Below are 70,490 nucleotides of genomic sequence, written 5' to 3'. Positions count from 1 at the left end.
ATTGCAGTGGCTTCTCTTGTTGCGGAGCACGGGCTCTAGGTGCGCGGGCTTCAGTAGTTGTGGCACACGGGCTTAGTTGCTCCGCGGCATGTAGGATCCTCCCGGACCAGAGCTCGAACCCGTGTCCCCTGCATTGGCAGGCAGTTCTTAACCACTGCGCCACCAGGGTAGCCCTGCTCTGAATCTTTTGTTGCTGGTGTTATCACATATATGTTTACCCAAAATGTACACTGTTTAGTTTAATTGCTTCTGAACCTACAAAGGGCTTCACGTTCCGCATACTCTTCTTGGACTCGCTTTGTAGATGCAACATTAGGTCGCAAAGAGTCATTCCTATTTTTACATAAAGTTGCAGTTCTCCATTGTATAATAATTCATTTTGTTATTATGTCTATTATCTAAGCTTGTATTGATGGACATTTGAGTTGTTTCCAGGTGTTGCTCTTACGAACATTCTTATTCGTGTCTCACTGTGTTCACATGTGAGAGTTTTTCTTTAGCATTACTTAAGAATTTAATTACTAGGTCATAGTGTATGTAAAGTTCATATTTACAAGATCATGACAAATGGTTTTCCAAAGCAACTGCGTTCACTTATACTCCCATCGGTGCTTATCAGATTCTGTTGATCTACAATCTCTCTAACACTTGGTTTTCTCAATTTTTTTTTTTTTTTGTCATCTCACCATCTCACTATGGTGTTGGTTTGCATTTCCTTGGTTACCAATGAAAACAAAAGTCTCTCTATGTCTTCAGTGGCATATGAACATGTTCTCTATAAAATGCCAGGTCCCATCTACGGCCCATTCCCCTACTGGATGTTGGACTTTTTCTTATTAAATTTGTTGGAGTTCTTTATACATTTTTATACTGTTTTTTTTTCTTTCTGGTTATATACATGGTAAATATCTTCTCCCAGTGAGTAGCTTATCTTCACTTTTTTTAAAGGTGACCTCTGATTATGGTAAGTTCTGAATTGTAATATAACCATATTTACCAGTCTTCTCTTTTCTATTGAGTGCCTTTTGGGTCTCATTTAAGAAACTCTTCCCCATCTTAAGATTAGAAGGATATTCAAGTATAGTTTCTATGAAAAGTTTTGTTTTCCTGTTGACATTTAAAGACTTCATCTACCGGGAGTTGAGTTTTGTGTGTGGTGTGCAGTGTTGATCTATATATGTCCTTCCTTCATTTATAGAATAGTCCTTCGCTCCCTCCCCTACTGATCTGCCATGCCATTTTTGCCATACATCAAAATTCCATACAAAATTCCAATTTTGCCATACAAAATTCCATACAAAATTCCGTGGGCCTCTTTCTGTGGCCTCTTCTATTCCAATGGTCAATTTTATAGTCCCTGAGTCAGAACTGTGTCTACAGTCAACAGAATCTATAAACTCAAACATAAGTCCTGGTATCTAACAGAGCAAAACCTTCTCCTGAATCTCTTTCAGAAGTTGTCTTGCCTATCCTTGGCCCTTTGTTGTTCTATTTAAATGTTAGTCAGTTTGTCAAGTTCCAAAAAAGTACTCCTGTTGGAGTTTTGATTGGAATTACATTGAACCCATAGATCAATTCAGGAAGAGTGTACTTGTTTTTGAATTTAAGTCTTCTAACCCACGAAAAACGGATATCTCTATTCATTTAAGTCTTTTAAAAAATGTTTTCAAGAAAGAGAGACAATTCCTTCACACAGGTCTTGGTCATCTTTTTCCATTTTTCTTCCTAAATACTAGTTATTGTTACTATTGTAAATGCTATCTTTTTTATTTTTTATTTTATTTATTTTATTTTTTTATATTTGGCCGTGCTGGGTCTTCGGTTTCTCTGCGAGGGCTTTCTATAGTTGCGGCACGCGGGGGCCATTCTTCATCACGGTGCGCGGGCCTCTCACTGTCGCGGCCTCTCCTGTTGCGGAGCACAGGCTCCAGACGCGCAGGCTCAGTAGTTGTGGCTCACGAGCCTAGTTGCTCCGAGGCATGTGGGATCCTCCCAGACCAGGGCTCGAACCCGTGTCCCCTGCATTGGCAGGCGGGTTCTCAACCACTGCGCCACCAGATAAAACCCCTGGCAGGAGTTCTTTAGACCCAACCAAGTTGTCAATTACTTGCCGCGCGGTCTTCATTTGGATGTTTGGTGGTCGTCTGGGCGGACCTTTTCAAGCCCAAAGAGATAGAGCAATAGGAGAATGAGAAAGACGGAGGGGGGAAAGCCTTGGCCTCAGTGCGCTTCTTCACGGCCAGAGAGCTGGTCTCTGCCAGACCCTGCAGGCGACGTCAGCTGCCCCTTAACGGGCTACTCGAATCTACGTGGCTCAGGGTAAGTCCCAGCCACCCTTCAGAGGGGAGCCATAGCCCAATAGGCGGATCGAGATGATGGCCTTGGAGGCCCCGCATTGGGTGCCAGGAAAGATGTCGCAGGAAAGAGAGAGGGGGCACGAGAGGATGGTCACGTCCCAAGTCATGTCTGCGTCCCGGGGATGGCCGCCCAGTGTGGGCTCTTGGCTTTGCGCAGGCAAGGATTCAAGAGCAAGACAAAGTGAAGGAAGGCTTATTCAGGGAGATGCACACTCCATAGAGTGTGGGCCATCTTGGAAGGCAGGAGGCCGACGCTCTCTTTTTTTAAAGTGCATTTTCTTTTTTTTTTTTTTTTTTTTTTTTTTTTTGCGGTACGCGGGCCTCTCACTGTTGTGGCCTCTCCGGTTGCAGAGCACAGGCTCCGGACGCGCAGGCTCAGCGGCCATGGCCCACAGGCCCAGCCGCTCCGCGGCATGTGGGATCCTCCCGGACCGGGGCACGAACCCGTGTCCCCTGCATCGGCGGGCGGACTCTCAACCACTGCGCCACCAGGGAAGCCCCTAAAGTGCATTTTCTGATTGCTCATTGCTGGTATGCAGAATGAAAAAAAAAAAAAGTTTTTTCAAAACATATGAGGTTGTTTTTGTAATTAAAAAAAAATCACAGGGGCTTCCCTGGTGGCGCAGTGGTTGAGAATCGGCCTGCCGATGCAGGGGACACGGGTTCGAGCCCTGGTCTGGGAAGATCCCACATGCCGCGGAGCAACTGGGCCCGTGAGCCACAACTACTGAGCCTGCGCGTCTGGAGCCTGTGCTCCGCGACAAGACAGGCCGCGACAGTGAGAGGCCCGCGCACCGTGATGAAGAGTGGCCCCCGCTCGCCGCAACTAGAGAAAGCCCTCGCACAGAAACGAAGACTCAACATAGCCAAAAATAAATAAATTAATTAATTTAAAAAAATCACAAATTGGTCTTGGGTGCCATTTAGAATCGTGTTGCATTGGTAGCTGGAAAATTCTTAGATCTTATCCATAAGCCTGCTGAACCATTCCTTTTCAGAGATAAAGATACCATCTGAAAAATTTGTAATATTCTTGTTTTTAACGGTCGTGTCTTGCTGAATCAAAGCAGCTGAGTTTGATGCACATGTAATGTCGTTTCCTTCAAGAATCAGCTGGTCCTTTCGGGCTTCAGGTACTGAAGAAGAAACGCCTAGCCTCCTGCAACCCCTGCAGGTGTATTTTTCTTCTGAGAGGTTTCAGATTTCAACAAATGACTCACTCCCCTGAATAAATGATGGGGAAGTGAGCGCACCAAGACTGCCTCGTGTGGTAATGGAAGTCCGTGTGACACTTCAGATTGTGGGCAGGGTGTTTGAACAGTAGTCAATTTCTTTTCATTTCCCCACCATTTGTCCACACAGAGCTGCTCCTTTTACTTTTTTTTTTTTTTTTTGGCGGTACGCGGGCCTCTCACCGTTGTGGCCTCTCCCGTTGCGGAGCGCAGGCTCAGCGGCCATGGCTCATGGGCCTAGCCGTTCCACGGCATGTGGGATCTTCCCGGACCGGGGCACGAACCCGTGTCCCCTGCATCGGCAGGCGGACTCTCAACTACTCTCAACTACTGCGCCACCAGGGAAGCCCTCTTTCACTATGTTTTTAAGCTGGATACTTAGCTTATTAACATATAGCACACTTCTTTCATTATAAAAGTATTTTTGGATAAATTTCTCTCAGAATATGACTTTAATTTCATTCCACACATTTTGAAATGTGTTATTTTAATATCATTCAGTTCTAAATATTGCTAAAACCCTATTGTGATTTCTTTTTGGAATCTTAAATTATTGGGGATTTAAAAAAAAATCCAAATGTATGGGGATTTTAAAACGTCTTTCCATCCTTAAATTCTAAATACACTGAGTTTTTTCTCAGAGTGCATGGTTTTTATGATACCTATCTTTTTTAAATTTGTTGAGACTTGATCTGTGGCCTGGTATGTGATGAATGTTTGTAAATATTTCCTATATGCTTCAGAAAAAAAAATATTTCCTATTTCATAAATTCCAGGTAAGATCAGACGTTTCTAGTACTTATGTATCTTATAACTGGAAGTTTGTACCTTTTGACCACCGTCATCCAATTCCCCCTCCTCCAGTCTCCCGCCTCTGATCACCACAAATCTGATCTCTTTTTCTATGAGTTTTCTTGTTTGCTCATTATTGAAGTATAATTGACCTACAACACTATGTTGGTTCCTGTTACACAACATAGTGATTCGCTATTTCTGTATGTTTCAAAATGATCACCATGATGTCTAGTTACAATATGTCACCATACAAAGATATTGCAGAGTTATTGACTGATGTACCTAATTTCTTCTTCTCACTTTCACGATGGTGACAGAACTGTGACAGAGAGCTTTGTTTTCCCCATTATTTTACTCTCAACCTTTCTGTAACTTTCATACTGTGGGCAGAATAGTAAAGCGATGAGCTTCAGAGTCCCTGGAGTTCAACTTCCTGTGTTCAAGTCCTCGATCCAACCACTTCCAAGCTGTGTGACCTTGAACAAGTTAGTTAACCTCTCTGTTTCTTTATTTTCTCTTCTGGAAATAAGACTGTGGATATGGTGGTAACTGTTTCATTGGGTTGTTACAAGAAATGCTTAGAAATGTGCCTAGGTCATGGGGAAATTGCTTACAACTGTTACCTAATGTTAGTATTCCCCCCTCTAATAAGGAACTGCATGAAGGCAGGTATTTTGGGCTGTTTCAGTTCCTCTTATGTCCTCATCTGCAAGAATGGCACCTAACTCATAGCCAGCACTCGGCAAAGAGGTATTGAATGAAAGAATGCACATATCACTTTCTCCTGTTTATTCATCTGAGCTGCATGTTGCCTTATGATGACCAATTTAATCCCTTCTTAATATATGGTAAGGCTATTATTAATGGACGCACATCCTTATTTCTCCCTCTTTGGCTGCAGTAGCGTCAATACACCTAGCTGCTTTGTCATTTCATTTTACCTTGCTCATGTCTAATATGGGCAGCTCTGTCTGGATAGTCTATTTTTTTTGCTGAGGTCATAAAACCATTTGTTCCTAACCTGAAACTCGTTTTTTTTTTCTTTCTGAGCTACTTTTGAAGGTTAATGTTGCTTTCAACACTCCCTTCTATAGCATGATGATGTAGGGGTGTGGGCAGACTTGAGAGAGAAAAGGGAATGGCTTACCAGTGTCTGGGTACCATCTTTGCTGGGAGACTTGGGTCCTGCTTTATTTTCATTTTTGTTTTATGGAGCCCAGGCCCAGGATCCAGGATTGCCATCTCTTTTTAAAAATTATTTATTTATGGCTGTGTTGGGTCTTCGTTGCTGCGTGCAGGCTTTCTCTAGTTGTGGAGAGCAGGGGCTACTCTTCATTGCAGTGTGTGGGCTTCTCATTGCAGTGGCTTCTCTTGTTGCAGAGCACAGGCTCTAGGCATGCAGGCTTCAGTAGTTGTGGCACGCGGGCTCAGTAGTTACGGCACCCGGGCTCAGTAGTTGTGTTTCGCAGGCTCTAGAGCGCAGACTCAGTAGTTGTGGCACACGGGCTTAGTTGCTCCATGGCATGTGGGATCTTCCTGGACCAGGGCTCGAACCCATGTCCCTTGTATTGGCAGGCGGATTCTTAACCACTGCGCCACCAGGGAAACCAGAATTGCCATCTCTTTTCTGGTTTCTGCATAAGCTATCTCACGGTACACCACGAAGTTAGAAATTTGCTTTGTTTCCTTGTCTCTAATCCAGTGCTCCTAGCAGACTAAGCTGCCTGAGGTCAGGGTCCATGTCTGTTTTCTCACACAGTCCACCTGGCCCCTCGCCCAGGACTTGGCACGGGAGACACTGTCAGTAACACAGCAGACCTGGGTTTGAGTCCTGGCTCTGCCATTTACTATATGAGTGACCTTGGGCAAGTTACTTTACCTCTCCCCACCTCAGTTTTCCTACCTGTAAAATGGGGATAATGAGAGTATCATTCATACTGGGGCTTTCTGTGAAGGTTAAATATGATTCGTAAGCCCTTGATATGGCCTAATCAGTCTTAGTATTACAAAACTGTAAATGAATGAGTGAATATTTGAGTTCATAGGAAACACGTGTGGAATAAGAAGATGAATGAATAAATGTCCCTTCAGGCCGACTTTCCCTTGGAGGGGAAAGTGCCTGCCTTACTCCTTCTCTGACTCCCTTTTCTCCCCTTTACTCAGAGTTCCAGGCAAAAGCCCTGGCCAGACGGCCCCCCAGACCAGACGTCGTCCCCTGCAGAGGATGCCCCGCCTTCAGGGGAGCAACAGGAGCTCCATTACGCCTCCCTCAGCTTTCGCGGGATGAAGGCTCGCGAGCCTTTGGACCAGGAGGCCACCAGCACCACCGAGTACTCAGAGATCAACACAAGCTAGTGAGGACTCGCCCAGAGCTTGGTCCTGGCTGGAGGAATCACAGCCTCTGTGGGGAAAAGGAGAAGTCAGGCACTAGTTGATGAAGCCTTTGTGGCAGTATTAGCATTAACTACTGTATGAATGTCCCCAGGTAGAGCAGAAGGAAGACAGGTGACAGGATTAGAGACCTGGGCTCAATCAAATGCAGGTTCCAGCACTTCCTGAGGCATCGTTAGCAAGCAAGTCACTTTATCTCTCTGTGTCTCAGTTTTCCATTCTGTAAATCAGAGATCATGTGTCTTACCTCAAAGCTGTGTGAGAATTAAAGAAAGAACACATCAAAATCAACCAACAGAGGTCCCGTCATGTGGCGTGCGCCTAGTGTCTGCTGGTTTCTCTTCCTTGAAGAGAAAGGTCCTACTGGCAAGTTCTCCTGAGGCTGGGGGTGACTAGTGTTGACCTCAGACATTTCTCCAGCAAACATGGGTTTATCCGGCGTTAGCTGAGCATGGCAACTTGGGGTCTGCAGCCGTTATGAGCCATGGGCAAGTTCTGACACGGCAAGGGAAGGAGACCGCTTTTATAGAGGGGCGAAGGAAGTTGGGGGCTAGAGTAAACAGAGTCCCTGGCTTTTCATTGGCAGAGTCCTTGCCAGGAAAGAAGAGCCGTCTTTCTTCTTCCTGTTGGGCTCTGCTCATCACGGGCCGTGAGAGGTCTCCCTCTGGTCTCCTGACTCTATTAAACTGAGGCTTCATTTTATTCATTTTTTACACCAGGCACAGAGGACAGGGTGGCAACTTGTTGAAGTCATTCTCCTTCCCAGAACTCTTCAAAGCCTCCCCAGGGAAAGATCAGCCCCTCAGCCTGACATTCGGTTCATAATCTTTATCTCCTTGCCTCACTTTTTTTTTTTTCTTTTTGCGGTACGCGGGCCTCTCACTGTTGTGGCCTCTCCCGTTGAGGAGCACAGGCTCCGGACGCGCAGGCTCAGCAGCCATGGCTCACGGGCCCAGCCGCTCCGCGGCATGTGGGATCCTCCCGGACCGGGGCACGAACCCGTGTCCCCTGCATCGGCAGGTGGACTCTCAACCACTGCGCCGCGAGAGAAGCCCCTTGCCTCACTTTTATCTGTCAATTCTTGCAGCACATTTCCATCTCCTGACCTCCAGTCCCTTCCCTATCTCATTTATGGACCCTAAAGGGATCTTCCCAACAGCCAGAGGGCTGACCCTTACTCTCCTGCACAAACCTGTTTGTGGCTTCCTGGTCTTAGTACATTGCAAGCATCTGTCCCAGCATTTAAAGTCCTTCACGGGGACTTCCCTGGTAGCACAGTGGTTAAGAATCCACCCACCAATGCAGGGGACACAGGTTCGATCCCTGGTCTTGGAAGATCCCACATGCTGCGGAGCAACTAAGCCTGTGCACCACAACTACTTAGCCTGTGCTCTAGAGCCCAAGAGCCACAACTACTGAGCCCGCGTGCCACAACTACTGAAGCCTGTGCGCCTAGAGCCTGTGCTCTGCAACAAGAGAAGCCACCACAATGAGAAGCCCGCTCACCACAACAAAGAGTAGCCCCCGCTCGTCGCAACTAGAGAAAGCCCGCGTGCAGCAACGAAGACCCAACGCAGCCAAATAAATTAAATAAATTTATATATAAAAAAGACCAATTACCTTCCAAAGAAGAGCAGTTTGACTTACTTATCAAGTAGCACCGTGGAGAGCAGAAGAAAGCAAATACTGTCTTGAAATATAATTTTATAACCTATACTCTGTAAAGATAATTCAAAAATGAGGAAGCAGTACAATTTAGAACAAATACACGAGAGGTTCTCTACCGGTAGAATAACAATAGAAGATAGTTTAAAAATTCCTGACAGTAGGGAGTTCCCCAGAGGTCCAGTGGTTCAGACTCTGCCTTCCAATGCAGGGGGCATGGGTTCAATCCCTGGTCAGGGAACTAAGATCCCACATGCTGTGGGGTGCGACCAAAAACTTAAAAAGATTTCCTGACAATAACAACAGCTAAGTCCAAAGCTGGGGGTGGGGGGAGGTAAGTGGACTTTACATTTCTAATATCTGCAGATTATCCAGGAGGAGATGGAGGTTTTCATTTACTTTAGTAGGTTAATTATGCATGCAGGAATTTTATGGTAATGACGACAAGAATAGAATGTATGACTTACAAACTAGAAGTCTTTAAAAGTATCCTATAAAAACTTAGTAAATCAAAAGAAGACAAGAATGGAGAGATAAAATAATGTGAAATTGGTGGCACATATAGAAGATAAAATGTAACGTGGGGTACCTACATTGACTATACTGGATAAATGCTTCCGTTAAAAACAGAGCGTCAGCCTGGATTCTTATTCCAAGTATATGCCCTTTACAATATATGCATCTAAATGATAAGGATAGAGAAGGTCAAATGTAAAAGCAGACAAAATTAGATACTATGACAACATTAATTAAAAAAGAAAGCCTTCCGAAGCCCCTCCACTTGGGTGCCCTGCTGGCCTGAGGCTCAGGACCTTGTGTCTGTGGACTGGGGTCCTTGACGGAGTTGGGGTTTTCCTGAACTCAGTGCCCAGCTATGATCCAGAACCATGGACAGCGTCAACCGGTCAGCTAGGACCTCCCCGGGGTCTGGCAGGGTGGTTGGAGTGCCCCCTGGGGGCAGATCCCTGACCTGTCTCAATTGCAGAGGAAAGAGGGCTGGAGGAATGGGAGCGGTGACATTCTGTCCCTCAGGACAGAGGTGCTCATCAGGGGACAGCCAACTCCTCAGTCTCCCCTGAAAACCTCCTCATCCTAGGGAAGAGGGGACTTAGCTTCAGAGACACAATGCATTTCTCACAGTTCTTTGCCCCTCGGGGCTGACTCTACCCCCTGCAGAAAATCTTCCCTGTGTCAGATTCCTCCCCTTTCTCCCCTCACTTTCCAGTAGGTTGCTAGTTTGTTCTTGTTTTTAATCCCTTTCTCATACTGTCACGGAACTCTGGATGACGGAGAACGTGGCTTATGACCATTTTCTAAGCCTGGTGCTCTGCCACATCCTGATTCAGCTCAAATAAAGGAATCAGAAGTCTGGTTTAGCTGATGGGTCACAGAAATACATTCTAAGTTTTCCTTATTCTCCATGAATGGTAAATTTTCAGATTGGGGAAAGGATCTTGTGGCCTCAGTGGAACACAGCATGGAGAGAGTTATCATGAAGTGCAGAGGAAGCCAGGCAAGGTCTGGAAAAAGTAGTAGTGTGGCAAGGAGAGGAAGCTTCGATAGATACCATAAAGAGGGCAGACTTTCTGAGGCTGGAGGGCTTGTACAGAAGTTAGAACTCATTCTGCAGGTGTGAGTGCAGGGCTCATGGGAAACCTGGGAATGGACTGAGAGCCACATGCAAATCCAGTGGCTTTCTGAACTGAAATTGACACCAGAAACCTGCAAACATCACGCCCAGTTCTGGGTCTGGACCCAGCACCCCAGTTCTGTTTCAGCCTCTGACCAGATGAGTTTGAGGTCAGCCATCCCTTGTGGAAGCTTCTTGTGTGATCAGGCCTGGGCTAAGAGCCAGGATTGAGAAGATTCTGTTTCAGGTAGGTCCTGTGCCCCCCCCACCCCCCTGCTCTGAGAGAATTTGAGGAGAGCAGCGAGAGACCACAGTCCATCCATTTTCTGAAGGGGATGGAGATGGACACCTGGGAGAGGCAACATGAGTGGACAGTTGGATGGAAGGAACCACCTTGACAGGTTATCATCAGACCTGGGATGAGAAGAGCTCAGCCTTTACTTCCCTGGTCATCACTGGGGAGAAGGGGAGCTCCTGAAGGAGGGAGGAGTGGGGGCAGTCCAGTCCAGAAAGAGTCTCTGGATGACTGCTGCTTCTGAAGCTGCCCTTCATCTCCAGATAGAAGGAACTGATCTGGGGTGTCAGTCATCCCAGACTTGCCCCATCCAGGCCCAAGCTGCTGCCACTTCCCTGGCTGTGAGTGTGCAGGGTAAGTGGTCTGCAACACGTGACTATGCAGGGTCCTCGGTCTCCACTTTGGGGTACAACTTGGAGAAGCACAAAGGGTAGGAGCTGCAGGTATAAGGATTGGGGACACTGTGTAGGACAAAGTGCTTCTTCATGCTCTGACCTTCTCTCATCCTGAAATTTCTAGGTTTACTCTAAAAGAGTCTACATCTTCTGATTTATGGAAGGGGCCAACATAGACCACGATCCTCCTATGCCCACAAAGAGACCAGGTCAAAAGCTGCAAGGGACGATCAAGGACCTTGGGCCTTTTCCAACTCTTTGAGAACCTCCTCATACGACTGCTCTGTGAGCAACAGAGATGCCAGGATGGAGGCAAGCAGGACACTGGGAGATGGCGTGAGGTTCATCCCAGTGTCATACTTTTCTGAGCTCCTGTTCTCTCTGTCCCGCCCCAGTGTTGACCCAGACACCTGACATCTATATCCTGGGGACCCTGGAATCTGGGCACAAGAGAATCCTGATGGGGTAGGGCACCCAACAACTGGCAAGGGGTGTCTCTGAGTCACCCTCCCCCCAACACACATCTTATGGTCGTGAAGACGCAGAAGCTCTGCATCCTTGCACCTTCCCCACCACAAAATGCTCAGGTGGACTCAGATCCACTTCATGGCTGCTGGTTCTGGGAAGGAGACAGCCTCACCTAGATGGGAGGAATCAGGGAGGCTTCTGGGAGGCCCCTGGAGGATGTGAGCCAGAAGATGGGAAAGGAGGGCACTCCTGACAAGGGACCAGCCCAGCAAAGCTTGGAGGTGGGACCGAGGACACCGAGTCTCCCCAGGGGTCAGGCAAGAAGTTTCTGAGCCTCACACCTGTCTGGACTGGCAGGGAGGCAATCCTGCAACCCAGAGCCCCCTGGTGGCCAAACTTTAATACGAACAACCAAGTAGGACACCATTACCAAATACTCACAACAGTGCTTCGCTAGGAGGCTTTGATTCCATTTTCAGTGGAGGAAATGGAAAACCAGAGAGGTTAAGTCACTGACCCAGGCTCACCCAGCTTTGCCTCTAGAATCTGAGGTCTGGAGAGCTCACCCAGCGGCTCCCCACCCATCACACAGAGATTGGGGGTAAGGACTAAATCCACTGTCTTGAGGAGCCCTAGGCAGCCCCGGGTGTAAGCCCCTAGTTGGGGCTCCAGCGAGGTGACCTCAGGCTAGTTGGCCTCAGGCTGTAACAGGGAAGAGTCAATCCTGACTACGTGTGGGATCTGTTTCTTTTACTTTAACCTTTGCTTTCCGCCCCTTTTGTTCACTGAAAGGATACTATCTATACATAATGGCCTGCCTCGGGGAACCCTGCCCCTCTGCCTGAATGTTAAACCAAAGTGCCTTTGTTCAGGGAAACATCCGGACCCTGTCCACCTGTGAATGGCTGCAAGAAAGAAGAAATTAACACATCCCCTCCCCGAGGCTGGCCATTCCAGGGGTTATTTGCAAAACGTATGGCCTTTTTACTTTACTTCCTCATGTTCTCGCCCTCTCTGTGCTGTAAAACAAACTGGCAACCAAACCCCGAATAAAGTCGTATTCCTTGCCTCAACACTTCCTCTCCGATTTATTGGCCTGTGGTGCGGGGAGCAGAGCGAGCTTGGCCTCGGTAACAAGGCTACAGCCAATGAGATCGTGCTGGGGATGAAATGAGACGGCCTGCCCTGTACACAGCGCTCACACAGAAGCATCACGATTGCTGTAACTGACGTGCCCATCACGTTACATGGTTTTGCTTATCCCACTGCAGGCAAACATGAAACATGAGGCACACAGTAGGCGCTCAAGAAGGGTTAGGACTATCTGAGCACGCCCAGAGCCCCACAGAGGTACAGGCAAGAGGCCCCCTAATTCCCACTCGCTCAGGAATGCAAAGTTGTACAGTTCTCTCCTCTCTGAGGCCCAGGGGTCCCCCAGACACCCAGGAGTCCTCCGCAGCCCCAGGAGCCCAGAGCCCCAGCTTCTGCAGGACCACAGGTAAGGGGTTCCGACCCCTTCCCAACCTCACACCGAAGCCCGGGCTAAGGTAACTCGGGTTCCTTCACAGTGTCATTTACAGGCGGCCCCGCACTCCCACATCGTCGGATCCCAGCGGAGAACTGGAGTCTCTAGAAGCCGGGGATGGGCTCCGAAGTCGGGGGTCCGGACGGCTGCGGCTCCCGCGGCGACCCCTCCTCGTCCAGCCCCCGGCGGCCCTTGCCGATGGCCAGGCGGGGCCGGCCGCGGTTCAGGCCTTCCAGGAGGGCGCAGGCCTGGCAGAGCGCGCGGCTGGCCAGCGCCCCGCAGCGGGAGCAGGCGCCGGGGGGCGGGGGCCGCGCGGCCGGGGCCAGCGCCAGGCGCTCGGCCGAGTGCACGAGGTCCAGCACCGCCGACGGCCGCGCCGCCTCCAGCAGCTTGAGCAGGTCGCGCGCGTGGCCGCGGAAGGCCTCGGGCGCGTACACGCACTCCTCGGAGAAGTAGTCCAGGCGGCGGAAGTGCGCGTACAGCACCACCTCCTTCTGCGAGGCCAGCTGCAGCGGGCGGCAGCGCGGCAGGGCGCCCCCCTCGCCCGGAGAGCCCAGGCCCCCGCCGCGCGCCAGCCGGCCCGCGTCGCCCCGCAGGAAGTTCATGAGCACCGTCTCCGCCATGTCGTCGGCGTTGTGTCCTGGGGGAGAGACGCGAGCCGGTGAGGAGGGGGCGCGGGGGCCGGCGGCTCCGCGGGAGGAGACCCCGCGGTACCGTGGGCGGCCAGGGGGAGACTGCGGGTGAACCCCGCGAGAAAGGAGAGGGGAACACACCAGACTTCCGTGGAGCAACTTGGGATGCCCTCATTTGCCCCCCTCTTATTGCAAACCAGGCTCTGTGCTCGGTGTCCTTTCAGGTAGTAACAGCTTTACGCTACAGATACAATTTCCGTCTAGTGAAGTGTACTTCAGACGCACAGACATCAAAATGGCATTTGATGGAGATGCTCAAGTGGGCTGTTGACACAAGTGCCTCTGGGAATGCAGATTATGGTATTTAGAAGGACCAGGGAGAAAGTCAGTGCATAGTTACACAACAGTCACCATAAATTTGAAGCTGAATCTCTGCTTATTCTGCAACTTGTCATCTTATACTTGAGTCTATGGTAAAACACCGGCCTTAGGGCTTCTCAAGTCGGCCATACTTTCCCTCCTCAGGGCCTTTGCATAAGCTGTTTCCTCTTCTCAGAACCTCTCCCACCCCCGTTTTGTCCTTCACCTAGTTACCCACTCGGCTTCAGGTCTCCGCTCACTCAGGAAACACTTCCTTAATCCCCATGTTTCTCCCTTCACTAGGTCCTCCTGTGTCACTTTCCTTAGTGGCACAGGAAATAATTATAATCAGGTTATAATTACATATGTGAGAAACGGACAGGAGCAGAGACTGTCTTGTGCATCATCATAACGGCAAACATTTATATGTTTACCGTTTCTCAGTGTCTTGTCTAAGTGCTTCATACATAATTCCCATAATTCATCTAATTCCCAGTAACTCTAGGTCCTAGATAGTATTAATATCCCCATTATATAAAAGAGGAAGCCAAGGTTAGGTAGTTTGTTCTAGGCTATATAGCTTGCATCTGGCACACAATAAATGGTCAACAATTATTTGTTTAAGTAATGATTGGTACAGAGAAAGTGTTATCAAAGAGGAGAAGCGAATAGAGAAAAGGACACAGTTGCGTTCAGACTAGATGCTTCTGATGGGAGATGCCCCTTCATACCCCTCCTTTTGTGACAAGGGACACAATGTCATAAAAAAATAAGTGCAGAGAACCACAGCCCTAGCCCCTAGAGAGTACCCTACCACCCCTCTATTTGCCAGCGTGTGTGTACAAAGATGATGGCAGTGACTCAAAAGCTTACCATGCCCAACCTAAGGACACGCACATACTATGAACCTTCAGTGTGCATGCACAGCCCTCCTCCTTTTTTAGCGTCTCCAATTAGGATATACGCAGTCTCCTTTACGACCTCTGGGGCATGCGCCTCAGTGGACTTACAGTGTCCGCCCCTCGCCCGCGCATGCGCCCGTTCCTCCCACCGCGCCCCTCTGTGCCGCGCCTGCGCTCACCCGTCACGACGTGCGTGGCTCCCACGCGGCGCGCCCCTTCCTCTAGCGCCCGGCGTCGCAGCACCCCGCAGAAGGTGCAACAGGAGCGGCTGCGGCCGGAGCCGGCCGTGCTGCGGGCCACGGCGTCCATCGTCCAGCCCCCGAAGAGCTCTGCGTAGGCCACGACGGTGAGCGGGAGCTCCCAGCGTGCTGCTTGCCGCCGCACGGCCGCCAGCGCCGCGTCCCGGTAGCCGCCGATGCCCTCGTCCACGGCCACGAGGTGCAGCGAGATGCCCAGGCGCGGGGCCAGCTCGCGCAGCACGTGCGCCAGCACAGTGGAGTCCTTGCCGCCCGAGGCGCCCACGGCCACCACGGCGCCGGGCGGCAGCAGGCGGCCCGCGACCACCGTGTGCAGCACCTCGGCCTCGAAGGCGGCGCAGAAGCAGGTGGTGCACAGCGCCTGGCCCGAGCGCGGACGGCGGAGGGCGGCTCGCGCCTTGTGGCAGGAGGCGCACTGCGGGGCGGGCATCGCGGGGTCCTGGCGAGGCGGGAGGGTTGGCTTCTCCTGGATGGGTGGAGAGGGGAGGCGGGTTACACGTGGATTCCGGATTAAGGGGTCGTTGCCTCCCGGCAGGCTGCCTAAATAGTGCCCAGAGTAAGCCCATTGTCTGGAACAGTCTTCCCCCAGCGCTGTGCAGGCCTGGCACCTTCAAGTCTCAGTTTAAGCTTTCATTCATTTGTTCAACAAATATCCACTCAGTGCCTCCAAAGTGCCCAACATTGGTTAGGCACTGGGGACACAGCAGGGAGTAAAACAGGAAGGGTTGCAGGCACTAAGTTCTAGTGGAGGAGCCGACCCAAAATAGTTTTCAGATATAAATAGGTTACTCTCTGAGCTGAGACCAGAAGGAAGAGAAGGAGTTAGGCATTAGATCAAGGTGGTAAGAATTTTCCGGATAGAGTTAATACCAAATGCAAAGGACCTGAAAGGGCAGGTCCTGTCTGTGTTCTTTTGGGTGGAAGGTGTGTTGGTGGTTCAAGACTGGAGAGGGTCGGGGGCTTGGAGATTGGCAGGGTGAGGAGCTTGGACTTTATTCTGAGTGAAACAGGAACCGTTGGATGGTTTTAAGCTGTATAGTCACAGGATCTAATTTCTATTTTAACAGGATCCCTTGGGCTGCGTGTGAATAGAGGGGTGGAGAGTGGCGAGGACAGACATGGGCAGACCACTGAGGAGGCTCCTGCAGTGATCCAGGTAAGCAACAGTGGTAGCTCGGAGCAGAGTGGAGACAGTGGAATTGGAGAGAAGTGGTCAGATTCTGGATCGCTTCCGGAGACAGAGTAGATGGGACTCTGCCAAGTCTTGGGGGACGGCAGTGGATGAAACAGAGGACTCATGACAACTCCAACTTTTGTTTTGACTTGAGCACTTGTAAGGGTAGTGGGACCATTTAGTAAAGAGGTGGTGGGGGTTAGGGAAGACTGGGGAAATATTGTAAGAGGAGTAAGTTTATGGCCAAGAATCTGGAATTTCTTCTGGGCATGGCAAGATTTGAGGTCCTTTGCTCTGCAAGTCTTTCCAGAACTCTGGGCTGGGTCTGGCGCCTCCTCTGGGCTTCCACGGCCGTCTGACCCTCACCGAAGGCCAGCCCTGACCACTCTAAGGTTGTAATCGGGACAGAAGAGGGTGCGCTCGTACCGCACCCAGCTTGGGCGGTGGGAACAAGGAGTCAGACCCGGCCGGCAGAGTCCAAAGCGGGGCAGCAGGGACACCAGAGGCTTAGGGCACTCCCGCGTGGAGGGCCGGCGGTAGACCGGCTTTGGGGGGATCACGGAGGGGAGTGCCATCTCCCGAGGGATGCCTACCGAATGCGTGGGAGAGAAATATGGAGACCATCAACTCTTCCACGGCAGCACGACCAAGGGCCGAGATCGACCCGCCGCGGGAGGAGGCACTCACCTGAGTAGAACCCTCGCCGGACGGTCCAGGCTCAGAGAAAACGCGGAAGCAGGTAAGATAACTACGACTCCCAGAAAGCTTTGGGTCAACCCGCGAATGACTCCCAGGTGCCCGTGCGGCGGTTCGGCCTGGAGCGCTTACGGCTCTCGGACAAGCTGGGCCTACAACTCCCGGCGATCCTCGCGGTGGTGTCTTTCGTTCCCGCCTACGGTTCCCAGAGTGCTCCATGCCAGTGCGGTTCGATTTCCCAGTGCGCCTGCGTAGGAGCTGGTGCGGCGTGTGATTTGGGTGCTGACATGCGCTGCGCGCTGTGGTTTATTCCACAGATGTATGTTTTTTAGATTTTCTGCTCTTGTGGGAGCATGGTAGAGTTTGTGGTGGGGGTGGAGAGGCGTCAGGGCGGGGTACGAAGGGGATAGGGGTGCGAAAGGGAGAGGTAGCGAGGGCGGTGGACCGGCCCCAAGGATCGGGGATACAGTTTGGGTTCTTGCGCGCGCCCCCACTGACGTGAGAGCGGGTGTGCGCCCCGGCTGAGGACCGCCGTCGTGCGGGCTGGGGGCGTTATGCTTGCGCGGAGCCGAAAAGTAGTGGTTTGCGGTTCTCTACGCGGGTTCGGGGCATAAATGCGGTGAGCAGACATGCGCGCACCTGGGTCAGGAGCCAGTGCTCACGCCTCCTGCCTGGTGGAGTTGAAGGCAGAGCTCGGGATGGAGGGCAGGTGAGACCCGTAAGACGGAGAGTTCCCCGGGGAACAAGTCCCCCCAAACCAAAAAACGGAGCACCTTCCCAAGAGTCTACCGGAGCCCTGATCCCCAGGTCCAAGCCCTCTGAGATCCTTCTGTCTCTACTCCTGTGAAGCTCTTGAGAGAGTAGTGATGGGGGACATTTGGGTGTCTGGACCTATTGGTTGAAGCCTGGTCATCGGGTTCACTCATTTGTTAATCATTTCCTGAGGCTTTCTGTGTGCCAGGTCCTATTCTCTGGGACACAGGCGTCCCAGGCCTGGTTGGGGAGATAAGGATGGCACAGTTTGATGTGGAGGTTCCAGATGTCAGGGGCTGCAGGAGCCCAGAGATCACAGGTGCTGCTAACCAGGGCATGGGGGCTGGGGGCCACTTAATAAGGAGTTAGCACGTGCCAGACACCGGTGCTCTGCACTTCCCTTGCACCATCTCAAGTTCCTCGTCTGTAAATGGGGGTGATAATCATCGTACCTGCCTCACAGAGTGTGTGTGAAAATAAATGAGTTAACAGCAAAGTGTTTATTGACCAAGCCATAAACTTTTATGATTTTCGTCCATTAAAGTCTCATAACCAGGCTTGGCTACCTCTTCTGGGGGGGCTAGGCCTAAGTTTTCTTTTAAAGCAAGCCGTGAGTTGGGAATTTCAAAATCTCAGGCAACCTACAGATAAGCTAAGGCAGTTCTCAGTTGGGTGTGAGTTTATCCCCAAGAGAACATTTGGCAATGTCTGGAGACATTTTTGATTGTGACGACGGGGGTGCAAGGGGAAGGGTGTGACTGGTATCAGGCAGGCAGAGGCCAGGGATGCTGGTAAGCATACTCTGCACAGGATGGCCTCCCACAGCGAAGAATCACCCGGGCCCCGAATAGCAGTCGTGCCGAGGCTGAGGGGCCCTGGCTTAAGTGGCATTCTGCTGTGCCTGGTTTTCTATCCCCAAATTAGTATACATTCAGGTGTTGCCGTGTTGGTTTTAGTCCCTCGCTATGAAAGTTTCTTTATTTAAGTATTTAAGCGGATCTCCACACCACTCACATATTGAGTGAGAAGTTAGTTTAAAAAAAAAAAAAAAAAAGGTTCGTCTTAAACTGGGCTTCAGTGAAAAAAAAGAGGATGTGAAAGCCAGCCTGCCTGCGTCACTCCGTGTGCCACTTGCTTAGTTGTGTGACCTTGAGTAGGTGTCTTAACCTTTCTGGGCTTCCTCTGTTCAGGGGATAATAAGAGCAGCTGTTGGAGGAATTAGATGATTTCATTTATGTAAAGCATTCAAGACAGGGCTTGGTGTTTAGCAAGAGCTGTGAAAAGAGTGGAGGGCGGTGTTCTGGTTCCTTATGTCACTCCCCTGGGGCAGCAGTTGTAACATGTTAACTTAGTTTCTGAGGGGAGAGACTGAGTTGGTGTCGAGGGCTTCTGGAGAGGGTGGATGACTGTCTGCAACTGCTTGTCAATTAGAGGGTGAAGATTGAGTCCCTCAGCCTGGTGTTTGTGACCTGGCCCCTGATGACTTTGCAGCCTCATCTCTCACCCCTGCACCTCTGGCAGGTCCCCACCTTTGCTGGAGAAATAACTTTTTCTGCCAGGTGTTTGCACGTGCTCCCTCCCCCTCCTGAAGACCTTCCAACCCTCACTCCTCCTCCCCCGCCCACTGATTCCTGTTTCTCCTCCAGGTAGCCACTTGGATGTACTTCCTCCAGGAAGTCCACAGGATCCCTTCTCCCCTGCCTTGGGTTAACAAGCCACCTCTGGGCTCCCACGCCCCTGGTCCCTTACTTTGTCAGAGGCCCTGTCACCTTGGGTTGTGGCTGCCTCTGTTTCAGCATCTCTTTGGGTTGGGTGCTTTTTCTTTCTTTTTTTTTAAAATTTATTAATTTACTTTTGGCCACGTTGGGTTTTCGTTGCCGCGCGCGGGCTTTCTCTAGTTGCAATGAGCAGGGGCTACTCTTGGTTGCGGTGCGTGGGCTTCTCATTGCAGTGGCTTCTCTTGCTGCGGAGCACAGGCTCTAGGCGCGTGGGCTTCAGTAGTTGTGGCTCGCGGTCTCTAGAGCGCAGGCTCAGTAGTTGTGGCGCACGGGCTTAGTTGCTCCGCGGCGTGTGGGATCTTCCCGGACCAGGACTCAAACACGTTTCCCCTGCGTTGGCAGGCGGATTCTTAACCACTGCGCCACCAGGGAAGTCCCGGGTTGGGTGCTTTTTGAGAAGGGTCTGGTTGGATTTGCATCTGGGTCCCTAGCATCACTGGGCAGAAAGCCTGGAACAGAGCAGGCCAGGTATTCAAGGCCCTTCCTGAGCTGCTCCTAGCCTATCTCTCCTTTCTTGTATTCTCCTGTTATCTGCGCCCCAGTGAACACTCAGCTCAGGCAGGAGACTGCTGCTGTCGGATGTGGTGGTTAAGGATGGAGGTTCAGATCCTCGGATGACCAATCTAGTTGTGTAAATGTGGACAAGTTACGTTTCCTCACCTGTAAGATAGAGATGAAATAGTGCAGTCCAGGAGTAGAGCAGTGGTTCTCAACCTGGATGATTTTTGTCCCCCAGGGGACATTTGGCAGGCAGTTTCAGTTGTCACAACTGGGTTGAGGGGGACTGGCATCTGGTAGGTAGAGGCCAGCAATGTTAGTAGATCTCTAACACACAGGACAGCCTCCCCAGCAGAGAGCTAACCTGCCCAGAATGTCAGTAGTGCTGAGGTTGGGAAGAGGTACACGTTGAGTGCTTAGAACAGTGTTTGGGCCACAGTAAGCACTCCGCAGATATTAGCTACCATTACCGTCACTACTTAAATACACCAAGCTCTCTGTTGCCTCCATCTCTCTGCCCAGAATACCCTTCGCCCACTTTGAATGGGGCTTGAATGCCTACTCATCCTTCAGGACCTAACCAGATATTACCTCTTTGGGGAAGCCTTCCATGAACTCTACCGCCCTTGTCCCCCTAAGATGCACCCTCAGTTAAGCGGGGACCCCTGGGAGTCACATACATGAGCCCGGACTCAGATTCATGCTCTTTTCTCACACCTGAGTGACTTTGAGCCTCAGTATCCTTTTCTGTGAAATCAAAGGGTGGCTTTGCGGATGAAACGGACCAGCACCAGGGAAGTGTTTGATTCATGTCAGGACTCCCACTGTGGAATGTATAGTCAATAAAACCTAAAAGCTTACCTTACGTTGGTTTAGGTTGAGGGAAATCGTTAAGAAATATGTTTTTAAATAAGTTTTGCTGTAGAAAAAAATAGGAACAAGCAGAATTTTCTCTAGCACCAAGAGAATTAAGAAGAAAAAAAGATGTTATATGCTATATACACAAGGTCCACATGTAATGAATAGACTCAGAAAGTGAAAGTAAAAGGATGGAAAAGATACACCAGACAAAGAACTCAGAGAAATCTTTTAGCCACATTAACCACCAACCAAAAGAGATTTTGAGTCAGAAAGCACTATCAGTAATAAAATGTCATCACAGAGGAAAAAGGAACAACTAGGATGATGAAACAGTTCTAAACTGGGATGCACATAACAGCATAGTCCCAGAAGAAATAAAACTAAAGTTAACAGGACTGCAGGAAGAAATTGACACATTCCAGAAGCACTGTGACATTTTATTACCTCTCTCTCGGCAATTAATCAAGTAGACGACAAACAATAAAGCTGTGGAAAATTTGAACAAGACCACTAACAAGCTTGAACTCATGGACAGAAATGGGACCGAACGATGTGAGCATACAGGTTTTTGCCAGGCGCACAAGAACTATGTACAGACGTCTGAGGGGTGGCTGTTCAGAATGGTACCCATTGGCCACATGTGGCTAATGAGTATTTGAACTGTGAATAGTCTGAATCGAGCTGTGCTGAAAATGTAAATACTTACCAGATGAGAAGACTTTATGTGAAAAAAAAAAAATGTGGAATACCTCACTAAAATATTTTATCTGGATTGCATGTTGAAATGGTAATATTTTTGATACAGTGGGTTAAGTGTAATATTAAAAAGTAATTGTACTTGTTTATTTTTACTCGACAAATGTCGCTAGTAGGAAATTTTAAATTACATCTGTGACCTGTTATTGTGTTGGATAGCCCTGTTCTGGACTACAAGTAAGTCTTAGCAAATAGCAAAGTCACTCTGCTCTACTCCCCAAGACAAGGGACCTTAACCAAGAAGCTTAATATGTGTACTTATGATGCAGTAAATGAATTTTCCCGTTAGCCTCTGTTTTACGATTTAGAAAATGGCTAAAACACTTTTTCATAAGTCTTGAAACTAGCTAAGATGTAAGAAGTCTGAATGAGTGTGTGTGTGTGGCATATATCATAGTCATCTTAAAACACTTTTGCTTGGGAGACCCCAAAACCATTTTGAAAAGCTTTTGTACCACCACCTAACTCATTTTAAGTTGATACCTGAAATTTTCCAACATTAACAAGTTTTTGTTATTGTTACAGGTAGAAACCACACGTTTTATAAGGTGACACGAGATGAGGGTAGGCTGTTCATGGAATAAATATTTCGTGACATGACTCAGATAGGTTTTAATTATCTTAGAGAATAGTGTGCACCAGTTCTAACCAGTTCACCTGGATATTGTATTCAGTGTAACTTGAAACATTTGTCCCTGCAACCATTCCAGTTAAATTTTTTAAAAAATCAGCTTCACTAATTATAATGCTTTTGGTTGTTCTAAATACAGAACATCCCAACGTGAGCCAAGCTTCACCTTCATCAAAATGAGTAGACTTGAAGTACACGCCACCGCCTCAGGGAGTTCTGTGTATATACCCCACTTGGAAGATCTCTACTTTGTTAGATGAAACATATCCCCAAAGACATTTCTTACCTCCTTGGAGGTCAGGGAGTTTAGGGATTGCCTTAGGGCAAAAAGCACAATCTGATCTGGGGCATGTATAGCTGAACCTAACAGATGCAGGCAGAAAGATTTTCTTGACTGAAAAAAATGGCTTTCATTTTTTTTTTTTTTTTTTTGCGGTACGCGGGCCTCTCACTGCTGTGGCCTCTCCCGTTGCGGAGCCCAGGCTCCGGACGCGCAGGCTCAGCGGCCACGGCCCACGGGCCCAGCTGCTCCGCGGCATGTCGGATCCTCCCGGACCGGGGCACGAACCCGTATCCCCTGCATCGGCAGGTGGACTCTCAACCACTGCGCCACCAGGGAAGCCCTGGCTTTCATTCTTAAAGAAGACATGTTTCTAATGTGAGATTTTCTTTGGAAAGAGGGGCTTCTCAATGGTTTGCTTTCCACACCTTCCCTCTTGCCTACAAATGAAAGTATAAGATTATTATTAGACCAAACAGTACCGCGTCAGCTGGAAAATGTGGGTGTACACGCTACTAATTTGAATCATGTACCATGCATGAACACTGCTGCTAGTTTAAGACATCAGAATTTTTTCCTGAAATCTTACATAACTTTGAGAAACCAAACATAAAATTGATTTTATTATACCTGGTTTACCTTTCAACGGTAGTGAGATGGAATCTTTTCTGTTTTTTGAGGAAGTAATAAGAACACACCTTTGTGCTTCCACAACTATAGTCACATGATAATACTGCCGAATTCTTTTTTTTTTTAATTTTTTAAATTGAAGTATAGTTGATGTACAGGGTTGTGTCAATCTCTGCTGCACAGCAAAGTGACTCAGTTATACACGTATAGACATTCTTTTTTTATATATTCTTTTCCATTATGGTTTATCACGGGATATTGAATATAGTTCCCTGTGCTATACAGTAGGACATTGTTGTTTATGCATCCTATATATGATGGTTTATATCCGCTAATACCATATGATATCACTTATATGTGGAATCTAAAATATGACACAAACCTATCTACAAAACAGAAGCGGACTCACAGACATACTGAGGACTAGAGTTTGGGATTAGCAAATTCTTTTTTTTTTTAATGATTATTTATAATTAAACTTTCATCATCAAGAGCCCCAAATCCAGTAGCACTGTGTAGCACTAAATCATAATCCCTATGGATACAATAGAGATTAATTATAAAAACCAGGAGTAAAAAACCAATCATTTGAAATCTGCATAACTCTCAGGCCTGGAAGTGCCTCTCACGTACCCTGTGGAATCTGAGGGGTCATTTTTACTGGGTTTTCCAAGAGACAAACCACACTTTCAATAGCAGTGGGCTTTCCCATCCCAGCGTGAGGAGGACATCTGGGAAGGCGAGTCTGGGTGTCTGAACTCTGTAACCAGCGTGATGTGTAACTAACACACTTGCTCTGTTGGTGGCTCCCTGGAAACCACGGATACATCCAACTCCTGCGTGAAGAATCAGGCTCCTGAGAGGACACGCCCCACCTGAGGCTCTTCACTCCTCCAAGCTCACTGACCCCCTGCCTCGGAACCGGAGATACCGCCTTCGAGGCTTTGCCGGCACCCCCTGTTCACAGCGCAGCTGGCCACTGGCCCGTGTGGCGTGATTCAGGCGTGGGCCACACCCGCAGCATCCCCAGCTGGGACATGGGGATCGTCATGAGCCCTGCTCTTTTCATCCCAGCAAACCCGTCCATAAATGGCTGCTGGGCTGACTCTCCCAGGGTATTTCAAAGACTGGGCTTGGTCTCTGAAGGACAGCACCAAATCCGGCTGAAGTTCCTGAGATGTTTTTTTTTTGTTTTTAAATTCATTTTATTTATTTATTTATTTGGCTGCATTGGGTCTTCGTTTCTGTGCGAGGGCTTTCTCTGGTTGCGGTGAGCAGGGACCACTCTTCATCGCGGTGCGCGGGCCTCTCACCGTCGCGGCCTCTCCTGTTGTAGAGCACAGTCTCCAGATGCACAGGCTCAGTAGTTGTGGCTCATGGGCCCAGTTGCTCCGCGGCATGGGGGATCTTCCCAGACCAGGGCTCGAACCCGTGTCCCTTGCATTGGCAGGCAGATTCTCAACCACTGTGCCACCAGGGAAGCCCCCCTGAGATGTTTTTGACTATTGATTACCTTGTGTGTGTGTGTGAGCAGGGTGCATTTCCACCATACATGTGGGAGCTAGTTCTCGTTTTGCCTAAAGGATGGGTGTCTAATTCTAGATGTGCCACTCAAAAGCCTGGATGGTATTCTCTGAAACAGCGCTCCTCTGAAAGCTGCCTTTCCAGCTGAAAGGCTGGGAGAAATTCTACCTGATGCCTATCCCACAACAGAATCTGCTACCGAGATTGGATTCTTGTTTCCGTAATGCTCTTGTTTCCTTAAGTTGGAGGATTGTCTGTCCCTGATCACATTCTGTCTTGCTCCACATTTGAGACTTGGTCCTGAGCCTGCTTCTGTAACGAGATCGTTTTGTAGTTCATCTAAAAGTATATGCGCCAGTTTAGTGACAAGGACGTCAGCCTGTATGTAACTTTTCAGCGCCTTTCGATAAGCTCATTGACGCATCTATTCATATTCTTCACCTTTGGCTTCAGAATGATCACAGGGACCCGCATGGACCAGTGCAAATCCTACCCACTTCTGTTCATGGGACCCATTTGCTTCCAGCCGACAGGTGTCCCCTGGGATGAACCTGGGGAGCAGAACTTCCCCTGATCCCGTTTCATTCTCTACCATCTTTCCGCAAGATCCCCACTTTCCACTTCTTTCCAAGTGTAAATTCAAAACAGGATTCGTCATCCATTAGCTGGGAGCCCTTGAAACACAGAAAGGAAAGGGGGAAAAAACCCCAGGATTTGTTCTTCATGCTACAGCCAGAGGGAAGCCTTCGGTCCATGAATCAGTCCTTGTCATCAGTGAGTCTTTGCGAGAGCAGGAAATGAGAACACTCCCCAGTCCTCCTAGGGACCAGTGCTGACAGCGACCCAGGTCTCAAGGCCAAGAAGTTTCTTTGGGGAAAGAGAGAGAGGTGGGGGTGGGGGAGAGGGAAGAAGAAGGGGAGGGAGGGAGGGAGGGAGAAACAAAGAGACCAAGGCATTCTTCCCCACTGGGTCACCCTGCATTGCTGAAGAACATACCACATTGCCTGTAGAGCAGTTTAGCAACCTCAGTACTTGACATCCTTGGTTTTATGGGGTGTGGGTGTGGCCATCTTGTAAACCGTAAGATACTCAGGGGCATCCCTGGCCTCTACTAGCCCACCAGATGCCAGCAGCATCCCCCCACCATTTGTGACAATCAAAAATGTCTCTAGACATTGCCAGATGTCCTCTGGGTGGGGACAGAAACTTCCCCAGTTGCGAACCGTCGCTCCAGAGCAATCTTTTATCTGTGTGACCCAGATCACACCGCTGTCCTGCTCCCCCCTCACCGTGACCTAGAAGAGCCTTTCTTTTTTTAAAATTATGAAATTAATTAATTAATTTTTGGGGCTGCGTTGGGTCTTCGTTGCCGTGCATGCGGGCTTTCTCTAGTTGCGGCAGGCAGGGTCTACTCTTCATTGCGGTGCACAGGCTTCTCATTGCGGTGGCTTCTCTTGTTGCGGAGCACGGGCTCTAGCCACGTGTGCTTCAGTAGTTGTGGCACACAGGCTCTAGGCACACGGGCTTCAGTAGTTGTGGCGTGTGGGCTCAGTAGTTGTGGCCTACGGGCTTAGTTGCTCCACAGCATGTGGGATCTTCCCGGACCAGGGCTGGAACCCGTGTCCCCTGCATTGGCAGGCAGATTCTTAAGCACTGCGCCACCAGGGAAGACCACAGAAGAGACTTTCTGATCTAGCTTCAGTCCCCTGCCACTCTTTCCAGTATTCTCCCCCTTCCTGCCTCAGGGCCTTTACAGTTGCTGTTCCTTCTGCCAGAGACACTCCCCGTGGCTGCCTTCGCCCCGTCTTCCAGGGCTCAGTTAAATGTTGCCTCGCCAGCCACCAGGGCTGAGGTCACCTCTCTGAATCTTGACTCTCTACTCCCCTTCCTCCTCTCTTTTTCATATATAGGCTTTTATCGCTCCCTGAAATTATCCATTTTCTTGCCCATCTTTTCTACCAGAGTGTAGGTTTCATGGGGGCGGAGGCGGGGGAGGGGTGGAGATTTTTGTTGACTGTCTTTCCGGCTGCTTCATTGGTTCCCGCTGTAACGCCTGGCACAGAGTGGGTGCTTAGTAAACCCGGATGAATCAGTAGGTGAACGCTCAGCTCATGTGCTGGGTGATGCTGGGACCCAGAGATGAGTCACGCCGAGCTTTGCCCTCCCAGAGCTCCCGGGTGGGTGAGGGAGAGAGAGTGGACTCGGATCTGTCTAGGTCTGCTGACCAGAGCTGTGACAGCAGAGATGCCTGGGACCAGGAGAGGCCAGACAGAGTGTAGACGAGAGTGAAGGATTTGGAGAAGAGTCCCTAGACAAGGAGCTCTTGAAGGAGGAGGAGGGGTTTAGCAGGTGGTGAATAGCGTCTTATCCGTCCACCCATTCATTCATTCATTCACTCATGCATCCATTTCCTGGGGCCTGCTGGGCACCTAGAACTGAGTTAGTCCTGAACCCTGCTCTCAGCAGGCCCCTCGTCTGATGAGGGAGGCTGATACCGACACAATCCAGGATGATTAGATGGTGGTAGAGGGAGATGCAGGGGCTGTGGAAGCTGTGAGGGGCTACTTGGCGCTTGTGGTGGCAGAGGGGAGAGGGCACCCAGAAAGAGCAGGAGTGGGGTTACTCCCTTCCGTCACAGGATGCTGGAGACGTGAGAGAACCTGGCCCACTCCGGGGAAAATGCTGAGTCCGTGTCACCCTCTGACTCCCGCACACTGCGTGTCCTCGCACAGCGAGTCTGATCCAGCCATAAGCCCCTTTTCATAGACGAAGACATCGAGTCTTAGAGAGATTGGGTCACTCACCCAGGGGAGCAGCGCAGCCAGCGTGCAGTGTGACCAGAGGTGGGAGGGATGAGGCTGGAGATGTGCGCATGGCAGGTGGCCCTGAGTGGCTTCAGCAAGTCTCTCCCTCTGGCCTCCCCTCTGTGCTGTGTGCAGAGCCAGTTGGGGAAGGATGGGCGCAGGAGATTGGGACCGAGCCACCCGGGGCCAGAGTGAGGGGTTTGCAAGATGGGAGGAACCATCTGTTCCAGCAGAAACCTTCTGTTTCCTTTCCCAGAAAGGTGCAGTGGTGGGGACTCCTCTTATTTCTGGGGGTACAGCTGCTGCCGGCAGGGGCATTCCTCTACTGGAACCACCACCGCCACGGCTGCGCCTCCTTCCTGCGCTTCCTCATACAAGACAAGCCTGAGGAAGGGGAAGGGCTACTTTTTCTGGTTCAGGTCTCCTCTGCGGAAATCCCTCACCAGGACGGGTACTCCAGCCTCAGCCAGATCCACCCTGTGGACATCGGTGAGGAGGGTCTGCCCAGCTGCCCCATCATCTCTCCCTACATCAGTAAGCTTGCAGGGGCCTCCTACGCCCCCAGCCACACCTCGGGCTTTGGGGAGCTGGCAGGAATCCCTGAGGAGTAGGGCAGGACCAGGAAGCAGAAGGCAGCAGGCTTGGTGGCCGGGGACAGCGGATTATGTATTATCTGTCGCTGCATCAAAACGAACCACCCCAAAACTTATCATCTTTAAACAATCATTAACTCTCAGAGTGTGTGTGGGGGGGGGTCAGGAATTTGGGGGAGGGGCTCAGCTGGGCAGTTGTGGTCCACGTTTTCATGCAGTTGTGAGATGAGGCTGGAGCTAGAACAGCAGCGGGTGGAAGCAACCAGGAGCTGGCTGGGCGCCTCACTCTCTTCATGGGATCTTAGGGTCTCTCCACACAGTCTAGTTGGGCTTCCTCACAGCATGGTGGCCTCAGAGCTTCTATGGCAGCTGAAGGCTTCATGGAAACGAGGCAGAAGCCAAATGGACTTTCATGTGATCTAGTCTCAGAAGCCACATAACGTCTGTCACTTCTGCCATGCTCCATTCGCTGGGACAGTCATAAAAGGCCACCCGGTTTTAAGGAGTGGGGACAGAGACTCACTTCTCAATAAGCAGGAAGAGTGTCAGAGCCACAGTGAGAAGGGCACGTTGGGGACTACCCTGGCGGTCCAGTGGCTGAGACTCCTTGCTTCCACTGCAGGGGGTGCGGGTTTGGTCCCTGGTCAGGGAACTAAGACCCCACATGCCGTGTGGTGGCCCCCCCCCGCCATAAAAAAAGAAGGGCCTGTTGGATATGCGATACTGTTGTGGCCATCTTGGGCAAAAAATATGGTCCGCTGCCGAAAGAAGAGGTACGGCTGGGGGCGACTGAGTGGTCGGTGGAGCCCTCAGTGAGAGCGGGAACTGAGAAGGCTGGTTTGAGATGTAGGGAGAGTGGGTGGCCGGAGAACCACCCTGGAGGAGACATTTGGGAGGCAGGTTGGGGTTGGAGCTCAGACAGATTGAGGACCATCAGGGCCCACAGGGAGAAAAGCAACAGGAGGTGATGAGCTTGCTGGGGGAGGAACAAGAGAAGCATGGGAGCCAGGGGAGAGACGAGGGGAGGAACACAGAAGGAGGTGCGGGGAGGCAAAGGGACTGGGCCCAGCTCAGAGCCCTTCGGAATGGCATGTTAGTTTGCCAGGGCTGGCATAACAAAGTACCACATGCTGGGTGGCTTAGAGCAGCAGAAATGTATTCCCTCACGGTTCTGGAGGCCAAAAGTCTGAGATCAAGGTGTGGTCAAGGGCTGGTTCCTTCCGGAAGTTCTGAGACACCATCCTGTGCCTCTGTCCTAGCTTCTGGTGGTTGCTGGCGGTCTTGGGCTTGGAGGAGCGTCACTTTAATTTGTGCCTCTGTGGCCACTTACCTTCTCTCTGGTTCTTTGCATGGCCTTCTTATAAGAACCCCAGTCATTGGATTTAGGGCCCACCGTCAACCAGCATGACCGCACTTGAACCAATTATATCCACAAAGCCCTTATTTCCAAATGAGGTCACATACTGGACTTCTGGGTGGACGTGAATTTGTGGGGGGCGTGATTTAACCCAATACAGCTGGGTGGTGGGGTTTCTGGGGTGGGTCCCTGACCGTCCCTGGCCTCTGCCTCTCTCAGGTGGGCCCTTGAAGATGGTGATCCCAGAGAACCTGATGATGGAGCAGGTGGTGGAAAAGAATGCCCTGGTGGAGCTGGGAGGCCAATACTGGCCACCTGACTGCTGGACACAGCACCACATGGCGGTAGTGGTGCCCTACTGCGGGCAAGCCCAGCACGTGCAGCACCTGCTCCTCCACCTGCACCCCTTCCTGCAGCCCCAGCCACTGCACTACGCCATCTATGTAGTGAACCAGGTGCGGCAGGAATGGGGAGGGGCAGGGGCAAGAGAGCAGAGGGGTCTGCGCCTGGCCTTGGAGAGTCAGGGCTGGAGTTGCCAGTCTCTGAGCTGAGAGCGTCTGGGCCGGAGAGTATCCAGGGGGTAGGATTGATGAGTCAAGAAGAACTTGCACTGGGGGAAACCAGAACCAAAGGCTGTAGGTTTGGTCTAGACTGGCTGAGTCTGGGATCAGCTTGAATAGCTAAGGGAAGGGCTCAATCCCAGTGACTCTGGGTCTCTCTGAGACCAGGGCTGTTCAGATCGGGCAGTTAACCTAAGGGGTAAATTAAAGCACTGGGTTTGGGGTCTGTTAGGTGCCTGTTTGAGTCTTGGCCTTGTCCATTTTTACCTGTGTGATCTGAGGTTGGGACCGATCGTCCGTCTATCCATCCATCGATCCATTTATCCAGCCGTTCATTCAGCACATTGTTACTTAGTATAACTGTGTATAAACTTGGGGCATTTATGCTCTGTGTCACTGTTCTCTCATTCATGAGACAAAGATTCATTGAGTTCATGAGTATAAAGCAGTGAAGCCAATGCCTGGCACATAGTAGGTGCTCAGTAAGTGACAGCGATCATGATGGTGGTGATTATGATGGTGGCGGTGGTGTTGATGGTGGTGATTGTGGTAATGATGGTGATCGCTGAGGTGCTGCTGCTGCTGACAGTGATGATGGTGGTGATGGTCAAAGTGGTGATGGTCGTGATGGTGTTGGTAATAGCGATGATGGAGGTTAGGTGACTATGTTGGTGATGGTGAAGATGATGAAGATAGTGATAGTGATGATGGTGGTGATGCTGATGATGAACATCATGGTAATCATAAGGGATGATGAGTCTTTCTCTAGTAGGAGTAGACACAGAGACACAGGTGGTCCCCTGTCACTCCTGACCTCTGCCTTCCTCCGATGGCCTCTGGAAGGTGATGATCCTTGAGAACCTTGAAGATGGCCGAGGAGGGAGAGCTGAGAGGCTAAGGATACTGACTCTGACCAGGATGGGGGTGGGGATCCAAGAAAAGTTTCTCAGGGGAGGTCACCTTTGAACTGCACCTTCCTGGACAAGTCCGGGTTTTCCATCTCCACAGTGGGAATAAGAAGGGGTTCCAGGCAGGAGAATGGCACTCGACAAGGTGAGAGAGGACAGGCCTGGCAGGTGGCAGGGCCACCACGGCCTGTGGTGCGGGCAGCGCCGAGCATCTCCGTCCACCACAGGTGAACGACACCGCCTTCCACCGGGGCAAGCTTCACAACGTGGGGTTCTGGGAGGCCGTGCAGGAGGAGGACTGGGACTGTGACAACGTGGGGTTCTGGGAGGCCGCGCAGGAGGAGGATTGGGACTGTGTCTTCCTCCACGATGTGAACCTGCTCCCTAAGGACGGCCGCAACCTCTACATCTGTGACGTCTTCCCTGCCATTGACAGGTTCAAGTACAAGTAGGTCGAGGGAGGGGACCTCCTATGGGAGACTCTGGGCCAGGCCCCCAATTCCTTGGGCCTTGCCCCGCCTATCTGTGTAGTCCAGGCCCTGGTCCCTGGTGCTGATGGTGCATAGGATGATGCGGCCTGAGGAGAGGTCTTGTAGACGGTGAAGAACCTTCCTTCTGGGTGTGGGTGTCAGATGGGAGTGGAATTGGCTATCAATGGGGGAATCAGGATGCACTTAATAAGGCAGTAGGCAGAGAGGTTGTACCAGAGGTCAGAGAAGGAGAACTTAAAAAAGGAGGGGCCCTTAATGGGGTCACAAGAATGGCCTGTCAGATGATTCAGGGAGGGGATCTCCCAGGGTCACGTGAGGGGCCATCTCAAGGGTCAGGGGAAGGACTGCCCCAGAATCGGGCATGGAGACATCCTAGGGGTCAGGGGAGAGGTTCCCATGGGGGTGAGTGGAGAAGGGCTAACCCAGAAGTCAACTTTGTGATCCTGGCCAGGAAAGGGCCAGGGACCGTTACCTGAAATTCCCTGGGCTTCCAACTCTCCCTGCCTCTGCAGGCTGCCCTAGCGGGGCTACCTTGGAGGGCTGTTTGCCCTGCACCCCATTCACTAAGTCAGGATCAATGGCTTCCCCAACACATACTGGGGCTGGAATTGGGAGGATGATGACATCACTTCCAGGTAGGGGGCCCTGCTCTAGGGAGCCTAGCACAGGGGGCAGCAGGTCCCTCCATGGTGTGGCGGACACAGGCTGCCCTAGACTGAGAGGGGACACGAGCTATGTCGGATTGCGGGAGACGCAAGCCACTCTGGCCTGAGGGGCCGGGTGTGGCATGGGGACTCTGTCAGAGGAGACAGGTGTCTGGCCTCCCTGCCCTCTCCCCTGGAAAGCTGAAACTCTGGGATGCTCCTCTCACGGCCCCATCTGCTCTTTGGCTGCTACCATAAGCTGGAGGGGCAGGACTGCAGCCAAAAGCAGAGCCCCCAGAGGTGGGTCAGGGTTGGGGGCGGGGGTAGCCAGTCCTGGGCCTGTTCCCGAGCCCTCGAGCCCTTGGCTCACACGGCTGCCCCTCCTGCCCCTCCTCCTAGTCCTGGCCTTCTGGCCCAGATCCGTCGCACGATGGCATGAACTCGCTGGGATACAGGCTGCTCTCCCAAGGAGCTGCAGCCCCTCTACACCAGCCTCACTGTGGACATCAGCCTCTCATCCCCAGGAGCCCCAGTGCCAGGCTGAGGGGTATCTGGAGGCAGGAACAGAATCCCTGAGACCAGGGCTGCAGGGCAGCCTTCCCACCCATCGCACCTGGTTTCATATTAAAGGAGGCTTTATTTTACTTGCTTCTCCACTCTGCCATCCCTAACCCCCATCCTTTCATTTCCATTCATTTGGTCACACAGGGCCCTACTCAAATTCACCAAGGTCTGGTTCTCTCCACACAGTTAAAGTTAAGGCTTATTCACCCATTTATTTCTCATGAGGACTCGTGGGGTAGCACTGTTGTCATCTTGCTTTTGAAAACCAGGACAGATGAGTTAAATATCTTGCCTGATTGATGTAGAAGCAAGTACAGAAACCTGACTCCTGGGCCTGTCCATTTACAGATAATGCTGTTCTGCTTTCTTGTAGCAAAAAAGGTGGGGGAAAGAATGAATAATAAAAAATGTGAGGATGGTTGAATAAATTACAGCATGTCCACATACTGATAGAATACTAATGTAGTCACTGAACAGCTGTATTGTAGCGTGAAAAGAACAAGTGCACATGTGTATATATGGTCTGATATTTATAAAACAAAGGGAAGAGTACCTATATAGGTGTATGCTTATGAGCAGAGTAATGAGTGTGTGTGGATAACAAGTGTTGGCAGACTTCTTCTGTAAGGGCCGGAGAGTAAATACTTTCAGCTTGCAGGCCATACGGCCTTTGCCATGACTACTCAGCTCTGCCACTGGCACAAAAGCAGCCACAGACAATACATAAACAAATGAACATGGCTGTGTTCCAATAAAACTTTATTTAAAAAACACAGGTGGCCAACCAGATTTGGCTGATGGCTGATGGCCAGTTTGCTGACTCTTGGCCTAAATGGTTTAGGAGCGTGTATAAAAATACGATAGAGTCCATAGAGTAAAAGTTTCACCATAGATGGTGGAGGTGGAAAGAGGAGGGTAGAGCTGAACTAATCATGATAGAAGAGAAAAATGACACTGTGAAGACTAGAATCACATTTATAAAATGTACATTCATCTGTGTATATATTAGGTTCTTTTAAAAAATATATAATCTATTGACACCTCCTGTTCTGCAGTGAATTCTATAGCAGACACTACAGAATTGAGGGTATGTGTATGTGTGTATATAAATAAATATGCTGACCTAAAGATTCTGTCTTACACCATACTCTACAGAAACTTCTCAATGCATAAGTCAGGGTTTCTTCCCCAAGTGAATTTTATAACTTTTAATGAGGCTAGTACAAATATGGACATTTCCACTCATTCTTAAAAGTTCTTTCCTGAGTAATTTCCTTCACATAAAATGTGTAACTTGGTGACATGCAGTGCATCCCTAGAGTTTTTCTGAAGCATGAATTCTATAATATGTGACTAAATCTGACTCATAAGATTTTTTTCTTCAAGAAATTCAGAGTTTATTTCATTTATGTATATGCATATTAGGAACTGAAGATTTGTCTCTGGTATGAGTTGTTTGGTGTTTATTAAAATTTGATCTGTTGTTGAAGCTCTTCCCACACTTGGAACACATGTAAGGTCTCTCTCCCGTGTGGATTCGTTGATGCACTTTGAGTTGTGGTTTCCTACTGAAGGACTTCCCACAGTCACAGCATTCGTAAGGTTTCTCTCCTATATGAGTTCTCTGATGTGTACTCAGCTCTGATTTCTGGGTGAAGGTGTGTCCACACTTGTAACAGGCAAAAGTTCTCTCTCTACTGTGAGTCATCTGATGTTTATGGAAATTTGACCTACCATTGAAAGCCTTCCCACATGCAGTGCATACATAGGGTTTCTCTCCAGTGTGGATCCGCTGATGCTCTCTGAATTGTGACTTGGAAGTAAAGGCTTTCCCACAGTCACTGCATTTGTAAGGCTTCTCTCCGGTGTGAATTCGCTGATGCATGCTGAGTATTGACTTCTGGTTGAAGGCCTTCCCACATTCACTGCACACGTGGTGTCTTTCTCCAGTGTGAATTTTCTGGTGTATGTTGAGGTGTGACTTTTGGGTGAAGGTTTTCCCACAGTCACTACATTCATAAGGTTTCTCCCCAGTATGGATTCGATGATGTATATCAAGTTGTGACTTGGAAATGAAGGATTTTCCACAGTTGTGGCACTGATAAGGTTTCTCTCCCGTGTGACTTCTCTGATGTACAATCAGGTGTGCCTTCTGGATAAAGGCCTGGCCACATTCAATACACACATAAGACTTATCCCCTGAATGGATCCTCTGGTGCAAGCTGAGTGTTGACTTTTGGGTGAAGGCCTTCCCACATTCACTGCATACGTACTGTCGCTCGCCGGTATGAATTTTCTGATGTATACTGAGGGTTGAATTCTGGGAGAAGCCCTTCCCACATTCACTGCATTCATAGAGTTTTTCTCTAGTATGAGTTTTCTGATGTCTGAAGAGAGATAACATCTGGAAAAAGGCTTTTCCACATTCATGGCATTTATGGGGCTTCTTTCTAGTGTGAGTTTTCTGGTGTGTAACCAGTTCTGGCCTCTGAACAAAGACTTTTCCACATTCCTTACATATATACGGTATGTTACCTGTATGATCTGTCACATATACACCGAGTTTTGGTTGTGGGGTGAAGGCTCTCCCACATTTACCACATTCCTGGAGGTTTTCTACACTATGGAATCTCTGTTGTTCAAGGAGGTGTGACTTCTGGGTAAAGTCCCTCCCACACTCAGTGCACTTATCTGGTTTTTCCTGAGTGTGAACTTGATGTTGTGTGAATGACTGTTTATGGCCGAAGCCTTTTGTACATGAATTACCTTCACAGAAGTTCTCTCCTGTATGAGTATTTTTGCAGCTGGCACTGGAAGAGCTATGGGTGAATAGCTGACCAGATTCAACCATCTCATCAAGGTGTTCTGTAGTGTTGCTTTGATTTTGATGATTTACTTCTAGGTTAGGTTTCAACCTTTTTGCACGAGAGCAACGTTTACGAGGTCTCTTTTGTGAAGAAACAAGGTGGGGCCTCGCACGGATGATTTTTCCAGGGTCCTTATAGTTACAGTCCCTCTCTGTGTTCAATTTTTTCTTGTTGAGGAAAGCCCCCTGATGTGAAGGTTTACTTTGATTTTTCTGATCTCTCTTTGTTTGGTCAGCTTCTTCCCACAGCTTTTCTAAAATGGAACACCATGAGCCATCTCTTGTGACTTCATCCAACATCTCATTGTGAAATGAAGCTGTTTCAGAAATTTCCCATTGTAGGGTTTCAAGCCCAGACTCCCCTTCTAGAAGGAGAAAAAGATGAAATAGATACAGTGAACAGTTAGCAAAGGATAGAGGAAAAGTCACATGGAGCTGATTGAGATTGTGCACAGGGAAACTGCTGAGTCAGATACCAGTGGTGGTGCTGATGGTGATTATGAGAGAAAACAGTTGCACAGCCCTTATTGTATGTCAAGCACTTATCTGTATAGCACTTAGCATTCGCCAGGCAGTGTTCTTCGTGATATACGCATAAGCTCATTTAATCCTCACAACCCCAGGAGCTAACTACTTATTATCCTGGTTTTCCACATGAAGAAAAGGAAACACACAATGGTTAAGTAATTAGCCAAAAACACTTTGCTCAGCCTTGGGGAAAGTTAGATTTGAACAAGGGCAAACTGGCTCCACTCATGTAGGCAGTCTTGATACCCAGACCTAGTGGGATGACTACAGGATAAAAGAGGCAAGTGTGTCATAGGGCAGCATCTGTGGATAGCCCAAGGTTGAAGGAGGGGGCTCAGAGTACAGAGCCTCTTCGACTTACAATGGGGTTGTGTCCTGATAAACCCATCGTAAGTTGAAAATATCATCAGTTGAAAATGCATTGAATACACCTAACCTACTGAACATCGTAGCTTAGCCCAGCCTACTTTAAATGTGGTCAGAACACTTAAACGTTAGTCTACAGTTGGGCAAAACCATCTAACACAAGGCCTGTTTTATAATAAAGTGTTGAATATCTCATGCAATTTCTTGAATACTATACTGAAAGTTAAAAACAGAGTGGTTATCTGGGTACAGAAAGGTTGCAAGTGTACTGGTTGTTTCCCCTCGTGATCACATGGCTGACTGGGAGCTGCTGCGCAGCCTCACAAGAGTAAGGTACTGCACGTCACTATCCTGGGAAAAGATCAAAATTCACACTTCAGAGTATGGTTTCTACTGAACATGGATGGCTTTTGCAACATTATTGAGAAATTCATAAGTCAATCCATCATAAGTCAGGGACCATCTGTATAGGTCTTCATTAGCTTTCAGATCTACATTGTAACTAATCTCCCAGCTTCCTCCCACTCGTAAGAAACAATACAAAATCCATCAGCCCTAGATATAAATCCTAACATAGCCAAGCACTGAAAGAATACCTATACCCAAACTTGCAACTCTCCATGAAACTGAAGTTTGTTTTCTTGAACTTAGGAATATGTATATCCTAAGAAGGGGACACCGGAAGACTGGACAAGCAAGCTGTCCCCTAGAATCTGTTTCCCCCTTCTTCCACAGAGGTTAACTGTGGCCAGGTACAGGGCAGCCAAGCCACATAACAGCTCACAATTTCTCTTGCAATGAGGTGTGACAGACACTGTTTTTGCTGCTGGAATGTGCATACAACATTATGCACCACTTCTGGCCAGGGTAATATATCACAGCTTCTCAATACCCTCCACCCCTTTTCTGCCTAGTAGAACCTGGCTTTGGGTGCAGTGCATTCAGTCCCACAGAGTGACATCATAAAAGATGGTACTGCAATGACAAGAGAAAAACTTCAACACCCGAATGAATACAAAACGTAAAGCTTCCTGCTGACCTGCCTTTTAGAAGTGTTTTATAGGAGGGAAATTATTCTGGAAATTATACTGGTCCTTGGTCTCTTTGTTATCACTTTCAGCTTTATGCTACTTAATATGCCATTTTTCCCTAAGAATGGGAGTCACTGATCATCCTATTTGTTAGTAAGAACATAACAGATTCTTTAAAAAAAAAAAAAAAAAGTGGCTAAATTTTACTATTACTTTATCCTACCAGAGATAAATACTGAGTATGATAAGACCATCACGTCTTGTTTCTTTTCTCTTTCCATCACTTGGATAGGATAAACTGTATCCCAGACCCTTGTCCTGTCCCCAAACCTCAGTCCTCTATCACTATTTTTAAAAAATGAGAATGCTCTTTATAATCACTTTAGTGTGTATGTGTGTGTGTGTATATATATATATATATATATATATATATATGTATTTTATTAAAATCTGAGAAAAAAGAAACAAAATACCAATCTTTGGGGTAATAAAATCTGTCAATGGCATCTTGACCGAACTCATGATGACCGGGAATCCACAAATCCCATTAGGAACAAAATAACCCAAGCATGAGAAAATAGGGAGCTGGTTTAGGTGATACCCGTGGAATTAACGCAAAGGGTCAATTAAATTGTACTTTCAGAAAGAAAAAAATGGGGCTTCCCTGGTGGTGCAGTGGTTAAGAATCCACCTGTCAATGCAGGGGACATGGGTTCGAGCCCTGATCCAGGAAGATGCCACATGCCGTGGAACAACTAAGCCCATGCGCCACAACTACTGAGCCTGCACTCCAGAGCCCACAAGCCACAACTCCTGAAGCTCGGGTGCCTAGAGCCCATGCTCTACAACAGGAGAAGCCACCGCAACGAAGAGTAGCCCCTGCTCACCGCAACTAGAGAAAGCCCGCACACGGCAACAAAGACCCACTGCAGCCAAAAATAAATAAAATAAACAAAAATTTTAAAATACCTTTAAAAAAAAAAGAAAAAATGGGGGAAATTCCCTGGCGGTCCAGTGGTTAGGACTCTGCACTTTCACTGCCGAGGGTGTGGGTTCGATCCCTGGTCAGGCAACTAAGACCCCACAAGCCGAGTGGCGTGGCGAGAAAAAAGTGATAGAATTTCTAAAATAAGAAAATGAGAAGACTGGGATGGAAGAGCCAAGAAACAGAAGAATCTGAAAAAAATGTATAAGGCGAGAAGAATTTCTGATTTGTGTAATGATTCCAGTTTCTGAGCTCCCCAAAATAAGGAAGTGAGTCATCCCATGGGAACTGTCCACCATGTAGCTAAATAAGAGAACACAGTTTAGGCATGGGGCCTGGAGGGGTTGATAAAGGGATCATCAGAAAAAAATTTGTAGGCCTAAGTGTTGAGAATAGAAGGGCCCTTTAAAGGGATTTAAGGAATCTAAAGTAATTCCTTTAAATTTAAGGAATTTAAAGTAATTCCTCTATGATGACCAGAGGGAAGTACAGAGGCCCAAGCTGGAGGCATCGCAGTTAGGGGTAAAGAAGAAAGATCCAGCACAGGAAAAAAATTGATGAATTCAGGGGGCAAATGAAAAGGAATAAAAAAGGCTTTCAGGAAACTCCACAAAGGGATAAAACAAGATGACAAAAAAGCAACATACAGATGGAATATCCTGTCAGGTAACATAATGATGAGACGCTCTGTTATTAGAAAAATGAAATTAAACCATGAAACAGCTCTATCATAACATAGGCCATAAATGAGAAATCTGGTAAATATTAAATGTTGGCAAGCAAGACGTACAGATGCAAATCCTTATGCATTCCCACATGACAGTGTGGATGGTGAAGCCCCCCTGAAGAGCCCCATGGTTTACTTAGCTAAATTCAGTGTAGGCATATCCAGTGATCAGGCAACCCCACTCCTGACTCTTCACCTCAGAAATGCTTATGTTGCCCCTACGGGACATTTACAAAATAATGTTTGGCAGCATTAGCCTTAGAAACTAGGAGGAGGAGGTAACCTGTGTCCACCACTGGGGGAATGGATAAGTGTGGTGGGTTGAATAACGGCCCCTCAGATCTTCTCGACCTGATAGTCACTCACCGTGATACCCCTGACGTGGGAGTTCAGCCTCCCTCATCCATTGCTCCTTTCTCTTTTCCATCCTGAAAATGATCTCTGGGTTGGGCATGTGATACCCTGTGAATAAGAAAGGATATTGCATTCGGACGCGGTCTTGGGCTGCAGAGGCCATTCAGTGAAGCTCTATTGGCACATCAGAAAACTCAACACCTTTCACTAGGAACAAAGGAACACTCAAAGATGCCCAAGAGGAATGAACAGTTGAGGACAAGCCAAGGGCAAACCGACTACATTCTTCAGATGTCCCATTGCACGCCACAAGAAGGAAAGACATCTCCTCAAGGAGGCCCGTCCAAGAGTCCCAGGTCAGATGTGCTCACCCATGGAGAAGAGGTGGCTGTAGATCTCCAGCATCACATCCTGGTACAGGCGTCTCTGGGCAGGGTCCAGTTGCTGCCACTCCTCCCTGCTGAAGTCTATGGTCACGTCCTCAAATGATACGGAGCCCTGTAACAACATACCCAAGCTCAATGAGAATTAGTCATCATTGGTGAACAGGCACTTACATACAAGGGTGTGTTGTTTTTGCGGTACGCGGGCCTCTCACCGTTGTGGCCTCTCCCGTTGCGGAGCACAGGCTCCGGACGTGCAGGCCCAGCGGCCATGGCTCACGGGCCCAGCCGCTCCACGGCACATGGGATCCTCCCAGATTGGGGCACGAACCCGTGTCCCCTGCATCGGCAGGCGGACTCTCAACCACTGTGCCACCAGGGAAGCCCCAAGGATGTGTTTTTAATGATTTTTTTCGCCATGATATATATGGCTTTCCAGTGATGTGACTTCTTTTATGATTCCTACTCCTCTGTGTGAAATTCATAGGACTTAAGCTATGTTAAGTAGTGCAAAATGGAGTCACAGTGGCCAATGCGAACTTCCGCATTAGTTGTTGTCAAATGTCTGGTATAGGGCTGGGAGCGTCTCAGAGTGATAAACTAAGGGTAGATAAGGAACGACTTTACTGGAACAGAAGGAGCAGCTGAGCGAGACAAGATCCCCTGGGGTGTAACCATTACATCCTACTGACAGACTCCTTATAATGAGAGCACTGGGCCAAGTGACTCCTTACTCCCCACCCCTTTTCTCCCTATTTTGACTAACCTGTGTTGTGTGCTAATTGTGTGCAATAAACTGAGTGACTTATTAATTGAATATTGGCCACACTGCACACATCTCTAATCCCATGATTCTTACCTGGCCTCACTGCTGGGCCGCGTGACAAACTGGCTCCTTTGTTCCAGACCTCGTCCTATATATCTCTTTGCCTGGCTGTTGATTTGTGTCCTTTAGTTATCCTTTGTAACAAACTGGTTATCTAGCGAGTAAACTCGTTTCCTGAGTTGTGTGAGCCGCCCTAGTAAATTAATTGAACCCAAGGAGGGAGTTGTGAGAACCTCTGACTTATAGCCGATAGGTCAGAAGCACAGGTGGACGTGCCATTGGCATTTGAAAGGGGGTGGGGGGAGTCTTGAAGAACTGAGCCCTTAACAACGTATGGGATCTGACACTGTCTCCAGGTAGACAGTATCAGAATTGAACTGAATTGTAGGACACCCAGCTGGTGTCACAGAGAATTGCTTGGGGTGGGAAAAATCCCTGCACATTGGGTGACCATAAGTGTCAGAAGTGGTGTTCTATGTAGAGAGAGACACACAGGAGAAGTGATTTCAGGGAATACTGAGCTAATCAAAATTTAACCCACCTCTTGGGAAAGTAAGCATGAAAAGCATGCATGTGAGTGCTGCAGGTGCGAGTATATGACAGAGGGCCAAACATAAACCTGGGAATCTGAGACGGAGCTATATTAGGGTGTCATTAAAGGATTAGGAAGTAAGTACCAAAACATTTAGTTAAAAAGGTAAAAACTGATTGCCTCTAAGGAGGTGGATTTCAGAAGAAAAGACAGTGGTGACAGCTGTTTTATTCACAAGCCCAGCAAAACCATGTGCACCTAAAACCAAAAACGACTTCCAAGGGCAACAGTGGTAAAAGAAATGTACACAGATATGCAAAGAAAAATGGGTTATTAATATATACTACATCTTTGAAAGTCCAGAGGCTAAGACAGACTAAAATGTAAATTGTCAGAGGACAAGAAAAGTAAATCACAAAAGAAAAATCATTGACCAATAAAACTTCGGGGAAAAAAATTATCCTGCTTGTAAAAAAAAAACAAATTAAAGCAACAATGACATATCTCTTTGGATTAAATTAGCAGTTATTTAAAAAGAAAAACAAAAACAAGAACCCAAAAAAAACCTAACAACACAGTATTGGCCAGAGTAGAGGGAAGGCTGCAAAGCCAAGATGATGTGAATGTTGTTGGAGAACATTCTAGCGTGAACGGAGAAACCGCTCGAAAACCTCAGCGAGCAAAAGCAGAATCAGGGCGAGCAAACAAAGTACTTTCAATGTTAAAAAAGGAACAAGGCTAGTAAGTACCACGCATCTTAACACGCAGCTGAACGTGCTTTTGAAAATGCGCTCAACAGTTCAGCCAACTTTAGTACGAAATGAAAGACATGTTTCTACAACAGTGTCACTGCTGTGGACTGAATTGTGTGTCCCCACCCGAAATTCATATGCTTAAGTCCTCACCCCCGGGACCTCAGAATTGTGCCTGTATTTGGACAAACAAGGTATTTAAAGAGGTAACAAAGTTAAAATGAGGTCTTCGGAGTGGGTCATTACTGTTTTAAAAACATGCAAATAAAGTGTCATGAAATACACAGAATAACTTGGAATTTCAGGAAATCTTGAGTATAACCGAAGAACCCTGCTTTCTCATTCCAAAATATCAAATATTAATATCTGTGGGCAATTTGGAAACATTATTCTCTGGCACTTTTATTCATCTAATAAAGTAGGAAAAACAACAGGGTCCTTAAAAGCCAGTTCTTGCTCTAGTATCCAATGACTATAAACTACGAGGATAAAGGGGAAACCAGCCAGTCTCCGGTGAGGAGTCAGGTGGGGACCAGCTGAGACAGTGAAGACCCAGCAGTGGATGGAAGGTGCAGGATCTTCGCCTGTGCTGAGAAGGAAGGAATCAGCATTTCCCCGCCTGTGGCTGGATGTACTTTTTCTTCTTCCTTTGCCCCAGGGACAGCCCTCTTCTACTACACATCCTCCTTCATCAGCCAGTTCAGTTTCCTCTGTGACACACAGTGCCCATGGATAAGGAAACATCGGCCACGTGTGCTCTGCTCTACACAGGAGAATCCAGATTGTCTCAGACACAGGGAGTCCAATATGCTGCTTCCTGTGTCTGCCCTCAGGTTCTGGAGAACTGTCCCCGTGGGGCTCCTGCTTACCTCACGTGATCCGTCCCGCTCTTCTGAACCCAAGACCTGGGGCCTCTGCGGTAAATTCACATCAGCAAGCATGTCCTTTCTGGGCTTCAATTCTTGGTCTCTTTTGCTGACAGTTCCACTCTTTCCAGGAGCCTGGAGCTGGGTGGGCATCAGGAGGCTCCAATCAAAGCTGCTGGGAAGAGTCAGGCTGGAGCTGTGAAGGGAGATCCTGCAGCCTCAGTGACGTGGCCTGACCCAGGGGCTCTGCGGGGACACCAGAAATCCTGGAAAGGCAACGACCACATAGTTCTCATCTAATATTCACTCCACATGAATTTCTGAAGGCCATTAGGTGAAAGTCACTGTGTTCAAGATGAGGGTAGACAAAACTCAGAAAAGTCTAGCTACTGGGGTAAAAAATGAGAAAAGATGAAGAGGTTTGGGCTGAACTTAAGGAAGCTTTCGTTGCAGCTCTGACACCTTTTAACCGTGAGAAGACGAAGACAGTACTTAAGTTGCAGTTTCCAAAATGAGAAGGAAGGTGTTTATCATAGGCATCGGGGAGCTTCCGTGAGATGAGGTTTGTCAAGCCCTCAGCACCTGCCTGGCATATGGGAAACACTGAAAAAAAAAATCAGCAAGTTGCAGAGTCAGGTATCAGGTACCGTGTTTAATTTTCATGCAACCCTGTCAGCTAAATATCATGATCACTATTATACCCATTTTGTGGATGAGGAAACAGTGCTGTTACATAATTTGCCTTAAGGTCACTCAGTGTGCAAAGGAAAGTGTAAGGCCAGCTGGCCCGAGGCAGGGGAACACAATCAGATTCACAGGTTGCATCAGACCGAAATTCTCCGGACCACCCAGTTCCAGGAACTGACCTGGGGACTTTGAACCCAGCCCAGCCTTCCCGCCTTTCGAGGGGCGGGACTAACGGTCCCCCAGGATACCCGAAAAGACCACCAAATAAGGAATACCCTGCGCCCTCCCAGATTCACCACACCCCTTTCCCTTCTTCCCCTATAAAATCTTGTCCAACCCTCGCCCGGGAGCGCTCCCTAATAAAGCTCACTTGAAGCTTTCCTCTGTTTCGCGGTGCTGTTTGTTAAGATCCGACCTTACAGAAGGAACAGGGAATGAGTCCCAGGTCCGCCTCCCTTTAAAGGGCACACAATCGCCACTATCCCGTGTGGTCCTCTACGTGGTCAATTTCCAGAAATTCCATTTACATTTTCCTGTTGCCTTCAGAGAGCTGAGGCTTCAAGCTGTCTATACCTGGAGTGCCTAATCCGACACTCTGGCCTTTTCAGTGCCCATCCATAATATAGACAGCTCAGCATTTTCTGACCAAAAAACCCCTCAAATTCAATATATGGAACTCCACCTTCACCTGGAAAACCTGCAGACATGCACCAGGACTCCCAATCACTTACCATTTCTTGCCTCTCCATTTCTCCCTCCCCGCCCCAACCAAGATATAGTCGTTGACCACACTGACCTCTAGAAGTCCACAATGAGTGGACCAAAGAAGGTCATGAAATGCCTCCCAGTCACCCCACGGCCAGGCTTCTGAAATCATTACCGCCCTGACTGCCAATAAGTGTTTCCAAAGGGAGTGTGATTTCCACAGGACCCCCCAAATAACCGCCAACCTAGGGTTCCAAATAACGCACCCCAGTAGGAAACTATCATTGATCTGCTCAACAGCCAGTCACTGACCCTTACCATGTCCACAGGGACCCGAGGAGACCAACACGGACCTACTCAACCATTCACAAAGGACCCCAACACCCACTGCCCAGAAAGCAATGCAGGCACCCTTGCAAACCTCCATCACTGGCCCCCTAGGTCTCCCATCCACTGGTTCCCATATGCCACCCTTAGCACCCCACTTTACTATTTCATAGATCCTCCCTCAATCACTGTCCCCCTTGCGTGTGTTACAATGTGAGCTTCAAAGCCCTCCGATCCCTGAAGCCCCTGCTCCCAATCAACCACTGCCTCCTACAGCCCCCCAAGCTGTGGATCACTTCCCCAAAGGGCTCCCGGTACCATACCAAGGCCCTCTTGAGACGCACGTTCACTGTCCTCCTATGAGGAAGATTCCCAGCCCAACAATATAAAATCTGCATTAAAGGACACTTGGAAAAAAAAAAAAAACACTTGGAATTCAAGTTACAAAAGTACTTACATACATACAGAAATTAGGCAAAGAAGGAGTGAAAATCAGCGAGCCAAGAATTCAACTTAGAAAACCCCACTTACCCCATAGCCTCCGCCACTAAGAACCCCATCGCTCACCCCGTGGATCCCCACCACTCACCCCTCACACCCGGCATCACTCATCCCACGGGCCCCCATCACTCGGCCCCCAAACGCCCACATCACTCACGCCAAGCCGATCTCCCCTCATTGACCCCACAGATTACGCATCGCTGATACTCCACATCACCTCAGCATCCCGCAGGCGGTTCACGGCAGAAGCGAAATGGCCGCTCTGGGCCGCTTGCGGTTTGGGATTCCGGTCAGGACTTGAACTGTGCGCATGCTCACTAGAACCTTTGACGCCACTGCCTGCTAATAGTTATCATGGCGTGTCACGTCGTCTCTGTACTCCGCGGTTCATTTTCTTTCGGGGACTGTGTCAGGAGGACGACATGGCCGCGCCCATAAGGATTATGATAAGGAGGCCGCCATCTTCAAAGAACTTCCATTCCGTACAGGCAGGGAAAACATTAGGCAACCTTCCTAAACAGTCTTGGAGTTGTCCCGCGTTGGAAAGGGACCAATTAAATACTTGTGTATATATAGGTCTAGGAGAAAACAGCATAGCATATTCTGAAAAATACCCTTTCTCTGTACTGATTTAAAGCCCCACTCTCAGAATCCAGGTATCCAGCCCCTTCGTCCCTCGCACAACTCTGCCCAGAGAGGAGACACGTTGGGAGCCCAGAAGTGTTGAGCTTGACAGAGAACTAAAAACTTCGAAATTTCCTTAGTGTTGAGAGCCATTAAAGTGTCCTTTGTTATGGTAATGTGGTTTTTGGAGAGCACTTAAGGATGTATTCTCTCTTTATATACAGGCATTCCTCGTTTTATTGTGCGTCCGCTTTATTGGGCTTCACTGATACTGCACCTTTTTTTTTTTAAAAAAAAAAACACATCGAAGGTTTGTGGCAGCCCTGCGATGACCAAGTTTATCAGCACCATTTTTCCAACAACATTTGCTCAATTCATGTCTCTGTGTCACATTTTGGTATTTCTCGCAGTATTTCAAACTTTTTCATTTTAGTTTTTACGGTGATCTGTGATAGTGGTCTTTGATGTTAGTATTGCAAAAAGATGACAACTCTCTGGAGGCTCAAGTGATGGTTTGCATGTTTTAGCAGTGAAGTATTTTTGAATTAAGGTATGTATATTGGGTTGTTTTTTCTTTTTTCTTTATTTTAGACATAATGCTATTGCACACTTACCAGATTATATAGTGTAAACATAACTTTTATATATGCACTGGGAAACCAAAAAAGAAAACAATTGTGTGACTCACTTTATTTTGCTTTATTGTGGTGGTCTGGAACTGAACCTGAACTATCTCCAAGGTATGCCTGTCTGCTGAAATGTCTGCATGAATTTGAATTCCTCAGAGGGCACGTGCATTACTAGTGTTGATCGATATGGCCAAATGGCTCTCCAGGAAATTGTGCCAATTTGCATCACTGTCTCCTGCAATGTGATGAGAGTCTCTGCTTCACTGCAACCTCAACAGCAGGTTGCATTAGCATTGATTCTGATCTCTCCATTCTTAACAATGAAAAACGTACCCCATCATAGTTTTAACTAGAATTTCTCTTTTTAGGCATGAAGGTGAGCATTTTTAAATAGGTTTCATGATGATTAATATTTTCCATTCTAATCTGTTCAGCCATTCAATGAAGTGACTATTCATATCTGTTTCCATCATTATTAGCCTATATTTCTTTTCTTAAGGATTTGGACAAGTTCTTTTTTTTAATTAATTAATTAATTTATTTATTTATTTATTTTTGGCTGTGTTGGGTCTTCGTTTCCGTGCCAGGGCTTTCTCTAGTTGCGGCGAGCGGGGGCCACTCTTCATCACGGTGCGCGGGCCTCTCTCGCGGCCTCTCTTGTTGCGGAGCACAGCCTCCAAACGCGCAGGCTCAGTAGTTGTGGCTCACAGGCCTAGTTCCTCCGCGGCATGTGGGATCTTCCCAGACCAGGGCTCGAATCCGTGTCCCCTGCGTTGGCAGGCAGATTCTCAACCACTGCGCCACCAGGGAAGCCCCTGGACAAGTTCTTTTTATATTAGGAAATACAGTCATTAGTCTATAACACGACCATGAATATATCCTCCTCGTTTGTCATTGTCTTCTGGTTTCCTTTAGCTTGGATTTGCTATCCAAATCTCATTTTATATAGTTGGATTTACGTCTTTAAGCTTTAAAGCTTATGAGTTTATAACCCTTTGCTTATCGCTCTGGCATTCCCAACTCTGAGACTATATATGATGTTGTGAAATGTGAAATTAAATGGAGTCATTTACGTCAAGGGTTTTTAAAATGGATCCAGGAGGCCATTAAGGGGTGGACCTTACGCACGTCCCCACCAGGTGGAACCATGAACTTTTGAACTGGATCAAACCACAGATATTTCAAGAACACTGCAAGAACACCTGCGACTTGTCACTGCAACGAACTTTTTCCACCCTCTAGTTATAGCCTTAGCACTCAACCATGTTCATCTAAGACTAGACTCTGCCTCCAACTCCAATGAAAATTCTTTTTTTAAAAATAATTAATTAATTTATTTATTATTTTTGGCTGCGTTGGGTCTTCATTGCTGTGCATGGGCTTTCTCCAGTTGCGGCGAGTGGGGGCCACTCTTCATTGCAGTGCGGGGACCTCATTGCGGTGACCCCTCCTTGTTGCGGAGCATGGGCTCCAGGCACGTGGGCTTCAGTAGTTGTGGCGCACGAGCTCAGCCGCCCCCGCGGCACGTGGGATCCTCCCAGACCAGGGCTGGAAGCCGTGTCCCCTGCATTGGCAGGCGGATTCTTAACCACTGCACCACCAGGGAAGTCCCTCCAATAAAAATTCTTTGTAGTTTAATCTCCCTTTTTTGCCTTTAAAAACCCCTGACTTTTACTCCCATGTGGGGCGCTGTTTGGGTTGCTACCTGAATCTGTGTGCCCTGAATTGCAAATCTTTGATCCCAAATAAATGCTTTCTGCTTGATCATTGCTTCCTACATTTATTTAGGTTGACAGTGTATGTATCATCATGTATACACGTATGCACACGAACACAATTACATTTATGTTTATATTTAATTGGGATTTATATTTACCTATAATCTTGCCAAGGTTTCCTCTCTTCCCCTCTGCCCTCCACACTTCCATGCACACTCCTTTCCTCTTGCCTTTTAGGGTTATTTTCCATACCTTGAAAATCCAAGGCCCTTTATCTCCACAGTTCTCTTTCTTCAACTTCATTCTCTCTTCTCGCTCAGATGACTCTTAAGTCTGTAGAGAAAGGTGTTTTGTAGCCTCTGGGTTTGACCCTGCTTCAGGGGACCCTCATGGGGACCAGCTTCGTACTCACCTATGGATTCACCTGGATCTAGGTGAGTGGCCCCTTCCTCAGATGATCTAACACGTGAGCCCCCAAATCCCAAGGGAGAGTGGCCTTGTCCGTCTCTGCAGCCCTAGCCCAGAACCTCCTCTTACAGTTTCCCACAGAATTGGAGGGTCCTAGAGGAGCATGGCTGGGATTGTGGGTTGAACCACTCTCTCTCCTCCGGACATGGTGAAAGGCAGGGCACAGAAGCTCAGAGGGACAGAGTCTCTGTCTCCCAGGCATCTCTCTCATCACAGCTTACCTCTGTGTATCAGGTCATACTTGCTAACTTTTCTCAGCCAGAAATATCCTCTGTCCCGTTTCATGTCTGGTCTTCTGAACTGGACCTATGGGAGAGGATGGGTGGATGGACAGATTAGTCCTCGGCTAGTGTGCTCTCAGACCATTTCCCGGTCCCTCACCTACACTGCTCTGTACTGATGGGATTTACCCCTGCAGGCTACATTTTCCAGGTACCTTCACTAGCTGGCTTCCAACTAGGGTCAGTTACTGAGTCAAATGCTGGAGATTAAAATCAAGGAGGAAAATGTAAAATCCAAGGTATTTCTTTCTTCCCCTCTCTTTGCATTGTGCAACCTCTCTGGCAGCGGCTGCATCCCCTCTGAGCCTCCAGCTCCCAAAAGGGAAGACCTGCCATGGTCCAGCTTCTTCTGGGTGTCCAGATCCCTGGGCTCTGTCACGCTGCCCCTTCCCTTTGTCCTGGTGGTGGTCTGCTGTTGTTCGTTTCAAGGTTGCTTTATTGTCCTGTGTTGAATTTTTCATCTCTTCTACCAATTGTAACCAATTTTATTGATTAAATTTCTTTTGTCTTAAATACTTAGAGTGATTTCCATTTTCGTAATTGAACCTTACCTGGTAGAGATGAACAGAAGAACGGATGGATATATGGAAATACAGGTGTGGTGGGAGGGATGGAAATACGGATAAGTGGATGGATGTATAGATGGGCGGATGAGTTGAACGAATGGAAGAATAGCTGGGTGAGAATATGTTATTCAAGGAAGGTGACCCTCTTACCAGTCTTAGGATTCGTCCCAGACTTTTCGTTCGTTTCATTTCCCAAGCATCGCCATTCTCCCTGAGTCTGAAATGTGTTTTCTTGTGCAATCATGAATTCGTAGACCTGAGTTCTCTCAATGTTATTTTGTGTGATATTCCCTTCTAATGGCTATTCTTCCCATGACCATGAAATGCTTCCGTGTTACCATAAATGAGGAGGTTCATTTCAGATCCTCACTCCATTTCCTGAGATCTGCCCCATTGTTTACTTTATGGCCACGACTGCCCACTTTTCTAGGGTATGCTTCTGATGATGGAAAAGCCTCCTGAAAATTCTGCCCAGCTGGGCTTGCTGGCGTTGTCCCGACTAATTGTATTTTCCTCTTAACCTGACTTTTCTTCTTTCTCCTCCCTTTTTTTTTTTTTTTTTTTTTTTTTTTGCGGTACGGGGCCTCTCACTGTTGTGGCCTCTCCCGCCGCGGAGCACAGGTTCCAGACGCGCAGGCTCAGCGGCCATGGCTCACGGGCCCAGCCGCTCCGCGGCATGTGGGATCTTCCCGGACCGGGGCACGAACCCGTGTCCCCTGCATCGGCAGGCGGACTCCCAACCACTGCGCCACCAGGGAATCCCTCTTTCTTCTCCCTTTAAATGAAGTGTCCCAGTGATAGGGACAGGGTAAAGGACAAATTAGGTAATTAATAGTTAATCTCACTAGGGTATTGTAAGTAAAGAAAAAAGTATGGGAGACCCCTGTAAGTTAATGATCACTCAAGAAAGCAGGTTTACTTAACCACAAAACCAAGCAGGCTTGCCTAGCAACAAAACCGTGCGACAGAAGTTTGAGACATGCCCCAAACAATAAAACAATGGTGGCGTGAGACCCACATCCTGCCCAGTGAGCTCAGTAGGTTAATGACCCCCTAGGGCATGCTCTCTGCACACATAAAAAACAATAATTTATGGAAAGGTACTCATCGTACAGAGACCTAAAATAATTTTTACAGTCCTGCCTTGACCATGTAGGGACAAAAAACCTCCCCTGCCCAACCTGGAGGCGGAGCTGATGATGAAAGCATGACGTCTACTCAGGAATGAGGAAGGGGGCTTCCCTGGTGGCACAGTGGTTGAGAGTCCGCCTGCCGATGCGGGGGACGGGGTTCGTGCCCCGGTCCGGGAAGATCCCACATGCCGCGGGGCGGCTGGGCCCGTGAGCCATGGCCGCTGCGCCTGCGCGTCCAGAGCCTGTGCTCCGCAACGGGAGAGGCCACAGCAGTGAGAGGCCCGCGTACCGCAAAAAAAAAAAAAAAGAATGAGGAAGGAGGTGGCCTTCTCCCCCTCCCCACTTTTCCTTTGATTATAAAACTGTAGCCCCCTAAGTTCTCGGGGAGGCACCCTCTCGCCCACCCACTTGTAAGCCTCACAAGCATCCTCTTCTTGGTTTTTTTTTCACTTTTTGTCATTGAAATTTTTCTCTAACAACCATAGCTTGCTTTCACACTAGAATTTGTATTTTTAAAACTCTCTGGACAGGGATGGATTGAACACCTGGAAGAAATGTACAGTTACAAAATGTGGATAATAAAACCACATACTTGATATTAAATACCAAGTTATACATGTAAAAGTATTAGTCTTATACAACAAGGGATGAACAGAGAGCCCCATCCATAAAATAATTTTCATTCTCTTCCCAGAAGAATTGCTCAGGCGACAAATACCCAGACAGGAAACTTGCTGTCTCATAGTGAGAACATCAGCCTCGTGCTTCATTTAATTTATGGCTTCACAGCAGCTCGCCAGAATTTGAGATAATGTCTTCACATTCCTTATTAGTTTACTGAAACATCGCCAAAGGCACAGTTGAGCCCTGAGCAGATGGCAAGCTTCAATCCCTGAAATGGGATTATAGTTCTTTCTTTGCCGGCGGTTGACAGATGTGTATCCTCACATGCCTCAGGACAAAGACTGGAAAAGCATCCTAGTCTAATAATCTGGATAGGCAGTGAAATGTCCAGAACTCAGAGTAGGCACACCAGACATGGCCACTCCAAAACCTAAGCTCTCTGAAGGCAACAGGAAACGGAAAGGGTGTTTCTGGAATTAGATCATGTAGGGAACCAGATGGGATAGTGGCAATTGTGTGCAATTTAGAATGAGGCGGACGTTGGACCGATTCCCTATACCTCCCTTTGGACCTTAAGGCAAATTATGTAACAGCACTCAGCCTCAGTTTCGTCATCCACAGAATGGGTGTAATAATGAACATAATATTTAGCTGACAGGATTGTGTGCAAATTAAACACGGTACCTGATACCTGACTCTGCAACTTGCTGATTTTTATTTTATTCACTGTTTACCATGTGCCAGGAGGGTGCTAAGGGCTCGACAAGGTTCATCTCCTATAAGGTTCCAAACTTAGGTCCCTTCTCATGTGCATGTTTCACTGTCCTCAAATGAGCAATTCTCATGAACCAATGATATAAAACCCAACAGTAAAATTATACTTGGAGTTTAACGGTTACAAAAGTACTTATATACATACATACAGAAAAACAAAAGGAGGGTTAAACTTCATGAACCATACATCCAACTTAAATTAGAGAAACTTGCCCCCAACACTCAGAACTTCCTCACTCACCCCACAGACTCCCTGTCACGCAGTTAAAAGATCCTCCCATCACTCACCTTACGCAGTCCCCACCAGTCATTCTCCCCACCAATGCCCTGGAAGAGATCACTCTCTTCAAAGACCCCCCCCCCCTCACCCACTGTAAATCTCTCCAATCACTCACCCTGGAAACACCCCTGATACTCAACCCCACAGATTCCCCATCACTCTCCCCAGCAAATCTATTCCAACAAACACATTCTGGGGCCTTCCCTGGCGGTCCAGTGGTTAAGAATTCGCCTTCCAATGCAGGGGATGCAGGTTCGATCCCTAGTCAGGGAAGTTAAGATCCCACATGCCGCGGGGCAGCTAAGCCCACGAGACGCGACTGGAGAGAAGCCTGCATACCGCAACTTAAGACCCGATGCAGCCGAATTAATTACCTCAAAACAAAACAAAAACAAACACATACTTCTTCATCAGCCAGACCGTGGTTTCCTCCATAACACAGAAGGCCTGTGGACAAGGGAGCATCTGCCCACTGTGGTCTGCTCTCAGCAGGAGGGTCCAGATTGTCCCACGAACAGGCAGTCCAGGATACGCTGCTCCCTGTGTCTGCCCCCAGGCTCCTGAGAACTATTCCTGGGGCTGGGGGACATTAGGGGAAGTGATTCACCGCTTGGGGGGCTGTAGGAGGCAGTGGTTGATTGGGAGCAGGGGCTTCAGGGATTGGAGGGCTTTGAGGCTCACCTTGTAACACACGCAAGGGGGACAGTAACGGATGGAGGACATATGAAATCAGTAATTGCGGTGCTAAGCACAGCATGTGGGAACCAGGGGATGGGAGACCTAGGGGGTCAGCGATGGAGGTTTGCGAGGGTGACCGCATTGCTTCCTGGGCAGTGAGTGTTGGGGTCCTTTGGGGATGAATGAGTGGGTCAGCGTTGGACTCTCCTTGGGTCCCTGTGGACATGGTGAGGGTCACTGATTGGGCGGATTGCTGGTGGTTTCCTATTGGAATGGGTTATTTGAAACCCCACATTGGGGGATTATTTAGGCTGCCGTGTTTACCAAGTGCCAGGTAGGTGCTCAGGGCTTCACAGGCCTCATCGAATGCCACTTTCAAACCTGTGATTAATACCTTCCCACACATTTTGGAAACTACAGCTAAAGGCATAGCTTCGTATTCTCGCAGTTAAAAGGTGGCAGAGCTGTGATGAAGTTTCATTAAGTGTCGTCCAGATCTCTTTTTTTGTTTGTTTTAATGCTGTTCGACTTTTCTGAGCTCTGTCTACTGTCAGTGGCTAGCACATGACCTTCCACAAGGGCCCCCAGAAACTGATGTAGAGCGAATGGTGGATGAGTGACCATGTGCTCGCTGCCTTTCGAGGGCTGCTTCATGTCTCTGCAGAGCCCCTGGGTCAGGCCGCATCATTGAGGCTACAGAATCCTCCTTCACTTCCCAGCCCCACTCTCTCCTGTGGCCCTGGTTGGAGCCTTCAGATGCCCACCTATCTTTGGGCTCCTGGGAAAAGTGGAGCTGTCAGCAAGAAAGACCCAGAGGGGACATGCCTGCTGATGTGAGTTTGCCCCAGAGGCCCCAGGTCTTGGGTCCAGAGGAGCAGAATGGATCATGTGAGGTGAGCAGGAGCTCCAGGGTCAGTTCTCCAGCACGTGAGGGCAGACACAGGAAGCAGCAGGTTCTGGACTCCCTGTCCCAGAGATACTACTCAGCAATAAAACGGAACGAACCACTGAGGCAGGAACCGACAGCATGCAGGAATCCGAAGACGCCAGACATAAAAGAGGACACAGTTATGATTCCGTTTTTATGAAGTCTAATATGGCCAAAACTAAGCTATGGCGATAGAAATCAGTAAAGGCTGCCTCAGGGAGGCATAGTATAAGGAAAATTTGAGTAGTGACGGAAATATTCTACATCTTGATTGGGGTGGATGTATGCATTTATCAAAACTCATTAAAACCTGTGTACTAAGCAAAGGAAACCATAAACAAAACGAAAAGACAACCCTCAGGATGGGAGAAAATATTTGCAAATGAAGCAACTGACAAGGGATTAATCTCCAAAATACACAAAGAGCTCATGCAGCTCAATATCAAAAAAACAAACAACACAATCAAAAAATGGGCAGAAGACCTAAATAGACATTTCTCCAAAGAAGACGTACAGATGGCCAACAGACACATGAAAGGATACTCAACATCACTAATCATTAGAGAAATGCAAATCAAAACTACAATGAGGTATCACCTCACACCAGTCAGAATGGCCATCATCAAAAAATCTACAAACGATAAATGCTGGAGAGGGTGTGGAGAGAAGGGAACCCTCTTGCACTGTTGGTGGGAATGTAAATTGGTGCAGTCACTATGGAGAACAGTATGGATGTTCCTTAAAAAACTAAAAATAGAGCTACCATATGACCCAGCAATCCCACTCCTGGGCATATACCCAGAGAAAGCCATAATTCAAAAGGACGCATGGACTCCAATGTTCATTGCAGCACTATTTACAATAGCCAGGACATGGAAGCAACCTAAATGTCCATCGACAGAGGAAAGAATAAAGAAGATGTGGTACATATATACAATGGAATATTACTCAGCCATAAAAAGGAATGAAATAGTGCCATTTGCAGAGACGTGAATCGACCTAGAGAGTGCCGTACACAGTGAAATAAGTCAGAAAGAGAAAAACAAATATTGTATAATATTGCTTATGTGTGGAATCTAGAAAAATGATACAGATGAACTTATGTGCAAAGCAGAAATAGAGTCACAGATGTAGAGAACAAACTTATGGTTACCAAGGTGGGGGGAGGTGGGATGAACTGGGAGATTGGAATTGACATACATACACTACTATATATAAAATAGATAACTAATGAGAACCTACTGTATCACACAGGGAACTCTACTCAGTGCTCTTTGGTGACCTAACTGGGAAGGAAATCTAAAAATGACTGAATGTATGTATACATACAACTGATTCACTTTGCTGTACAGCAGAAACTAACACAACATTGCAAAGCAACTATACTCCAATAAAGATTAATTTAAAAAAAAAATGTAAAAAAACAACAAAAATCCTGTGGACTAGACATAAATACATTAAATAAAGATTACTTACATATATATTTATATGTCATACATAAGTGTATATCACGCATCTATGATAAAATATGTATGTAAGATACTGTAATGGTGGATACATGACATTATGCTTTTGTCAAAACCCATAGATAGCATTGTGTAACACAAAGAGAGAACTTCACTGTGAACTATGGACTTTGGTTGATGATGATGTGTCAATATTGGTTCATTATTTGTAACAAATATACTACACCAATGCAAGATGTTAGTAATAGGGAAGAATATGAGGGGGTTAGGGTGCATATGGGAACTCTCTGTACTGTCTGCTCAATTTTTCTGTAAACCTAAAACTGTTCTAAAACAATAAAGTCAATTGATTATTTTAAAAATTTACTTGTGGGACTTCCCTGGTGGCGCAGTGGTTGGGAGTCTGCCTGCCGTTGCAGGGGACACAGGTTCGTGCCCCGGTCCAGGAAGATGCCCATGCCGCGGAGCGGCTGGGCCCGTGAGCCATGGTCGCTGGGCCTGCGCGTCCGGAGCCTGTGCTCCGCAACGGGAGAGGCCACAACAGTGAGAGGCCTGCGTACCGCAAAAAAAAAAAAAAAAAAAAAAATTTACTTGTGTATAAATCTATTATTTATAAATGTACCTAAATATAGATTCATTATATGTAAATTATATCACAATAAAAAAAATGAAGCAAGACACAGGCAATGACATATAATATGTTGCACTTATAAAAAGTTCAAAAATAGGTTTATCTGAACTATACTTTTTTAATAAATTTATTTATTTATTTTTGGCTGCGTTGGTTCTTCTTTGCTGCGGGTGGGCTTTCTCTAGCTGCGGCGAGTGGGGGCTCCTCTTCGTTGTGTTGTGTAGGCTTCTCATCTCGGTGGCTTTTCTTGTTGCGGAGCATGGGCTCTAGGTGCGCAGGCCTCAGTAGTTGTGGCACGTGGGCTCAGTAGTTGTGGCTCGTGAGCTCTAGAGCCCAGGCTCAGTAGTTGTGGTGCACGAGCTTAGTTGCTCCGCGGCATGTGGGATCTTCCCAGACCAGGGCTCGAATCCATGTCCCCTGCGTTGGCAGGCGGATTCTTAACCACTGCGCCACCAGGGAAGCCCCTGAACTATAATTTTTAGGGATACATTGGTGATAAAACTATAAAGAAAGCATGGAGGGCTTCCCTGGTGGCACAGTGGTTGAGAGTCCGCCTGCCGATGCAGGAGACACGGGTTCGTGCCCCGGTCCGGGAAGATCCCACATGCCGCGGAGCGGCTGGGCCGGTGAGCCATGGCTGCTGAGCCTGCACGTCCGGAACCTGTGCTCCGCAACGGGAGAGGCCACAACAGTGAGAGGCCCGCGTACCGCAAAAAAAAAAAAAAAAAAAAAAAAGAAAGCATGGAAATGGTTAATGTAAAAGCCAGGATCATGGATACTTTTAGGAGGGATACACAGTGTTGTGACCAGAGACACATAGATTTGATTGCATCAAAATGAAGGTTCACATCAAATAGAGGACAACTGAGATCAGTTTAATTGAGAAATGACAGAATGGGAGGAATTATTTCCTTCATTTAAGCCCACAAGAGCTTTTTGACTAGAATGTACCAAAACTTTTACAAATCAACAAGAAGAAAAACAAGGCATCATAAAAATAGCAAATGACATGAATATTTATTTCAGAAATGTGGAAATATGAATGGAAAACAAGTCCATATTGAGATGCTGAAACACACTGGTAGTTGAAGAAAAGTCAAACCGAAACGAGATACTGCTCTACACACATCAGGTTGGAAAACCAAGAAGGCAGATAACAGCAAGGGTAGCAAAGATGTGAGGAAGTAGGAACCTCATGCTCTGATGGTGGGTGTGTAGACTCTTGAGCTATTTTGGGAGCTGGCGATACTCGATATCTCAAACTGGCGATATTTCGTGAACTGAGTGCGTTTGCTTTGTGATAAGTCACTGTACTGCACACTTACCCATTTGTATCTTCTGAACATTATACACTTTACCATAAAAAAAATTTTTTTTTAGCTGATAACCAAGTGGAAGTATCCAGGGAAAAAATGTGTACTGTATGATGCCATTCACATAAAGGTCAAAAGTAGTAAAACCGGGGCTTCCCTGGTGGCGCAGTGGTTGAGAGTCCGCCTGCCGATGCAGGGGACACGGGTTCGTGCCCCGGTCCGGGAAGATCCCGCATGCCGCGGAGCGGCTGGGCCCGTGGGCCATGGCCGCTGAGCCTGCGCGTCCAGAGCCTGTGCTCCACAACGGGAGAGGCCACAACAGTGAGAGGCCTGCGTACCGCAAAAAATAAATAAATAAATAAAAAAGTAGTAAAACCGTAACTTTGAAATCTAGGGATGCATATTTTGTTGGTAAAAATATATTATCCTCTAAGGTTAATAATAGGGATGAGATCAGAATCTTTAGAGAAGTTGGGCTTCCCTGGTGGCTCAGTGGTTGAGAGTCCGCCTGCCGATGCAGGGGACGCGGGTTCGTGCCCCGGTCCGGGAAGACCCCACATGCTGCGGAGCGGCTGGGCCCGTGAGCCGTGGCCGCTGAGCCTGCGCGTCCGGAGCCTGTGCTCCGCAACGGGAGAGGCCACAACAGTGAGAGGCCTGCGTACCGCAAAAAAAAAAAAAATTTACTTGTGTATAAATCTATTACTTATAAATGTACCTAAATATATATTCATTATATGTAAATTATATCACAATAAAAAAAATGAAGCAAGACACAGGCAATGACATATAATATGTTGCACTTATAAAAAGTTCAAAAATAGGTTTATCTGAACTATACTTTTTTAATAAATTTATTTATTTATTTTTGGCTGCGTTGGTTCTTCTTTGCTGCGGGTGGGCTTTCTCTAGCTGCGGCGAGTGGGGGCTCCTCTTCGTTGTGTTGTGTAGGCTTCTCATCTCGGTGGCTTTTCTTGTTGCGGAGCATGGGCTCTAGGTGCGCAGGCCTCAGTAGTTGTGGCACGTGGGCTCAGTAGTTGTGGCTCGTGAGCTCTAGAGCCCAGGCTCAGTAGTTGTGGTGCACAAGCTTAGTTGCTCCGCGGCATGAGGGATCTTCCCAGACCAGGGCTCGAATCCATGTCCCCTGCGTTGGCAGGCGGATTCTTAACCACTGCGCCACCAGGGAAGCCCCTGAACTATAATTTTTAGGGATACATTGGTGATAAAACTATAAAGAAAGCATGGAGGGCTTCCCTGGTGGCACAGTGGTTGAGAGTCCGCCTGCCGATGCAGGAGACACGGGTTCGTGCCCCGGTCCGGGAAGATCCCACATGCCGCGGAGCAGCTAGGCCCGTGAGCCATGGCTGCTGGGCCTGCGCGTCCGGAGCCTGTGCTCCGCAACGGGAGAGGCCACAACAGCGAGAGGCCCGCGTACCGCAAAAAAAAAAAAAAAGAATCTTTAGAGAAGTTGATAAGGAAAGCTCCACGGTCCTTCTGTGTAAACCCTTCGAATAGATAAATCACAAAGAAGGATTACAGTTAATTTAAAAAGATGGGAAAGGTTGTTTATAATCACATCAATGCAAAGTAAAGAAAAGATATAATACTGTTTCTCTACTCTTGAATTAGCAAAAGTGAAAGAAGTCAAGCATACCAGGCACTCTCATATGAGTAGGGCACTTTTGGAAAATGTCGTGTTGGCTTCAAATGGAATTGGAGGAATCATCTCCACATACTGTATCAATTAGATATGCATTTCATTCTAAGTTACAAAAAAAGCTGACTTTCAGGAACCTTAACAAGTAGGGCGGGACTTCCCAGGTGGCGACACGGGTTCGATCCCTGGTCTGGGAAGATCCCACATGCCGCGGAGCAGCTAAGCCCGTGCATCACAACTACTGAGCCTGTGCTCTAGAGCCCGTGAGCTACAACTACTGAGCCCACGTGCCGCAACTACTGAAGGCCGCACGCCTAGAGCGTATGCCCGGCAACAAGAGAAGCCACCGCAATGAGAAGCCCACGCGCTGCAAAGAAGAGTAGCCCCACTCACCGCAACTAGAGAAAGCCCGCGCTCAGCAACGAAGACCCAACACAGCCAAAAACAAATGAACCAGAAAACCCAAAACCAAACAGGGCTTTATTTTTCTCATGAAACAAGAAGGGGTGGGGGGAGGGGAGAGCTGCTGCTGGCTTTGATTAAGTGGCTTGGCAGAATCTACAAGACTTTCCAGAGAGTAAAGAAGGAAGAAGGAGAGGCAAAGGATTGGCCCCAGGCCACAGGGTCGGCCCCTCCCTGATCTTCTCCTTCCTAGGCAGGCCCAGTCCTTCTGCCTCAGATGGTTTTCTGGCCTGAGGTCCAGATCTGGTTCGTGTCTAGTCAGACCCTTCTGTACAATCCGGTTATTCCTAAACTCAAGAGCCAATACTGCTTCAGCACCACGGACAGCGACACCCCCCTGCTTCCTGGGGACGAGATGGTGTCTTGGCTGGAAAGAGCAATCCCGCTGTGGGTAGGTTCTGATGGGAAGGTGAATTGGGAGAGGCTTGGGGACTTGATATGAACAGGATCAAGGCCTCCCTATCTACGTCTGTCGAGACTCCAAGAAACCTATCTGGGGAAAATAGACCCCCAAACCCCCCATGTGTCTTAAGGGGAGTGGGGGTTGGTCTTCAGGAAGAGAGAGTCAGCGTTTCAGGGTTCAGGAAGAGTCCACCCAGCTGTGGTCCCAGGAGAGAAGAGCTCAGCTTTCACTTCCCCCCCGGCAGTGGCCCGAGGGAGAGATGGGTGTTTCTGTTGAAGGGAGAAGTTTGACATAGAAGCCATACACTTCAACCCAGGAAGCACCCCCAGCTCTCTTAGCACCCCATGGCCGCCCCCATCTCCAAGCTGGGAAAGGCTATTCAGATGGCGTCAGGCGAATCTAGATTATCCTCTGCAGCCCAGAAATGCTGCTGCCACTGTGGCCACAACCGTGAGGGCAACAGATGTGAGGAAGAGGTTTCCTGGCAGGGCTGCAGACAGAGACTCGGTTTCCTGCAGTGGTCCCTGGAGGTTGGCGCAGGTGCGATCTGTAACCTTTACTCAGTGATGGTGAAGGAGGACCTATGCATCCCATCCCGTTCTCCATTTCAACCCATGGATTTTCTGGACTGACTTTAGCCCATTCGACATCCACCTTCAGATCCTGGAGGTGGGCAGCAGACATTGTAATCCCCTTCTGGCCACAGACCCCATCAAAACCTGGAAGAAACAATCTGGGGCCAATCCAACCTTCCGTGGGATCCAGGGACCCACAGTTGCTCTCTAAGCATCAGATTCTCCAAGATGCGGGGAAGTGGGAATACTTTAAGGTAGAGAAATATTATGTGAAAAATGACTCCCAGTAGATCTGAATGTGACAAGTAGCCAGGGATCCCCAGGAGAGAACCCCAGAGACAGGAACACATGTACTCCTTATCTGGAGGGTGGAGGACTTGTTGAGGACCCCAGGGGAAGCCGAGGTGGAGTCTCAGGGTCTCCCCTCTGGGGTCTGAATCATTTTCTCCTCTTCAGCTTGTTACCAGATACCCCAAATCTACAACCCTTTAACCTGAAGTACAACCATTTTGGAGTCTGAACAGCCCAAAGTCCAGTAGGAGGATGCTTCTCTCCTCCATGGGGCCCAGGGTCCCCCATTCCTTATTATTCACCCATATGTTCGGGTCTCAAGATCATGACGCCAGGATATGTGTCTATGTGTAACTGATTCACTTTGCCGTACGCCTGAAACTAACACAACACTGTAAATCAACTAAACTCCAATAAAAATATTTTTAAAAATAAATAAAATTTTTAAAAAGGATCATGACACCAGCCCTACGTTGTCAGGAGACCTTCCTAGGAGGTGATAGGTCCAGGTATATAGCCATCTGAGGAGTTCAGCTCATGGCTACAAACCTATACGTGATTTTTCAGGCCTGATCATAGGCAAATGCAAAAGCTTTCCTTGGCTGGCCTCACGGGCGTGCTGCACTGTAGTCTCTGAAAGGAGTTGCAGTGAAGGACTCAGACTGCCCTGGCCCATCTTGCTGTTCACATTTTTGCATTCCTAGCTCAGATGACTTTATTCTTTGGTCTGTTTATCTGAAGCCTTGGGCAGAGGTCTTCAGGCATCTCCACTGAAGCCTCCTCGTAGAGGAGAAGCAGGAAAAATTGGAGACACTTTTCCCCACTCTGATTCAGGACTCAGTACATTTCCATTCCCAACGCCACCCCCAACCCAGGGTCCTTAGACCCACTAGAGCTTTTTGTTCTGGGTCCCACGTCCGCGAGACGACCCCCATGTCTGTGCTGGTCACCCTGACCATCGGCAAAGGTTCTCTCCTTGGCTAAATTTTAGGCAGGCTCTTGAAGCTCTTTTTCAACAAGTTCTTGAGTTCTGCATCTATCTTTGCATCGTCCATTTTTTTTTTCAAGAATCCTGGTAAGACAGTTTAACCAAAATCCCTTTTCCTCAAGGTCTGATGGGGTTCCTCACCCTTCACTAGCCCCCAGCTGATACCTGATCACCCTGGCCGACCTTCAGCAAGAAGCCTGGCAGGTCGGTTTAGCCAGAATCCCCCTTTGCCCCTATGTTTCCTCTTAGTAATTTTCCATCCGCTGACCCCTCACCCCGCTCCTTGGCAATAAATTCCCACTTTGCCTCGTTGTATTCAGAGTTGAGCCTGATCCCTTTCCCCTGCTGCAAAGCCCCACTGCAGGGGTCCCTGCACCTGTGACAGTGGTCCTGAATAAAGTCGGCTTCACTGTTCTTTAACAAGTAAGTGATTAAAGGCTTAATTGTTATTTTCATGTTGACTCATCGCTTTAATCAGGTACTTGACACTAGCAGCTCAGGCTCTCTCTCCCCGCTTGGCTAAGCTCCTGGTCCCATCAGGCTTGGCATCCTCTGTGGGGGGTGGTTAGGACACCTGGGTCCCTGAGGAGGGACCCAGCTGCAGAGCCTGTGGGACCTGATGTGTGGCCAGAAGCCCGGCCTGAGAACAGAGAAGAAAGCACAACCATCCCCACCTCGCCACCCTTTTGTGGATCCAACCAAAGAAGTTAAGCCACCATATCTTCCCATGATGGAAGTAGAAAATATTTTCTTTCTCTATCCCGCATGCTCCCAGAACCTGGCTTTTGGCCCCATCCAAGGAAATGGCACAGGTGGGAAGGAAGCTCTCCTCTGTGGCACTGACGGAGGTGGCAACTAGGAGAGGACTAAAGGCGGTCAGTGCAACGCCTCCCGTTCGCATCACCCCTCTGCTCCCGGCCATCTGGCTGCCGCCCTCTCCCACCCCTGCCCGGCAAAACTCTCACCTGGGTCACCAGTAACCACCTTGTTCTCTTCCTATCTCCCTGGCCGGGCTATCTCAGTCACAACTACCACCTCCCCCTCCAACCCGCAATTAAGCTTAAACCCGTGCGCACCGCACCGCGCCTGAGAGCGTGCGTGTTCTCACGACTCCGCCCAGGGCCCTCTCCTCCCCCTCGGTGAATGTGTCCACGTGTCCACCTCCAGGGACAACTCTGCTCTCTTCTCAGCCCCTGTCTTCCCAGCCCAGACCCGCACATGTATACCGCAAGCTGTTAACTCAAATATTCATTACGTAGCATACTTTATAAATTTTTTATTTATTTTATTTATTTATTTTGCGGGGCGACGGATCTTCGTTGCTGAAAAGAGCATGGGCTCAGACAGATAACTTCCATGCCATTGTTCATAGCAGCAAGATTCCCAGCAGTGGTGGAACCAGTCCCAGCGCCCAGCAACTGAATGGATGAACCAAACGTGGTAACACGTACAATCAAGTATCATTCAGCCTTTCAAAGCAACGCAAATTCTGACACACGCTACAACGCCGGTGACTCTGGAAAACAGTGTGCTACCTGAAAGAAGCAGACACAAAGGGACAGATATCGTTTGATTCTGCTTATACGAGCTCCCTACGAGGCACATTCCTCGAAACAGAAAGTAGAATGGCGTTGCTTGCAGCTAGGGGATGGGGATGGCGAGGAGTTATTGTGTAACTGCAGCAGAGTTTCTGTTTGGGATGATGAGAACGTGCTGGAGATAGAGTGACGACGGTTGCGCTAACGTTGTGAATGTACTTAGTGCCATTGAGTCGTACCGTATACAGTGTTTCAAATGGTGTTTTGTTTTATGGTGATTTTAGGAACGAGAAGTACTTCTGTCCTCATGGGGATGTCGTTATGCGGACAAGACCTTTTCAAAGAAATGATAAGTAAAATGAGAGCATGTCAGCTCTTGACAGGTTTGGAGGAAAATCACACAAGGACAGGAGCATGTGACATATTGGTGTGGGGAGGCAAAGGGATTGGGGGGAAGATGGGAGGATGCTGCGGACCCCGTGCAAGGTGACTGCAGGCCAATGCAGGATTCTGGAAGCCTTTGAGGAGAGCGGACATAGGATTAGACCCTCATTGAGGTAGGATCCTAAGGCTGTTGTGTTCAGAATCAGCCAGAGTGGATCTAGGGCAGCAAGAAAGAGATGTGGCAGGACCCTGCTGGGGACTCCAGGCAGGAGGTGATGGTGCAGTGGACCGAGGAGATCGTGTAGATAGAGAGGATATGTTTTGAATATGTTGTGAAGGTCAAGCTAACAGAATTTTCTAATGGATGTGGAAGGTGAGGGGAAATGAGGATCAAATATGATGCAGAAATGTATGTAGAGAGCTGGATATGAAAGTCTGGGGATCAGAGGAGGGGTCCAGGGTAGAGACCTTAAATTGTAGAGTTAGTGTAAGATGACAATAGATGAGGTTAAAAATGTGGGTGGGGTGGGATGATAAGAGTATGATACTTCCTCAAAAACTTAAATATAGAATTAACACATGATCCTGACTTTCACTTCTGGGTATCTCTCAAAGGGAACTGAGAGCAGGGACTCCAGGAGATATTTGCACACTCGTGTTCCTAGTAGCGTTATTCACTATAGCCAAGTGATGGAAGCAACCCAGCTTGCCCTCAACAGATGAAGGGATAAGCAAAACCATGGAATATTATTCAGCCTGAAAAAGGAGGGAATTTCTGACACTTGCTACCACATGGATGAACTCTGAGGACATTACGGTAAGTTCAACAACCTAGTGAAAAAAAGACAAACACTACATAATTACGCTTATATGGGGTAGACAAAGGAGTCAAATTCCTCGAGAGAGAAAATAGAACTGTGGTTGCCAGGAGCTGGCAGGAAGAAGGAAGAAGGATTGGTTGTTTAGTAGGTACAGAATTTCAAGGTTTTCAACTTGAAAAGAGTTATTTTTTTACTAGATTAAAAAAAAGTCATACTCATTAAAAGAAAATACCCAGTATGCTGCCGGACACTCGGCAATCTCACCACTGATGCAGCTCTAAAGCCCGACAGTGCTGCCTGTTTGGGGAGGAAGTGATGGGCCCGGGTGGGAACATCTCCTGCACAGGGACCAGGCCAGCCGTAGCCCTTCTGGTCTCCAGGTCACCAGCCCAAGATGCTCAGTGTTGGGGGAAGGAGTGAAGGCATGATTGGCGGCTGCCTTCACGTCACCCAGGAGCCCCTTCTTGTCTTCTGCCCCAGACGCTCACACAGACCCTAAAGAACCCGACATCTTGCGGGACCGACCACCCGAGGGTCTAGGTGAGGCTGGGACCCTCCAGGTGAAGAGAGGAGCTGAGCGGCTCCCTGGTGTAGACAGCGGTGCTCAGACGGGAGGACCTTAGGAGGCTCACCGTGTCCTACGCCTCCGTGTCCTCAGAGGCTCTGGTGCTGGAAGGACCCACCCGAGATGGGGGGCAGGGCAGGGCTCTCCTCCTTGCCTGCTCCTCTCTGGGCAGGTCTCCGGGGTCTCTGGACTGAGGGGTGTCCGTGCACTCTGTGAGTGGGGGGGGCCGAGCTCCGGCTCTGCAGTTCCTCTTCTGTGAACAGCTGGGTCTCGTGTTCCTCCCCGGCTTCCCGTGGGTCTCCCCACAGCCTTACTTCCCTCTCTCCTGCCCCTTCTCTTTTCATACACAGGACGCCCAGAAGCCCTCCGTCTCAGAGATGCTGCCGCTGCTGCTGTCCCTGCTGTGGGCAGGTGGGTGGGCTGCGGGGAGAGGGCTGGGCAGGGCAGGGGCTGTGGCTGACCCTCATTTCCCCACAGGGTCCCTGGCTCAGGACAGAGAATACCGGCTGGAAGTGCAGGAGTCCGTGACGGTGCAGGAGGGCCTGTGTGTCCGCGTGCCCTGCTTCTTCCACCATCCCTGGGTCTACTGGGACGACTCTGTCCCATCTTTCGGCTACTGGTTCCAGGAAGGGGCCAGAACCGACCAGAATCGTCCAGTGGCCACAAACGACCCAGGTCGTGAGGTGCTGACGGACACCCAGGGCCGATTCCACCTCCTTGGAGACCCCTGGACCTACAGCTGCTCCCTGGACATCAGAGATGCACGGCAGGGAGACACGGGGACATACTTCTTTAGGGTGGAGAGAGAGCCTTTTGTGAAATATAGTTATTTAGAGAACAAGCTCCACCTGCATGTAACAGGTAAGGATGGTGTCAAGGAGAGGACACACAGACACAGGGGCCCTGAGGGCCCCCAGGGCAGGGCTGGGAGGGGGCCCCCTGTCTTCTCATCCTGGGAGGGGCCCAAGGGGACCTAGGAGGACAGGCCGCTGCGGCTGGCCTGGGGCAGAGACAGCTCTGAGGGGCACACTCGGGCTCCCCCCCCCACAGGGCCTGGGTCTGTTTCTCTCTCCTCTTCAGCTCTGACACAGACACCCGACATCCACGTCCAGGGGACCCTAGAATCTGGCCTCCCCAGGAATATCACCTGTGCAGTGCCATGGGCCTGTGAGAGGGGGACCCCCCACACCTTCTCCTGGACCAGGGTTGCCCTCCCTTCCCTGCACCCCAAGGGCCCCCACTCCTCGGTGCTCACCCTCACCCTGGGGCCCCAGGACCACGGCACCAACCTCACCTGTCGAGTGACCTTCCCCGGAGCTGGCGTGAGCGCAGACAGAACCATCAGGCTCAACGTGTCCTGTGAGCGCGGGGCCGGGACGCCGGGGCCCTGAGGGCGGAGGACGTTGGGGACGGGAGGCCTGGGTGGGATACTTGGGGACTCTTCTTGGAGGCAGGCTGGGAGGAGAACGAGGAGAATGCTGAGACCCCCCTCCCATGGTGTCATGTTACTCATGACACCTCATCATGCTGCAGGAGGACATTTCTTTCTTTCTGTTCCAGATGCTCCACAGAACCTGGACATTCGTGTCTTCCGGGGAAATAGCACAGGTGGGAGAAAAGTACCTGGGTGGAATGGAGGTCAGATGCAGGGATGTTGTGAAGATGGACAGAATCAAGCCCATCACTCATCCCCTCTCTGCTCCTCCGTCTGCCCTCTGCCTCCCAACCCTGTCCCCTGGCAGGACTCACTTTAGGGCCACTGTGGATTCCTAGTGACAACTCACTGTCACCTCCGCTTGCCCCCTGCCTTCCCACCTCTTCTCCCTCCTCACTTTCCCAGGACATCCTTTCGCGGATTCCCTGCCTCCTCCCTGTCTCCGTCTCTCCCGCAAGGAGACTGAGTTCCCAAGCTGGGTTCTGCAGGATTCCAAGGGGAAGCTCGTCTACTCCGGGGTTTCCAATCCTACCTCTGCCCTGAAGACTCTCCCAAACCTCTGTCCTGAGTGCCCTCCACTCCCCCTGCAAGGGACCCTCCGATATGAGTAACCCGAGCCTGGATCTCGGCAATTCCTTTAGGCTCCGTGTCTCACCCAATCATCCCCGGGACTCAGTGAGTTTTGCGACGTTGACTTTCTGAGAATGACTCACGTCAGCCCCCTCGTCCATCCCCGTGACCGCAGCTCCAACCCAGGCCTCCATCCTCTCTCTGGCCTGGATCCGGACCAGCCTCCCCTCTGGCCTGTCAGCCTCTAGTCTTGGCCCTGTCCAGCCTGCAAGAATGGGGACCCCAAAGGGATCTCTACATGCCCCAGATCTGACCCTACGACTTTCTTGCTCAGAACCCTCCCATGGCTCCCTGGGGCTCTCATCACCTGCGTGCAGGCCTCCGAGTGGCCAGACCCACGGATGTCAGTGCCCTGCACAGTTTCACGCATCAAGGGCCACCTCCTGGGATGTTCTCTCCCAGGCCTAGATCTGGCCGACTCTTCCTCAAGCGTCCACAGCCCCCTGCCCTGGGATCAGCAAGTTGTCTCTCCCTCCCCCGCCTCACCTCATAGACTGCCCCCCCGTCCTTGGCCTTGCCTGCAGTGCCTGTCTCAGAGCCGCTGTTCCCGTGTCTGGGAGGACAGAGGGAGAGAAGGGCCTCTCAGCCTTGCCCTTCTAGCTCTCTCTGTCTCTCTAATCCCAGAGATCCTGGGCAACGCCACCTCCCTTCGAGTCGTGGAGGGCCAGTCCCTGCGCCTGGTCTGTGTTGTCGACAGCAACCCACCCACCAGGATAAGCTGGGCCCGTGGGTGCCTGACAGTGAGCCCCTCACAGCCTTTGGACCCTGGGGTCCTGGAGTTGCCCCACGTGGTCTTAGGGGATGGAGGAGAATTAACCTGCCAAACTCAGCACCCGAGGGGCTCCCTCCGTGTCTCCCTGAACCTAGTTGTACAGGGCAACTGTATAAGCAAGGATGCCTGAGTTCTGAGCTAGGGTGGAAAGCAGGGTTAAGGTGTGGACTTACAGGGACTTCCCTGGTGGTCCAGTGGTTAAGACTCCATGCTTCCAATGCAGAGGACGTGGGTTTGATCCCTGGTTGCAGAACTAAAATCCCATATGGCAAGCAGCGTGGCCAAAATAAAAATAATGGTGTGGACTTACACCTATCATCCACCTTCCTCTCTCTTTTCGTCCTCCAGGTGTCTCCTCTTCCTTCTCCCAAGTCTCTGGGGAGCGGAGAGAGGGCTCCTGGCCCCTGGTCCTCACGTTGCTCAGGGGGGCCCTGATGGGGGCTGGTTTCCTTCTCACCTATGGCCTCACCTGGATCTACTATACCAGGTGAGAAGCCCTTCTTAAGGTGTCCCTGATTTGGGGACACCTCCGTCTTGTCCTTTCCAGAGCAGACCTTCCACGAAACTGGTCCCTTGTTTCAGAACTGTGTTTCCCTTACAGGTGCAGAAACTCACAAGGGAATAGGGTTGAGAGGTGCGACTGAGTTCCCTTCTTCACAGTGGTGCTTCAAGGTCTATGAACAAGGAGGTCCCGGATGACTTGAACCTGCTTCCTTTCCAGAAATAACATCTCTTCACATCTGGCCTCCAGGTTCTTCCTGATAGTTCTACATGAGTGGTTGTGAGGGCAAGGAGGAAATAGATATTTTTATTATTAAATTGAACTGTGCTCCGTGTAACATGTTTTCTTCTCTGTGCTTATACCTTAGCATGGTTTTGATAGGCCCATAGCGCCACCCATAATATATTGTTATAAATCCCATGATATGGTATTTTTTAAAGTTAATTTGAAAGAGATTTTTTAATTAGAAAATTAACTATTTTATATTTATTCACATATGAACCATTTCAATTGCTCTTCATCCCTTTGTTGTAAAAATAAAATCCCCTAAGGAAAAGTAAAAATAAGAGGAATTCCCTGTGGAAAGAACATATTTAGAAAATGGACCTGGTGTGGCTAACAGGTACCCCCAATAAAATGGAGCCAGGCAATCGTGACAGACCTAGGGTTCAGTCACGTACTCTGAGTTCTTAGAAAAACCACGAACGAAAACTATAAGGACTTCTGATTGTGCTAAGGGTCCTACCTGAAAAACCCCTAAGGAGATGCTCCAGTGACAGCCATCATTGGAAACTTCTGGTCAGGCTGCAGTGACTTGCGGTCAGGCTGCAAGGGCCATCTAGTCCCCTTTTATAAGTCTCCCAACTGTGGCTTCTTTGGCTTGTGCTTTCAAACACCCCTCACCCCTTCACCTCCAAGGAACGTACTTTTGGTTACAGCCAAAGGCTTCTTATCCCTGGTTTGCAAACCTTGCAAACAATAAAGCTGTCCTTTTGCATTAAGGTAACGCTGCCTCTTTTCTCAGATTTATTTCTAATTTAAGATGACAGTATAGTTTCTCTAGAGTATCATTTTCCTTTTACCTGAAGATCTTTTCATATATTTTTGTAGTGTAGGTATGCTGGTGATGAATTCTCTCAGCCACTGTTTGTCTGGAAAAGTTTCCATGTACATTAGCTTTGGAAGGATATTTTTGTTGGATTAGGAATTCTAGGTTAAACTTTTCCCCGTTCTGTTGTTTAAATTCTTCTGGCTTGCCTAGTTTCGCCTTATTTTCATCTTTCTTTCTTTGTAGTTTATATTTTTCTGTAGCTGGTTTTAATATTTTCTCTTTTTCACTGGGTTTTAATAATCGAATAATATGTGCCTTGGCGTGTAAATGTGTGTGTGTGACAGAGAGAGAGAGACAGAGAGAGAGACAGAGATTATCCTACTTGGAGGGTGTTGAGTATCTTGAATCTGAAATTTTATAGTAGTGATCAAATTTATAAAAATTGAAGCCAGTGTTTATATATATATGTATTTTTTTTTTCTATTCCCCTCTGGGTCTCCAATTTTACATATGTGATATTGCCCAGTATTATCTCATTATCAGCTCTGAGCATCTGTTCACCATTTCCAACCTTTTTTCTCTATATTCTTCAGTTTGAATAGGATCTGGTGCTACATCTTCAAGTTTACTGATTATTCTTCCACAATACTGAATCTGCTGTTAGTCTCATTCAGTGAAATTCTCACTTCAGATCATTTTTTTCTTCTCTAGAAGTTAATTTCCTTGGTTTTTAATCTTACGTTTCTTCTTTTATTATGTTGATGTTTTCCTTTACATCCTCGAGTATATGGATAATGTTTGTAATCAATGTTTTCATGTTTTTGTCTGCTAGGTCTGTCTCCTCTGTCATGTCTAGGCCTGATTCCACTGAAGGATTTTTCTCTTACCGAGTGTCACATGTTCCTGCTCCTTTATGTGTCTAGTAATGTTTCACTGATTGCTGAACGTTGTCAATTTTTCGTGGCTGATGACTTGGTCTTGTCTTTCTTTAAATAATACTGGTCTTTTTCTTGACGGTAGTTATTTGTATGTTGGGTCAATACTTTAAAGGTTCTTTGATTTTTATTGAAGTCGTGTTGGTGTACGATACTGTGTTAGTTTCAGGTGTACTACATAGCGAGCTGACATTTGTATACATTATGAACTGATCACCATGATAAGTCTAGTAACCATTTGTCCCAACACAAAGCTATTAGAATATCATTGACCGTTATTCCTTCTGCTGTATATTACTTCCCTGTGGCTTATTTATTTTATAACTGGTGATTTACCCTCCTTAATCCCCTTCACCTATTTTGCCCACCACCCCCTCCCCACTGGCAACCACCCATTTGTTCTCTATATCTGTGGGTCTGTTTTCATTTTGTTTTGTTTGTATGCGTTCTTTTTTAAATTTATTTTTAAATATTTTTTTATTCTTTTATTTTTTGCAGTACACGGGCCTCTCACGGTTGTGGCCTCTCC

At 48.5% G+C, this 70,490-nt stretch overlaps 4 protein-coding genes across 6 annotated transcripts in view; 2 read left to right on the top strand and 2 right to left on the bottom strand.

Moving 5' to 3' along the window:
* SIGLEC5 (sialic acid binding Ig like lectin 5) overlaps positions 1-7,047 on the top strand; it is a 12,067-nt gene extending 5,020 nt beyond the window's left edge. Inside the window, exon 9 of the mRNA XM_082863480.1 lies at positions 6,548-7,047. Within this exon, the coding sequence (XP_082719606.1) occupies positions 6,548-6,739 (192 nt within the window). The 3' untranslated portion in view covers positions 6,740-7,047. The remainder of the gene's footprint in view (positions 1-6,547) is intronic.
* A 5,448-nt stretch (positions 7,048-12,495) lies between these two features.
* On the bottom strand, positions 12,496-15,334 carry LOC309977395 (cytoplasmic tRNA 2-thiolation protein 1; the record flags this gene model as incomplete). The annotated part of the gene is made up of 2 exons (XM_082863488.1): positions 12,496-13,393; positions 14,827-15,334. The coding sequence occupies 2 exons, from the start codon at positions 15,332-15,334 to the stop codon at positions 12,858-12,860; spliced, it is 1,044 nt and encodes a 347-aa protein (XP_082719614.1). The 3' UTR covers positions 12,496-12,857.
* Positions 15,335-33,647: 18,313 nt separating this feature from the next.
* ZNF175 (zinc finger protein 175) lies at positions 33,648-45,096 on the bottom strand. 3 transcript variants are annotated; one of them, XM_082863475.1, is made up of 5 exons: positions 45,060-45,096; positions 42,626-42,888; positions 39,635-39,761; positions 39,276-39,371; positions 33,648-35,637 (listed from the first exon to the last, which is right to left on the bottom strand). In XM_082863475.1, the coding sequence occupies exons 2-5, from the start codon at positions 42,773-42,775 to the stop codon at positions 33,809-33,811; spliced, it is 2,202 nt and encodes a 733-aa protein (XP_082719601.1). In that variant the 5' UTR covers positions 42,776-42,888; positions 45,060-45,096; the 3' UTR covers positions 33,648-33,808. The 3 variants fall into 3 exon arrangements, with proteins under 3 accessions (XP_082719601.1, XP_082719602.1, XP_082719600.1); XM_082863476.1 differs by lacking the exon at positions 45,060-45,096 and adding an exon at positions 45,000-45,045 and having other exon boundaries at positions 42,626-42,868; XM_082863474.1 differs by lacking the exon at positions 45,060-45,096 and having other exon boundaries at positions 42,626-43,566.
* Positions 45,097-64,046: 18,950 nt separating this feature from the next.
* LOC309976363 (sialic acid-binding Ig-like lectin 14) lies at positions 64,047-68,117 on the top strand (the record flags this gene model as incomplete). Its single annotated transcript, XM_082861936.1, has 7 exons — positions 64,047-64,067; positions 64,987-65,497; positions 65,717-65,995; positions 66,197-66,244; positions 67,326-67,583; positions 67,822-67,960; positions 68,075-68,117. The coding sequence occupies 7 exons, from the start codon at positions 64,047-64,049 to the stop codon at positions 68,115-68,117; spliced, it is 1,299 nt and encodes a 432-aa protein (XP_082718062.1).
* Positions 68,118-70,490: the final 2,373 nt, after the last annotated feature.

Source organism: Leucopleurus acutus, assembly GCF_964270905.1.
Source record: "Leucopleurus acutus genome assembly, chromosome: 20".
Lineage (NCBI taxonomy): Eukaryota > Metazoa > Chordata > Mammalia > Artiodactyla > Delphinidae > Leucopleurus > Leucopleurus acutus.
Note: the sequence above shows the minus strand (reverse complement) of the source record. Positions and strands in the feature narration are given on the sequence as shown.

Bases quoted from the DNA above. Each gene is read 5' to 3' on its own strand.
- ZNF175 (XM_082863475.1), bottom strand. From the start codon at position 42,775: ATGCCCACCCAGCTCCAGGCTCCTGGAAAGAGTGGAACTGTCAGCAAA. The intron at 39,762-42,625 runs GTAAGCAGGAGC...ATGTTGTTACAG, and splicing joins AGCGGGACGGATCACGTGAG to GGCTCCGTATCATTTGAGGA. The intron at 39,372-39,634 runs GTGAGCACATCT...TCTTATTCACAG, and splicing joins CAGCCACCTCTTCTCCATGG to GGTATCACATGCCCAACCCA.